The following is a 59746-nucleotide window of genomic DNA, read 5'->3' on the forward strand; positions in this document are numbered from 1 at the left end:
TCTGAAAACTTCATATTACCCTCAACGGGCGGGTTCTGTTCTCTTGACAAGATTGTGTCAAGTACTTTGGAGTCACTTTAGTCTACGATCGCTTTATCGACAGTGTCGAGAAATGGAATAATTACATTCGCACAGGCTTGTGTAAGTACCTCGTTGAGACAAAGTTGGAACTAAACATTGAAGCAGTCGTAGCCAACCTGTGGGTCAGGACCCCTACGACGTATCACAAGATAACCCCCCGCCCCACAACTAGTCAAGAGAGCAACATACTTTTATGATCATATCAGACACAAATCTTCCTGGTACGGCCCCCGGCGTGAACACACACATAACAAAACACCACCAGACTTACAAATAAATCAAAACGCAAAGGGGACGCACTGTGAAATGTCAGAGACATATTCAACCTTTTGATGAGGAGTCACAACACAGACACTAACTCATTTTCATTTTTAAAAGGGTGGGGAACTTTTGATTGAGAGGACTCACCGACACAGAAGCCTGCGTGCTGCTGTTACATATCTGACCTGGGTTTTACCTGCTCTGACCTTTGAGAGGGTCAGTGTGTGTTTGTGTGTGTGTGTGTGTGTGTGTGTGTGTTTGTAGATCCACACCAGTCATCCAGATGCTCCATTCACACAGCGGAGAGCAAACGAGGAGGAGGCCAAACAGGAAACACTTTGCCCTCTCACCTGGGCCACATCCCTCCGCCTGCTTTCGCGGAAACCTGCGCAGAGCCGACTCTCTCCTCCACACACGACCTCAACCTGTGCATTGTGCACACGCTGCACACGGCCAGAAGCCTTTGAGGATGTCACACACTGAACTGTTGCACCCCCCCCCCCACCGTCAGAGTTACGGTACGGTGCAGACACAGGAGGCACGCTCACCACATCCTCCACTGTACAGAGAAAAGCTGCACCGCACAGGAGTGAGCCACTTTTTCACAGCGACTGCTCTCTGTCGCAGCCGAGCACTTGGGAGTGTGTGCGTGCATTGATGTGGTTTGTTTGAAACTGTTGTACTTGTGTATCCTCTTACTCCTTACCTTACTTGCCTATGTTACACGATGAAACATTAAATACTGATAAGAGGATATGAGAGAGGGCTCTGATTTAAAAAGTAAATTGCTCAGTAACCACTTGTTCATCATCTTGTCCCTGGAACAGGCAGGAATCTGTGTGTCCGAGCACGCCTGTCCACGGGGTGCAGTGTCTCCAGCTCTGGGACATGACGTGGACCCCGAGGAACAGCTGAGTGGTGTAAAGTTACTGGGAACAAGAATGCGGTGAGCACAAGGCCCCAGTGTTCTCCACACTGTTCCTCCCGCACCACCTCCGTTAGGCTGCAGTGATGCTGGGATGTGCTCTCTGTACCTTATTTAGTCATTTATCCGGGTCACGGACCGAAATCACATCAGTGTACAGCAGCTGTTTGCCGCTTCAGAATAAGTCTATATGGCTGAGAGACTTTTATAGATTTCTGTCTCCATTTTACTTTACGGTTCCTTATCTCAGTTTTGTTTTATCTCCAGGTTTAATACCACTGTTTCCTGGCACGATCTCCCCTGAATCCTTCACTTAACAGAGCCCGAATTAGACAAAGAGCCCTTGGCCCCCTTCAAACACACACTCCTTCCCTACATGCACAACGGGGGGAAAAGTGCACAAGTTCAGATGAAAAAAAATAAGTTCAAATCTTTTCAAAGACTCTTATGTAAGATTGCAATATTTTAGAGTTTACCTTGGAGGAAGGGACCAAATGTGAAACTAATTAAGTTGTAAAGACTCACAAGCAAAATTACTATTCAATGATAGAATGCTGATCTTTAGCAGAGATACTGTTAATCATGGTTTAGCATACTAGAATGTTGACATTGTATAATTCACACTAAACACAAAGCACAGCTTGAGGCTAATGGGAATATCAATAGCTCTGCAGGTAATAAACCAAAACCCATTAACCCTAAAGTGCTGGACAGATTAAAAATTGTGACGGTGGCTGTAGGTAAAAAAGATAAGCGATGACCAGCTATTTAAAATCATCATTAGAGGAATTTGAATCAGGATGTGCAGTTAATGTTACTGCAAGTAGTTGAGACATTTCACCCTCATGGAGAGGGACGGTCAGAGGATCGTCGTCCAATGCCGGGCGCATGGCGTCACAGGAGAACCCGTTGGATCCTCTCTGAGCCCGAACAGATCTGTGTTTTCACCGTTTTGTCGGAGCGCACCATTTTCATAACTTGCAAACCTGTTTTTCTGAGAAACTTTTCAGTCTTTCAGTTTTCTGTCTTCATCACTCCTCTGATGGGATGGGCTTCGATGGGGAATGCTCGCCTGTGACTGGGCCGGGTGAGAGGTTATGGTGAGGGTCGGAGGTTATGCTACTGTGAGCATCTGCTTTGAGCGACTCTGAAGTGTGAGACGCTCCTGATGATGTGTCTGGCTTTGTCTGGAGTTATGGTTAGTTTGGGGTTAGTTTACTGACAAGGGGGGGTGGACAATCGAAAGACAAACATAAAACTGCTGCTGCTGTGCGTTTTCACTAGTTTAATTTTTGTGAAAGTGTAAAAATCTCCCCTCTCCATTTTTCTTCCTCGACCTCTTCCCTTTCGTCGCTCTTCCTCGGCTGCTGTCTGTACCTGAGGCCCGGGGCTGACAGCAGAGCCAAGCAGGAGAGGAGGGTCTCTGGTGTGTGACTGACAGACCAGTGATGAGCGCATAGAGAGGGGGTAAAGGGTGAAGGTCAGAGGTCAGGATCCCATGGAGAGGGGGAGAGCAGAGCTGGGGAAACAGACGGGGGGGGGGCTCGCTAACAAGGTGGGGTGGGGTGGTGCGGTGCGGCTGACGGACAGGAAAAGAGCTAAAATGATGAAGATGATGCAGTGAGAGTTTTCTGACAAAGGAGCCACTGTAAAAGCAAACCGCTGTGAGACACAACAGAGGCATTAAGAACGTATCAACCCTGGTATAAAGGTATTAATACAGTATATACAGAAGCTTCAGTTTGTCATGAACCCAAACCTTCAGCTTGTGGGACTTCATCTCCTCCACCCTGTGTGGTCATAGAAACCTCTCGTATCATCACTAGACTCTGACTGATAACTTGGTTGATGTTAGTTTATCGTGACATTTTAAGGAAGCAATACCACAGGTTTGTTTGAGGTAGTTTAGAAACAAGTCTCGGAAACCCAAAAGTTTTTACATAGTTTGTCCACCAGAGAGCACTAACAATTATCTTCACACCACTTCGTATTTGTATCTTAGTCTCGATTCCTTTAACAACCACATTTAAGTTATTGTTATTTAAAATGCATTATGATGCTGTGCTCTTTTTTTGTTTAAAAACTTGCAAAGATATATCTCAGAACAGAGATTGATCTTGTTTTCATAAGTTGTTGTCTACTCCTGTTCACTTTTATTCATTTATTTATTTTTCATTTGATGTTCAAACCCTTACGAGTCTCCATCTTATCACCTGAGACAAAAAAATTGAGAAAACATTTCACTTGATAACAAACAAACATTAATGCATAAATAATTGTATTGATATTAATTTAAACGCAGAAGAGTCAGTGTTGGAGCTCCAACAGGAACAGGGGTCTCTCTCACAATCAGTACAGAGCTAACAAGATTTTAAAATAAGTCATCATTGCCAAACAGAGTGATATTGACCCAGTGAACAAAATGTTGACATATGTAAGTTGCAGTGCTGAACTACCACCACTAGATGTCACTCTACATCCACATTTGACCACCCTCTGTTTTTCTACCTGAACACACAGGCACACACACACACAAACGCGCGCGCGCGCGCTTACACAATACACAATTCCCTTCAACCAATCAGGACTTTCCTCTGTTTTTAGATCTGCCCATCTCTTCCCTCCCGTCCGCAGAGATCAACATGTGCAAGCATTGGAGCCCACCGACAGGGGGCGCTAGTCCTATCAGACCCCGCACGGCTCTCGGTCTCAGCGTGAGTCAGATCTACACACAGAGCAGAGGAGGTTATGTAATGTTTACTATTTTAGCACTTTGTCGTTTGCAAGTCAGCTTTCTCCTCTTTCTATGCAGAGGTTAAAGGTCACACGCTGCAGATGTCTCAACTCTTAAGTGACAACACGTTCACGGTGCCACATACACGTCCACCACTCGGGACTCGACCCTCCGTCTCTTCGTTTTTCCCACCGCCGCTGCCTGCGAGTTTAAACGCGGGGTTAGTCGAGTTCGCCAGACCACGCCCCTTCAGTCCAGCTGGTGGCAACACTCATGATGACATCACCGCCGCGCGCGCCCATTGGTCCCGGTGCGCAGCGCGCCTGCCCAATCGCCTGCTGGTGAAGTGACGTCAGCGGAGACGGGGCCCGTTCGCTTCCATCTGAGTGGGCGGGGCGGAGACGTCGCAGACGTCAGAGCGTGCTGGATGCTGCGCCGCGATTGGCCGAAAGCGGTGAAAGTGAGCGTCTGTTGCTGAGAGAAAAGAGAGGGAGAGGGAGAGGGACGGAGGGCCCGTGTGTCATTGTCGGCTGCGCCACGCAGGAGTCGAGGTCCGGAGCGAACCTTCCACTCGTGCTCATGTCTCTCCCGTGTCTGTGCGTTGTTCACTCCGTCTGCCTCACTGATGACAGAGGACAGTCTGGTTGACGGGCCAGAGAGTAGAAACGTGCCCGGCGCACTGTGGCGCTTCAATCATCCTGCACCAACTTGTACCTGCTCGAGCAGAAGCGTTGATGTGTTCTCACTGTCTGCTCGGGGACGAGTCTTGTGCTGTCAATTATGGTAAACATACTCCCTTCCAGGAGGGGAGGGGGCGTGTGTGCCTTTCTATTGGCTGTCGGCTGTGTGCTCCCTCCCCTCGGCCCACCCTCGTGCTGTTCCTATGGTTCCCAGAGCTCTCATTGGATACTGTAAAGTTTGGGACAGGACACATGTCTCGCTCAGCATCCCCGCCGCCATTGGCCGCTTCCCCGCGTCCGTCAACCGCAGTTTGACAGCACGCCACGCCCTCCGGTCCGCGGCGCCGCCGCCGATTGGCTACTGTACCTGTCAGCAACCTCTGATTGGTCGGCTTGCCCAGCTGTTAGTGGTTCATTCACCATTTTGTGACTGTAGTGGGAAAAGAAGACCGATAGTTTTTTTATATGCTTGTTTGAGTTTCTGCGGGGGAAAGACATGTTTCGCGGAGGAAAAGTAAAGTGTGAGGCCGGACAGCGGAGCCGCCGAAGCCGACAGGCGAGGGATGTAACGAAGAGCCGCGCGAGCCTCCGCATCAGCAGGACGAGATTATAAATCTTCCTCCGGCGAAGGGGACGAGCTCTGTTTTGGGTGAGTTGAAACTAAAGTTAGCAAACGGCGGAGGAGCCGAACTGACGGGAACGTTCCATCCTCCAGGAGCGGCGAGTTAGCACGAGACGTGGACCAACTGCCGACGGTCGCTCGGCTGCTCCGATGCCGTCCGAAGACATGGAGTGACACCGCTTGCGAGTCGAGGAAGAGCCGAGGGAGAGAGGGGAGGGGTGAGGGTGTAACAGCCTAAAAACTTTCTCAAATGTTTTACCGCAGTCCCACGCACGACGGGGAAACATCAGAGTGTGATACCACAGCTTGCCGATCACTTTTCCCTGACCTTTACTTGTCGAGTTTTGCTCGGAGCAGGGCTAGCGTAGTAAAAAAAAACACACACACACACACACACACACCAAAACACACACACACACACACACACACACACACACAACAACAATCGACCCATTTGCAGCACTGCAGCCCCCAACATGTTCGCGTCGGTTATTTTGTGTTTGTTAAAACAAAATGGACCCGGGGAGAGGAAATGGAAGAAAAGACAAAAACAAGAGAGCGTTTCGCTTGTGTCGTTCCGTCGGCACTAGTAGTCCGCTGCCGTGGCGTACTACGACTACTACAACCACCGCTACTACAAGCGTTACTGAGCTGCTTACTAGAGCGAAACACCAACACGGACAGACGTGCTGCCTTCTCCCAAGTTCTTATAGACACACAGTCGGAGTGTGTGTGTGTGTGTGTGTGTGTGTGTGTTCGTGCGTGTGCGCGCGCGCACTCCTGGCGCCGTGGTGGACATTTGCATGCCGAAACGTCGTTATAGAACGAAGAATCCGGGGCCCCGTCTCGTTCGGGATGACACCACGTCACTCGAAAGCGGTTGTTTGTGTTTGTTACCGGGCACCGTCCGCGCACGCAGCGGGGCAGACCGGCAGGCTGCCTCGAGTCAATAATACTCCTTTGACATTGTGCTGCGCCGCTCGTAGTACTCGCGCGGACCGGCGCGCAGAGAGCCAGGCAGGCAGGCAGGGTCCAGGGATGCGTTCGGGGTTTCCTCGGCTGTTCCCTCGCCGACACACGCACTTTTCTGCACCGCAACCCCGCGGTAAGAGTCGGTGCACGCTCGACGTCTCTGACAGGGCAGGTTTTCAAAACTGTTTTTTTTTTTGGTCATATATCGTGTAAGTAAAACAAATTGAATGATCCTTTTTTTAAAATTATTATTTTGACATTTGGAAAGTGTCCCTCCCTCCCCACCTGTCCTGCAGACTAACATCGTGGCGTGCAGTCATCACGTCGTCAGGATTGCACTTGTTTACGCAGAGGACAAACCCCTGGTGTTGGAGGCATCTTTTGCACAGCTCGTTATCCGTCGATGTGCCATTGGCACTTCTGCCATTTGGTCCCAAACGGGAGCAGCCACCTCTGATCTATGCCACAGCCTCCTGATCAATATGAGCCAGGAATGCACAAACAAATTCTAGGGGCCCTCGATGCTTTTCTTCTAATTGATGTAATATGGCATCCACTAAACAGCTGCCAGTATTCATACCAAGTCACAATGGATGCTCTTCATAACAAGTGTGCATACACTTCAGTGCTCAGACACACACACTTCAGCGCCCTTTTGCTTACACCTAAAATACCCAAGCAAAATGTTTTCTTTTACTTGCGTTACATTGCCTGTGCAATCATCATATCCCACTCATGAGAGCATGAATCGTGTGTGTGTGTGTGTGTGTGTGTGTGTGTGTGTGTGTGTGTGTGTGTGTGTGTGTGTGTGTGTGTGTGTGTGTGTGTGTGTGTGTGTGTGTGTGTGTGTGTGTGTGTGTGTGTGTGTCACAGAGTGCATGTTATCTCCTTTTTATTTTTTAGCTGTTTCATGTATGGGTATGTTCCCCGGTGACCCAGTTAAGGGCAAAGACACCGTGCCATGTTGGAGTGTGTACGAGGGGCCACAGCAGACTTTCCCCCGATTACGGCCGTATATACTACTAGTCTTCCCCTGTTCTACCATTGCACGTTTTTCTCCCTCCATCCCTGTCCTCCTCGCTGCAGTCCTGCGCCCGTACAGACACCCATAAAAAGCTTTTAGGAGACGGATGAGCTGCAGTGTGCCTGGTAACTACGTATACACTCACATTGACATTTGTGCAAATGCAGCGTTGAGCAGGGCACAACCTAAAGACAGCCGTATATAGACATATACCTTGTGTACTATAAGAAAGCTAGGATACCCCCACGTTACACACACACACACACACACACACACACACACACATATACATGCACGCACGCCCATCCTGTGCCATGTAGGCTAAATTCTCTACGATTGACTGCACAAACTGGCATCGATGTGGAGGATTAGTAAGGTCCAATAATAAAATACTGTAGAACTTCTTGCAGTGTTTACATTGAGGTGAGATGTCCTCGTGAATGACCGTTTTGTGTTTGTCTGTGCATGCTTGTGTTCGACACACACATACACACACACATTCACACACACACACACACACACACACACTAACACACGCACACACATACCCTTGCTTAGAAATCACCAGCTTGCTGATCTTTGCATGGAAATTACTATTTTTAATTTCAAATTTCTGGAATGATAAAAGTCACCTTTATGGTTAATTTTTCAGAAATGCTAAACTAAGACTAGCCGTAGTTCGAGTTCCCGAGCATGTGTGTGTGTGTGCGCGTATGAGTGTTTACGTGGCACAATGAATGTGCAAGTCTGAGACAATATACAGGTCCAAGGGAGGTTTTAACAGTGTATGCCTGACTACACTATAGTCCGGCGAGTGTCTGTATGTAAAGTTTAATGTTGCTATGCTGTGGAGAGGGGGGGGGGGGTGCGTTGTGTGCTGCTGCCTGTTTATTGGGTGAAACGGCATCTTTTTGCTTTTTTAAGGTGGAGTAAAGTCCAGTGCCATGGAGACGATCGCCATCGATTAATGTCTCTTCAAAATTTACAGTAGCTTTTGACCAGAACAGCAATACCTGGCTCTTAATCTACTCTCGTGCTCGGAGGTGTGGACGTCTCGAATTACCAAAATTACAACTGAGCTCCTCTCTTTTTTTTTTTTAGATTTTGTCCTAATTTTTGATTCACAGCGTGATTTAGACTTGCTCTTGGCATTTCAGATTGCAAATACTAAGAGTCAAAGATCTGTGGTTATATTCAATTTATCAGTTTTTTGTTCAGCACACACTGTCATACTTGAGATTTTTGTAGGGGAAATTTATGGACTCACATTCGGACAATGTGAAATGATAAAGTCCTTTGCCGTTCATTATATGACAACACTGACAGCACAATTATAGATGCGTCATGCATAAATTCGTAGACTTGGCCCTGTAATTTAGAATAACATGTCTGGTGTCTTTGGCTACTTTGGTATTTTGTCTGGAATTTCAAATAAAATCCTTTGGATAAGGTTATTGCTTGTCCATATGGCACGAGTTTCTACGAATGCACTCACGGACAAGTAAGCATGGTTGAGGAGTTCAAATGTTTTGTTCACCATTGAATTCTGAACTTATCTGATGAATGAATTGTTTGAGACGGGTTATGAATCTGCGCCAAAATTCTTCTGAGAGTAAAGATAGGTCAGCATCTAATTCTGAACTGTCCTCTGTTATCTTCATGCTGTGCACAGTCTGTTGTGCTGTCCGGGACATGCAAAGTTGCAGAATGTGAATACACACACACATATGCCCGCCGCTGGCTTATCAGCCAAAGCCTGGAGCATTTTGGGAGGCCTTGAGCATGACCGATGCATTTTTTCTGTGCTACAAGATCAGATCCTCGAGAGTCCTTCAGTCCACCAGTCAGTCGGCCTAGTGGCCCTGACTCCTTCCTTTCTTTTCCAGTAGCTACAGGATTAACACAGTCAAGGCCTCGGCGTCTTTACTACAATGAGGGGCACTGGTACAACATTCCTGCAGTCACTTTTCTCTCTTTTCCGCATTGTGTGGAATGGATGATTTACATGTATAATTTACAAAGACGTACTGGAATTAGAGAGTAAGTCATTCGCTTTATTTTTGGTGTACAGTTAACAATACGCTCTGCTCACTGGCACCGAGCAATATTTGTTACGAAAAATATTTTCATCTCGGTACTAATTTGAAAAGTGTGCCTGATATTTGGATCGATTATGTGATTAATTTTCACAGGGATGCTCTCGAAGATCAAACGACTTCAGAAAAGATCAGAAATATGTGAACATTTGCATCAGTTTCATTTTCATACATTTTAAGATGAAGTAAATTATCTTCAGTTGCAGACTGTAAAACAGTGAAATGAATAAGTAAGCACAGTGCAGATACCAGGAGAGCGTTGTTTTGTTTTTTTTCAAATGTCAGCATCTGCAGGAAGAATCACAGTTACAGTGCAGTGGGTAAACTCCAGTTGTGAATGTATACACACACCCTGCAGTTGCAGTGAAAAACAAAACATCATTGTTGTGGCCAGAATTTACAATGAAAGAGATCAGTTAATGTATGTTCGAAAGGAAATTAATATTCTGCTTTACCAGTGAGTAGCAATGCTAATTTTTTTTACTGAAAATCAGAAGCAATGAATATGATGATGCGGTGATGAAAAAGAAAGAAATTCTGTCTGTTTATACAGTGAATTTTGTGTGAGGGCAGAGGTCAAGGTAGAGAGCCAGTGATGAGTGTGTGTGAATGACTCGGGTTGTTTATTAGTCATTCAGGACCAGGAAGAGATTATTTTCTCTACTGCAGGAAGTGGAAGTGATGTGATACTGGTTTACGTTGTTGAGCGCTTGTTCTGGCAAACAAACAGTTAACAGTAAGGTCACATTATTTGTGTATGTGTGCGTGCGTGTGTGTGTGTGGGGGATGAAGTTTTCCAGCATCCAGGTCAGGAAGGTTGAGTATTTGTTATGTATTATTTGTCTTGTGTTTTCTTGTCATTGCTGAGGTTAATCGCACACTTGTGCTCATAGCCACAAGAGTGTGTGTGTGTTTGTCAGTACGAGTGTGGGTGTGTGTGTGTGTGTGTGAGAGTGTGTGACTGTATTTAGCCTGTAATCTTGCATCAGTGAGTGTGCCTGATCCTGTGCCAGTCTTTTAATTTCTTTCATTTTGGGCGTAGTTTACCAAGGCAGATTATTCCAATTATATTGTCTTTTTGTAGAATATGTGTGTGTGTGTGTTTGTGTGTGTGTGTGTGTGTATGTGTGTGAGAGGGACAAAACAAAAGACGGCTGGGAAACACTGAGACATCGAGAGAGAGTGAGAGAGGGCCAACGAGTGCTAGAATGATTGTGGAAATTCCCAGTGACTACACAAGAACGGCCGATTTGAATTAACAGCCAAACAGCATCATACTCCGACCTCTCTCTCTCTCTCTCTCTCTCTCTCTCTCTCTCTCTCTCTCTCTCTCTCACACTCACACTCACACTCACACACACACACACACACACACTCACACACACACACACACACACACACACACACACACACTTTTGTTGGAGGCTGACCTCACCCAGGCCACTGCCAGCCCTTCTCCTCCCAATGGAAGTCAAAATAAATGCTGTGTTGTTGCAATCCCACATTGAACACCGAGAATTGTCTATTATGCATAGCAGGAGAAAGCTACCCTGACGCATGTCGAAGTAGCTGGAGGGAGTACAGTGTAGAGATCAGACGACCTTAGTATGTGACTTGAGCATGTGTTTGTGTGTGTTACATAGAAAGATAAGAGAAAAGCATTCAAAATTAATTGCATTAAAAGAGATTAAAGACAGATTGAGACAAATTGAAGTGAGTGACCTTGAATCTTTTGTTCTTTCTCTTTTGAGTAAACTAACCTACTAGTAAAGTAAACCAAAATTCCATGATCATCCAAATATAAACCACTCTTTTCTTCACCCTTTATTCATTATTTAATATTGAAATAACTGAATAAAAGATGTGAACAAGAATCATGTTTTTTTAGTTAAAATGAAAAACAATCAAGTCTTTTATTTTCATGATGCAGTCATTTTCAAAAACACTGCTGTCAGGTTTTAGAATGTTGGACAATTATTGTTGGGATTAAGATGATATGTTTCCAGTATACAAACTTGCACTTGCAGACATGCACACTGTAGTGGACCAGGCAGATATGGAAGCATGAGTGAGAGCATTTGTCAGTTATTCAGCCAGTGTGGTAGGCAGTGCAGAGAAGCATGCATCCAGGTATGACGTCATTTCTACTCTCAGCAATTTTGGATTATGAAGATAATAAATGACCACCTGTCTTCTGCATCTCCCTCTTCTTTTCCAGACCGCAGCTCAGAGGACAGAAAGAGGGGGAGAAGAAAAGAGGAGAAAGACAAATTAAAGGAGTGCCTTAGAAGTGAAGAAGAGGAGCGACACACAATCCACAGTACTTGGTGAACAGTGAGGAAAAGATGAGACCAATAAAAAAGCACAGAGGGCGTTCTCCGCCGTTAGCACGAGGCAGAGGGGGGAGACGGAGAGGAGCCTCTCAGCTCCTCCAGGAGAAAGACCCCAAAAGAGTTAAGAGGGAGACACTCGTCAAAACCACACAGCACACACCCAACACTCCCTCCATACGCAAACAGAGTCCGCCTACAGCCAGCAACTCAAACGAGGAGCCGGTCGCAAACAGCAACAGGGAGGAGACAACTGAGCCGAGGAAACCTGCGGAGTCAGTTGACAGAGATGGAAAGAAGGCAGTAGAAAAGACAGAAAAAGAGAAGACAGTGGGCACGAATACAGCCATGTCCACCAAATCTTTAGCATTTCCTACCTCTGCCCCGGCTCCACTGTCCACAGCCACGCCTACTCTCGCCACCAATCACAGCCCCAGTTTAGGCTCAGTCTCGAGTAGGAAAACAGCCACATTTAAGGCCCGCGTCCCGAAGAAGAAGTACACATATGAGCACTTTGCTAACAATGCAAGTGCCCTGACTACCATTCCTACCTCCAGCCCTGCACTCATACACAACAGCTACTGCAATATTAACAGCAAAATTAGTGATAATGTGAAAATACTCAACAATATTAGTAATAGCATTAACAGAAGCATTAATGTTAGTATCAATAGTAGTACTAACAGTAACACTACAAGTGGTATTAACACAACTAACAGTAGTAATAGTAGTGCTGGGAGCCATAATACGATCATTAATAGCAGTAATAGTAGAAGTAATAATTGCTCAGGTAATCAGCCATCAGTGCTAACTGTGGATAGTAAAGCTACAGAAGAAAACCATCTAATCCCCATGGAAGATAGGGCCCTCAGGATTGCAGACTCCCAGGAAAAAGAGGCCAAAGTTGGTGAAAATGAGTCAGAGGGGGCCCCCAACTCGGTGCGCTCCTCGTCCACTGATACAGCTAGTGAGCACTCAGCTGACCTGGACGCGATGGAAGCGACAGGTCCCAGCCTTCATCAAAAAAACTCCCACCTCGCGGCTCCCCTCCATAACTCGCACCCTGAAGAGGCCAGCCTTTCAGGGGGGCTGGCTGAAGCTCTGGCCAAAGGCATGAAGAACCAAAGGGTCCTGGCTCGTCAGCTAAAGAGGGCCATAGAGAGTGTGGTTGGGTCTGCGATGGACAGAGGGGTCAAGGAGAGAGACTTGTCGACTGTGTTCAGACCAGGGGTGGTGCGTCGGGTAAGTGGAGGTTCAGTGGAAGTCCAGCTTCAAGGAGAGGAGACGTTTGTTAAATACCCTTTCCATGGTGGATCCGTGATGATATCATCACCATCAGCGGGGGCAGATACCACTGTGGACTTCATTTTGGATGCCCCCCCACCTGGCATGGCACCTGTGGCTGTAGGGACCCAAGTGTGTGTGCCCTTTGGTGGAGAGGAGAGGGGTCCTCTGCTGTACAGACAGGGGATTATCACTCAGGTGGACCCTCACCCTGGCGTCTCATTCCCCTACCAGGTGCTCCTTTGTGAGGACAGAGAGACTCTTGGTAATGGGGGGGTGGCAGAGGAAAAAGAAAAAGGGAAAGCTGTGTGGGTGTCCCGGCAGAGCATGAGACTCCTCACCCCTCCCTGGGAGGTCCCACATTTGGATGGTGGGAAAGCAAAGGAGAGGGAACGGGAGAGGGAAAGGGAAGAGAGGGAGCGGAGGGAGGAGATGGAGGTAGAGAGAGAAGTGTGCCAGTTGAGTATTGGAATGGGGGTGCTGGGAGGGGGAGCAAGATTAGATTTTGCACATGAAGGGGTCACAGGAGGGCATCCATATGGGAGCACACATCCACCCCCCCACTCTTCCACTGTCACCTCCAGTGCAGTAGCCAGCACAGTTCATGGCTGCGGAGGAAACTACTCCGACCGAGAAGGAGAGAAACAGCCAAACACTCCAGATGAAGATGTAGAGGTGTCCCGTTTTAACATGGGCCTTTCAGCTGGTCCCAAGCCAAATGCTGGGACCTCTCAGCAGAGGAACATCATCTCCAAGTCCCGCAGCTACCCTCCCTCCTCCCCCCACCTCACTGTAGTACGGGGTCTGGGACCCCCACGCCTCTCCACACTTGCTAGTCCTCAGCCTCCCCCTTCACCTGCCTTACTGGGGTCTGAAATTAACAACACCACTCCAAACCTACCTCCATCCAAGACCACTCCCACCCAGACCCATACTCCCACTTCTGGTGGGGGATCCTCCTCTACCTCCTCTCGCTCCAGGACTCCCCTCTCATTGGCTCAGCAAAAATACAAGAAGGGCGATGTGGTGTGCACCCCGAATGGTATCCGTAAGAAGTTCAACGGTAAGCAGTGGAGAAGGCTGTGCTCCAGGGAGGGCTGTATGAAGGAGTCTCAGCGTCGAGGATACTGCTCCAGACACTTGTCCATGAGGACCAAAGAGATGGAGGCAGCAGGGGGGGAGAGGGGGGCTGGAGGAGGAGGAAGCAGCTCAGGGACCGTCACCCCCTCTGACCTACGAGGCAGAGCCAGTAGTGAGTTTGAGTGGGATGACACATCAAGAGAGAGTAGTGAGACCAGTAGCAGAGGAGACTCCAGACCTCGCCTGGTCCTGCCTTCCCTCCTCCCCCATGACCTGTCTTCACGCTTTGACTTTGATGAGTGTGAGGCCGCCACCATGCTCGTATCATTGGGGAGCTCCCGCTCGGGCACCCCCTCCTTTTCTCCCATCTCCAACCAGTCGCCCTTCTCCCCTGCCCCATCTCCCTCACCCTCCCCACTTTTTGGCTTCAGGCCGGCAAACTTCTCCCCGATTACCGCCTCCCCGGTTCTGCAACACCGGAGGCACAGGCAGCCCAGTGGTACGGGGGGAGGAGGGGGAGGGGGCAGTAAAGCGGTAGCCTCAGCTGGGGGAGCAGAAAGAGAGAGACACACTTCAGGCATCCAGCCTTCCTTCCACAGCAACCTGACGTTTACAGTCCCCATGAGCCCCAGCAAACGAAAGCCAGATGCACCTCCTCTACCACCCCTTCCCTCACACCACCACGATTACACAACTAAGACAGAGTTGGATCAGGGTGAACTCAACTCTTTCAGGGTGTTGTCCCCCCAGACACCAGCTTCACATTCCCACACACACACGCCCACCTTCCCCCGACCCAGAGGAGTGACCACCCCCTCTTTAAGTCGGCCCTCGTCCTCCACTGCTGTCTCCCCTCCTCCTCTGCTGGTGTCTCCAACTCCTCCTTCTCCACTCACCCTTGATGGGGGGCCTCTTCGTGGGGTCCCTGTATCCCAACAGGCCTTGCGGGACTCCCCTGTCATTGTGCGTAATCCTGAAGTCCCACTGGCAAAATTTACAGAATGTCCCTTAGGAAGAGGAGGAGGAGGTGGAAACGAAGGCGGGATTAATAACACTTCATCTAAAGACATCGGCATAACACCCCTTACCCCTCAGCCAATTTGTGGACTCCAGGTTCCCGTCCCCATTAATGCTGCCACAGCCACCGTACCCAATGGCACCATCCTTTTGCGAAGCCCGACCCAAACTTTGGTGCTTGTGTCCCCATCACCTTCCTCCCTACTCACCACTGACAACCCTGCCACCCCCCTGCAGGCTCTGTCAGTTACTGTCAGCCAAGCCACTGCCCCCGCTCCAAGTAGCACGGACAGCTCTGTGGAACGTCAGGAGAACAGGGGGACAGGGTTTGGGGGTGAGGTCCAGCAGCCAGTTCCCTGTCACCCGTCTCCCACTGCATTGCTGCCCTTGATCCTCCCAGCAGAAAACCTTCACCCCATCCCACGGAAGGACATCATCATGGGACGTCCTGGCACAGGTGAGGGTTGCTCCACACATTTTAATTTATGTACGTGATGCCTGCGACTTTGAAGGAACGAGGTGAAACTCAAACTCAGTGAAATTTATGAATTGGACTTGTTTATTAGATATTACATTCCAAAATTCATTAATAACTGATCCAAAATAAAAGAATGAATTAAGCAAAATCCCAAAAAGAAATGCACCTTGTCGATAAAAAAAAAGGTTGTAATAGATTATCATTCATTTTCAATGTGCTAAAAATATTTTAGTGTATCTATTTAAAAAGGAAGAATGATTACACACAATTCTCAGAAATTATCTATTTATAGCATTCCTCACCCTGTTAATATATTGCCTTTAAAATTTAAATCTTTATTACTATAAAATATGTCATCATGAAGCTCTGTATTTACAAACAAAAAAATTGTGAAAAGACTAAGGAAGTTTTTTTGCAACATCCAGTGTTTTTTTTCTCTTATCTTTTTTCTGTGTAATGTATATCTTTTAAGTTGTTTATTTACATGTATTTCATAGAGTATACTCACTCAATTAATTTTTTTAAAGGATTTATTATTTTGTTAGCTGGGGTCACAGGGTCAACTCAGCATGGACAGTGGAAATTCTTTCATTCTGGCCTTGAACCAGTAGGTTAACAGTCCTTTGCAGTATGAGAGCAGTGATTCTTTTCTTCAGGCACTGAGAAATGCAGTGATAGTACAGCTACGTCTTGAGAGTAAGTATCTTAGGAGAGAAAGAAGAGAAAAAAAAATCATTAAAGTGATGAGAAAAATTATAGTAGAAATGTAGCCTTAAACAAGCTTTTATTTTGTGCTTGCACACACACACACACACACACACACACACACACACACAATCATAGAGGTTGAAAGACAGAGAAAAAGAGGGAGTAATATTAAAGCTTCAATACAAAATAGACACTGATTTGTTTCTCTCTATATACATTTTTCCTATGAGTTAATACCAGCCAAATCCTAATTAATAAAATGTGTTGTATTTCATCCATCAAATAAATCTAATGAAGCTAAACAATCATTCATCCAATAATCAGACAAAAAGCGTGAAACTGTTGTATAATTTTTATTTTATTTTGTTTTATATAATAACTTGTCTGAGAACAGATAACACACACAGGGTAATGGAGGAGTTAGATTCACATGACCGTGCCACAACCTGTGTGTGTTGGTGGCGCCCAGTGAAAGAAGTGCCTGTTAGCCGACATGCTGTTGTCCCATATGGCCTCCTCCTCTAATCATCCGTCCACCATCCTCATGTTGGGCCATTAAACTAAATGCTGAAGCCGATCATGTGACCCACGTAAGCCCTGGAACTGGACCCTGTGATGGTCGTCAGGTGTTGTCTCATCTGACACTAAATTCACTTCACATCACACTAAGGTGGGAACAACCCCTGCCATATCATGCGAACAAAAGGGAGTTTGGTTCATCTGATGGTTTTTGGAAGAGGAATATTTCATGAATCATACAATATTTAAGAGTCACACTCTATTTTTAAACATACAAAATTAACAAAGCAATAATTAATTTGTTGTTGGTTTGGATTTTCAGATGCAAATGGAAAAGTTGTTTAGTGTTGTATATGTGTGTGTTTCTGTCTTAGAGTGTGTAAGAGAGAGAGAGATAGAAAGTGGAAGCAGAAAATATATGCATGGGCATGCTTTGGTGTTTTGTATTTTCTATAGGGATTATACTGTACATTATACAGGATGAACTCTGTCGATATTGGAGGGTCCTTCTTATATTGCCAGTCATTACAGACAGAGACTTTGTGGCTGAGTGGTAGCAATCATTCCTACACTACACAGACAAGACACATGGTCTCACAATAAAAAGGAAGGGGAAGTTTGATAAGAAGAAAAAAACGAGTACTTTGAAGGAAAGAAAAATAATGGATGAATGTGATCAATGTGTGATCAAAGTTCCGTATAGACTCCCTTATATTGTCTCTGGTGCTACACAAGAAATAAACATGTCAAGTGGGAATGGAACCTGTGGGCTAGATTTACAATATTAGGACAGTTATGGACTGTGAACATGTTTTGATTTTGTGTGTTAGAGCAATGGGGGAAAGAAATCGGAATGGCATCAGAAAGGGAATGAGAAATGCCACAGACAGACACCAGCGTAGATTATTTTTTAAAGACGCGCGCGTGTGTGTGTGTGTGAGGGTGGGTGGGTGTGTGTGTGTGTGTGTGTCTGTGTGTGTCTGTGTGTATGACTTCCTGACCCCAGCTCTGTGCCCCAGCTATTATCTCCGTACTCACTACAAACGATTTCCCTTGACTCTTCCTGTGTGTATGTTCATGTGTTAGTTAATTAGTGAAGAGTACAGATATAGTGAAGCGAGTTGTGGGCTGCAATGTTGGCCAGTATCACTGAGGTGGGTTGATTTAAAATGTGTGTGTTTGTGTGTGTCAGATATATGTTGTCAGTGAAGTGTGTGGGTATGTGAAGTATTTGTTTCTCAAGCTCCTGTGCGGGAATATGTTGTACTATACTGTTTGTGTGTGAGAGCGAGTTTAAGGGGCTAGTTTTCAGTTTTGTGATGTATGGACATAAATAATGAATTGGGGTAATTTACTTCACCAGCTCTCAGCGTGTTTGTGCTTATGTCCGTGCGGACTTTCATGAGTGTGACAGAGAAGTGGACAAGAAAGGGAGTGCTGTCGTTTTGAGTGTACGGTCCCTCCTCAGACCCCCCCCCCCCCCCCCCCCCCCCCCCCCCCCCCCCCCCAACCACCACCTTTTTTTCTGCAACTGAAAGATGCTGAATGAATGAATTGCATCTTTTTGTGTGAGAGCATGCACACTTGCCTGTGTGCATTTATTCTGAAGATCTCTGAGTGAGGAGCACATGTGGGTGTTTTCTGTAGCGGCAGAAAGAGTGTGTGAGCTTCTGCATATGGACGTAGGAGAGTGTGAAGTACAAAAGAAAGTAGGAAACTGTGTTTGTGTGTGTTTGCAATCACACGTTTGGTATGTTTGTGATTTGTGAGTGTTTTTTTATCAGCTTGTGAGAGATTAACAGACGGTAAAGTGTAAAGATTTAAAGGCAATTTAGTCTTTTTTAAATAACCTTAATTATAGTTTTTTTTATATATATGATTATATAAGTAAAGCTTTCATTCTCTCTTGTCACTGGGAATAATGTTGAAACTTCTCGATCTTGATATACAATCATCAGATTAATTTTGTTGTTATAATTAATATTATTTAGAGTACACATTCAGTATCAGTATGAATTTTATGTTTATGCCAAAAAGTACAAACATTTTTCTGCAGTCAGATTCCTTTTCAAATGCGGGTGGAAACACAAAAACTTTTTACTCCCAACACTATTGAAATTCTCCTATGTGGGTTACCAACTCATTAGTGATGAAAATGTGCACCTATTCAAGGAAAGGACTAGCCTTGAATAAAATTAAACTTTAAAAAGCCTGATGAGGTTCATCAGGCTTTTAAATTATATAATCTATTTAATAAAAAAAAAAATTACAGTTGAAAAATAAAATGTGAAAACTAAATGTCCGGTATGTTCCTGTGGTCAGATTCTTTTCATCAGGGGTGAGTGGAATTACTGTGAAATATCTGGCAGTCAATAAAAGTAATAAAAATGTAGGTTATCTCAGCCAACCAATATAGTTCTAAGACCTTATAGCTTATATATTAAAGTGTTGATTTAATAATTAAGGAGACTTTGAGACTATGGCGTGTGGACGGGTCAAATTAAATTTCATACAGTTCAGGAATATGTAGCTGGTGAGTTCTTCCTCTCTTATCTATGTTACCCACACTATAGTCCTACACATACACATACATATGTCAGAAATAAGGCATCAGCCTCCTGGCTCAGTTAAGCTCCGCAGCTGACAGTCACACACTTCGGTCACACACAGACAAAGTGGCGTATGTACTCCGTTTGCACGTGCTTTCACACTTGACACATGCTAATGAGAAAGTAAATGAAATTAGTGTTTGAGCTTCGCTGCAACTTCATGTCGAATAAAACTGTTAAAGGACCAGATCAGCGACAAGGTGAAGGATGAGAACCATTTTTTATGGTGTCACTTTTTTGTGTGTGTTTGTGTGTGTGTGTGTGTGTGTGCTTGTGTGTGTTTGTGTGTGTGTGTGGGGGGGGGGGGGGGGGGGGGGGGGAGCAACCAAGCGTCAATCATTGACTACCGGATATGATGTGTGAGCGCCAAACGTCTGTTGCCATGGCAACAAAGCAAACATCGCATTAATGATGTCTGTATATAACATAGAATATTCACAAATGGAAATGGCAACCTGTGTGTGGGTGTGTGTGTGGCTCATGCACTTGTGTTTCCACTGACAGAAGAAGAACGTATGTTCTTCATATGTTCATATGTGTCTGCACACCAACACAACATTGGCAGCTCCCTCTCACTCCGTCCTGGGTACAGAGACTATCCAGGATAATCGGAGGGTTTCCTCTGAATTATTTAAGCAGTGACTAAAGTGTTCCAGGTCAAATATCAATTACATATTCATATTTAGTTTGTTTGTACCAATTTTAGGTCATTTTGAAAAATACAACTCCTATTATAAGCCTTTATTTAAAACATATTTTCCTTTTTTTTACATTTACTGAGAGTGTATCGTCGTGGAGCCGCCTCCGTCATCACTCTCACCCTGAAGACAGTGAGGAAAGTCTTAAATGACTCCTGTGTAATTGTTTGACTGGTTTCACTAGAAGCTTTTTGCTCTATGGCTACGTAGTGAAACTGCTTAGCATCTCTCATACTGTGCTGTATGATTTGTTATCATCTCAAATGAGTGTATTCTCTTTTTCACCTTCAGTCAACATTCAAAGCTGGAATGTTGCCGTTTATATTATTAACTTCGATTAATGTTTTCTCTCCGTCTCTCTGTCGCTCACCCACACAAACATGCACATACAGTTTCTGCAACACTGAGTAAACACCTCACACTCTCTTAAGTACGCGCAAATACACTTTTCCGCACTGTTATTATGCACACGGATACATCTTTTCCTCTGCTTTCCCGTCTCCCTTCGTCTCATTTTTTAAAAATAATTTTCTTCCGAAAACATGATGAGAGATTTGTTTTTTAACCCTTTGCTCCATCGCATTGCAGTGGCTTTGCTTCCCCTCCTCTCTTCATCCTGGTCTACCCGGATACGGATACCCGGGAATAACATCCCCACTCCCTCCCGCCCCTGCTTTACGTAACGCTTAAAGCACTGCATATCCTCCCTGGCCATGGCAACAACCACATCTGGATCACACAGCCATCTAGACGGGCAACAAAGCACGCGAGAAGCCCTCAAGACTTACCACAAAAGTCATGTGCAACAATAATCCTGTTTCCTATTGGGCAAAGCTTACTTTAGGGAGATTCATAAAATGCACTGGTGCAGTGGGACTCCTCCGTCCTTAGGTGGCTCCAAGACTTTGACTGCTTGCATTTGAAGTTAGAATGAGATTCTGCTTCTCTGTCGAATTCATTGTTCTTACAAGATGACAGTGTTCATGTGTTCCTCACGTCCTAGTTGGGAATCAATTTGTGTTTTGCTCAGGAATTTCTTTTCCCTCCTTCATCCCACTCTCCTCTATCATCCTTTCATCTCTAGCCCCTCAGTCTTTGCACTGGTTTACTGGTGCTGCCTGTCTCTTAGCCATTTATCTGAAGACTAGTAGTGCCCCCAGATGGCCAAACACATACATTACAAGTTCCATCACAGTGCGTGGAGGGATCTGGATCTTCTAACACTAATCTCAAGTTTGTGTTTGATGTATTCTGCTCAATGGTAATTATATTCACTGTTGTGAAAAGAGAGGTAATGAATCCACCTCTGTAGCCACAGAGTGCAAAGTGTGTTTTGCATCACAGCCATGACTGATACATTTGATTGCCAATAATTGCTGTTTCATTCCTCTCGGTGCTCAATGATGGAGTTTTTATTTTGCATCTTTGAACAAAACGAGGAGTACCAGTTAAATTGAACTTTAAGGTCCAGTGTCTTAAAAGAAACTCCTTTTTTGGAACCCCAATAAGTGCTTCCTCTGGGTGTCAACAAGAAATGTAAAAATGACTGGTCAAGCTTATTTTGATGCGATAGATGATGATAGTCAGTGGCAGACTGGTGACCACGGGCGACACGGGGACCTATGCCCAACATGGCTGTTGCTATGGTAACTGCAAAGGAATGGTGGATCGAGTTATAATTGGACAGAGCAAACGGTGGGTTGTGGGTGGGAGAGACACAGAGCACGGGGATGGAAGATGAATTAGGGGATGAAAGAGAGATGGGATGGGGGAGTGAGCGAAGGCGGCGCTCTGCCTGCACAGCATAGGTAAAGAGGAGGAGGGGGAGGAGGGAAAAAAGTTTCTTGAGTGAGATCACGTGGCAGTTGACAGATTTAATTGGGGGGTAGAGACGTGCATACGTACGCACATTAAAGGCATGATGTCTATAGGAGGAGACAGCCAATGAAAGCTGCTGAACACCTACACAGATATTGAACTGCAAGCGAGGCAGCAGGGAGAGATAGTTAGACTTAGTTAAGGGGGATTTCTCTTTGACAGTTTCTCTGTCTTACTCTTGCTTGTTTTCACCATGTATCTTGATTATATATGACTAAACGCCAAAAGTCTGTGGTTTCCCACCATCATCTCCTCCGCCACCTGTCACGCATGAGGTCGACAGATGTTCTCATCTTAAGCGTACATTGTTTTGTGCTCAAACAGCCGTTGTGTGGCTATTAAAAGTGTTCCTGAACTGACACAAATACATTGACAAAAACAGGTTTACAATATTCCGTTGCGAGTCAATCAAGAATTTAGGCGTTTTCGAACCAGACTGAAGGGAAAGCTCATTACTCTGCTCCGAATAATTGGTCAGAAGTAGTTCATTACAAAGGGCTTGTAATGTTTATCCAGAGTTGTAACCACACAGCAGCCACAGTAATCCCTCAACTCCACAGCTGCCCTCTTTCAACCTCTCTGCCTCTCAGGCAAGCTGTCCAACTCCCTCCCCTTAACACGCTGTTTTTGCTTGATTGACTGAGCTCGGCGCAGTTGATAAAGCCTTAATCTCTTACTCTTTTTACCTGTCACTTCTTCTGATGCCTGTTCGTGTAACCCTTGTCTAGAAACCCTCTGGGGTCGAAAGAGGAACAAACAGTCACACCATATTTTTACATGAAGCAAGATGCTTAACTGATGCCAGCAGACTGAAAAGATAAAGGCGCAAAGGAGTTGAGCGGTTTGTTAAGGTGGAGCTTGGCACATTGCAGAGAGAGCTCTTTTTGTTGGAGATGTCAGAGCATTGTTTTTTTATCCCACTTATGTTCTCGTACAATTGAACTGATCTAAATTTAAACTTGTTTTTTAGATCTGTTACCCAGGACTTAATGGGTTAACTTTTTTCTTTCTTTGAAACTACTGGCTTGTAGGTCCCAGTATTGTATTTGCCTCACGAGTGAGGTAGAGAATGTCTTCTATGAGGAGAAACCGGATCATATGTGCAAGTCCTTTTCCTTTGTTTCTTAGTTGTGTTATACTTACACAACATAGGTGTCTTCAAATGTTTTTCCCTCTGTCTCCCCCATCTCTGGCCCCCCACGCTTTTCCTCCCTTTAAGAGAAGTTCTGTTTTCACAAGTTGTTTTCTCTCCTCCCACCCACCCACCCCTCTCTACTTGCCTGCCTCTCCGGCTGAAAATGACTCTCTAGTCTATTTTTACCCTTTGGTTCTCTCCACTCTTTGCCTGTTCCACCCATTTTGCCTTTCTTTCTAACTACCCCTACTCTCCTTTTTTAAGTTCTTCTTCTTATTATTATTATTATTGTTATTATTTTCCTCTGTCTCTCCCTCTTTCTCCCTTGCCTCCCCATGTCAGTGTTGCCTTACAACATGTTATTTTCTGTCTTGAGGAGGATAGAGAGATGGAAATATTTGGGAGATTTGAATTGGCTTTTTTTTGTTGTGGTGGAAAATGACATCACTTGTCTCCCCCACTGTCAGCAGCAAAGCATACCATTGGCCCCAAAAAGGTTTGTAATCCTTCTCAGAAGTGAAACGTTGCAGATTTATAATCCAGCCAGTATTTCTGTTTACTTGTAAAAACTTTTTAAATCTCTCAAATGCCAGGCAGGAAGACCTTGCAGAACTCTTTAGAGGTTTAATGGGTGTGAATTTTGCGTTGTCATCTTGACTTCAGAGGCCTCATTGACATCCTTTCCCTGTGCATATTGATTAGAAAGACCAAAAGCAGCGTGGCAAGGTTAACAGCAGATAGCTCACTGGCGCCTCTCCGCATCGGATGGTCTTTATGGGTATGAAATATTGAGCAGAGTATTTGTAAGAGGGAGGGATCTCATCTAACTTCTGTTAGGCCATTGGTTGGCCTATATCTGAGTGTCGCCTTTCTATTCGTGCATCTACGTATCACTCACGGTTTACTACGAACCCTGCACCAATGACCTAAAACCGGGGGTGGGCTTATTGAAAGACAGATATACACACTGTTGGGGCCTTACTTGAACGCCAACCAGTGTTTTTGTGTTAACACGGAAGAGTTACATGGCGTCTTTATTTCTCAGCGGTACATATTCGAGATAAGTTCACTTTTTCGTCGTGACAGGAGGAGCTGTTCGCCAGGCCGGGTGGAATTTGCATATGACTGGCATTCCAGTGCACACGCCGACCAATGGGGGGTCGTGGCGGGCAGGTTACGAGTGGCTGCCGTGGCCAATAGCCGGCTGGAATTGTCAGATGGGGGCGGGACAAGGCTGGGCGAGGTTGACAGGACGAGGAGGGGAGGGTGACGAGCGCGGGGGAAAGGGGTGGGGGGCAGCAGCAGCAGGCCAGTTTACAACAAGAGGAAGAGGGAGGGAAAGAGAAAGAAAGGGCCAAGGCTCCGCGGCAGAGGCGACTGGGCGAAAATAAGGGAGTAAACTCGGACCAGGAGTTGTGGAGATGCGGAGCGAGGACTTTCCGAGACCAAAACAACACACGTAACTCCAGATATTCTCCACCGACCGGACGGTGCGCGCGTCCGATGTGGTCGGCGCAAAGCGGCTAGCTAACCTGCTGCAGACGGACGGTCCTCAGCGACGGCTTGAACCGAACCTCCTGTATCGCTTCTTCTTAGTGTACACCCCCCCGCCGCCCCCCCGTCGACTCCGGGTCCTGTGGTCGGGCATCTTCATCCACCCTCGTCTTGAGAAACACAACATCGGTTCAATCCCCATTTTCTCCTCGCCGACTGGAGCCAGGAGTCCGCGCCGCGCTCGCGTTTGTCGCCGTGTTGTAGTCTCGCTCGTCGCTAGCTAACGTCAGGTTTGTGGTCGGATCGGCCAGATGGGTTAAGGAGCGGGTGGATTTTAAAGAGACAAGCTTAGCTCAAGCTTGTAGGAGGGACAACAGTGTGTGTGTGTGTGTGTATGTGTATGTGTTTGCGCGCGTGTGTGTTTGCTCGTGATAACCAAGCTGATGTGTAGTGGGGCTGTGAGCACTGGGTGATGGATGAATGCACCAGATTTACAGTCAACGACATCTGCTTATGCGTAGTAAACAGGGATGCGCCGGAGTCAGTCGCTACTCTTTTATTGATGTTTTCATAATATATTGGCAGGTGCATTGTACAATTCTGGAGTTGAGTATTGGGAAAAACAAGAGAGTATTCGGTGTAATGCACTTGTCAAACAGTCCACACGGGATTACTTTGGCAGCCAAGTGCATGTGAACACGCCTTTGTAGTTGAGACATGAGAACAATTGGGTTTCTTTTGCCTCTGTGTGCGGCTGGTGCACAACCAGGGGCGTTCCCGAGAGGTTGGTCCAAATTGGAGCGGTGCACTTGAGGCTCCGGGTTGTTGCAAGAGACGGCTGAATCCGGGTCTAAATGCTTCATAATATGAATCGGCTCGTGTCACGGTAGTCTGTATCTGAGTAAACGGCACACACTCGGACAACAACCAGACCCCCCCCCCCCCCCCTTTGCCACACTCCCAAGTTGAGACGAATCCCGTTTCCTGTGATCGGCCCAATTTGCTCGTTGCAGTGCAGCGGAGCCTGATCGATATCGTGCCCTCGCACCGCTGCCCTTCAGCCGGCTCGCTGCGATGCCCCACGTGCCCGCCGACACCTGCCGACGCCACCTGTCCGCCGCTCCGTTCTGACCGCACGCCGAGGTTCGACATGGCCCGGAGACACTGCGCAGTTTCCCGGCGCGTGTGTTAATCCAGGCCGTGGCTGGGCTCGGGGCCTTGTTAACCCCTGCGTGGCCGCGCGGCTGTCGTAATGTAAACAAACAGGGAGAGAGGGCACCGGGGGTAATTAGACCAAAGGACGGAGGACGCTCGTCTTCGGTGTGAATCGGCTTCTCTGTGGGTCGTCCGCACACTGTCGGACGAGCACAAGGGTACCGTCGAGTTTCGCCCGGTACTCTACTCGTTTATTGTACATTCTGTCCACTGCTGCGGGATGGTTCCGAGTGCGTTACAAGATTGCGGCATTCTGCGATACGGAGGAACGGACTCTTCGTGAGACACACGCGTCTCGTTTTTCTTCGCGTTCGAGTTCAAACGGAGAGGAAAGAGTCCCCCCTCTCGGTGGCACATTTGAAAGCCCCTCTTGGTGCATGCGGGAGGTGGTGCAGTCATGATTGTGAGTGATGACTGCGACCTGTGGGGATGACACGGATGCAGGCGCCGTCGAGCACTGGCCGTCACGTGTGACTTTGCATCGGCCCGAGGCTTTGGATCAAGACATGTCGCCTTCACCGGATTCCCGTGTGTTGTAGAAGAAATATTTGAAAAGGACATATTATTTTTGCCTCGTTCTTTTTTGAAAAAAACATCAAGGATTTCACTCCACCATGTTCTCATCAGAGAATCCCCAGTATCTCCGCCAAGGATTAAGCATGTTTGGTCAGTCCATGTCCTTTACCTTACCTGTTATATGTCTCCCCCCAAAATAATGTACACATGTTTCACTATTGTTCAGTTATTGCATAATGCAATCCATAAGTGTTAACGTAACGTGCGTGCTTAGTGTTTTTGAAGACCTTAAAGAGACAGATATTGCTGCAGCAAAGTTTTGGGAGATGCATCGTTTTTTCAGGGTCTTTCATTTTTTTCAACACTGGGAATTTAGATGATGACTTAAACAGAGCCCTTATTCATGTGAGAAGCTTCAAAGTGCACCAGCTTCTGTTCTCTGCTTGAGAACAGAGAGTCCTTTGGTGCATCTCCTGTTCATGGAGTTATTTAACTGCAAAAGTCGATGGAGGTGCGCTGCTATGGCAGCACTGATATTGCGTGTAGTTGTCAAAATACTGATATTATTCTATTTGGCCAAGTAATGTATTGCATTAACCTCGTGTCAAAGATGTTTAACAGCCTTAATTAGCTGACTAAAATGATATCTACTGGTGTTGTGGGCCCTGGCCTATGTCTTCATTTTTTATGTTGTTTTGTTCATGGTTCCATTAGTTTAAAATGCAGAAGGATGCATGATCAAATTACAAACTCATTTTGAAAACGATTAGAGCTGATTAGAGTTGTATGAATTCATTTCTGGTGGGTGTGAGTGGGCCCCGATTCCCCAAATAAGGAGATTGGCCTGTTTCTTTTGAATGTGATATCTGAGCAGGGGAGTGTAATATGGAGTTATGGACCACAGATGGTGTTGGCTGTTAAATAATACTGTTTTCCCCTACAGTGTGGACCAATGTAGAGCCCCGGTCAGTTCCAGTCTTCCCCTGGCATTCATTGGTCCCCTTCCTGGCACCAACCCAATCAGATGCTTCTTCTCAGCCAGGGGAGGTTCAGCATCCAGTCAACCACCCCCAAGCAGCCATTCTGAAGACAGGTACTGAATACTTTTGCTGACCTACTGACTGTCAAACGTGTGTTGTCTCGTGTTTTAAGTATTTTTTAAATGTTTTCATATTGTTTTTGTTACAATATATTGTTTACTTTGCTAAGAATAACTAATACATCACTTTGTTGTTCTTCCTCAGAGTGTCAGGGGGTGTCAGCGCTGTCACAAGAGCCTGCAGAGGCACCTCCCACTGTTGAAAGAGGTCCCCCGTCCCGGCCTCCCCCCTCCTCTGAAGAGCCGCCTCCAGAGAAGGAGAAGGGAGATGCAGAGAGGGAGAGGCCTGACAGCGAGACAGAGAGCGATGTGGATGATCCGTTAGTACAGTTTTCTACGTGATTTTGTGTGAAAAGCTGTGGGGTAACATGAACATATAAGGAAACGCAGCACAAACACCCTCATGTGTTGTCATAGTTATGTATTATTCCAGTCAGCCCATAATATTTTACTGTGTGGCACTGTACCCACACATACAGTTAGGGAGTGTTATATTTTCTGTATACTTGCACTAATTTGGGCAGAAGAGCTCAGTGCCAGAACAAAGCAGATGGGAACAAAAGCATTCCATCTCTGGGCTCTATCGCTGTTTGAAAGGAAGTGGCTAGGCTGTCAGCCATTGAAATGGATGAGCTATCTGCTGAATCTGCTGATGTATCTCCTGGGACATGAACTATTTGTGCTCTGACTGTGACTACATCTAACAGACAGCACGTAAAACTCAATTTGAAGTAGAAAATCACATATTTATCAATATGAAAGAGAGAAAGCTGTTGTTTTATGTAAGGCTGCATGTTGTATTGTTCTCCAGTAAAGAAATCTACTGATATAAATTGAGGGATGTTGTTTTTTTTTTTGTCTCTTTTCAGTTTCCTTCCAGGAGTTGTACCAGAGCCGCCCCTCTCTACATCACCAGTAAAGAGGCGCACTCAGTCCCTCAGTGCGCTGCCCAAAGATGGAGACAAGAGCAGCCCTGGAAAGGTAACCCCCTTTCCCCAACAAATCAACATTCTCAATGTCTTTTGAGTTAAAACATTTTGTGTAATATCCGTGTCTTTATTGCTCACTTGCTCAGAGGGAGAAGGACCACATCCGCCGGCCGATGAATGCCTTCATGATTTTCAGCAAGCGCCATCGAGCATTGGTGCACCAGCGGCACCCAAACCAGGACAACAGGACAGTGAGCAAGATTCTTGGGGAGTGGTGGTATGCTCTGGGACCCAAGGAGAAACAAAAGTACCACGATTTGGCCTTCCAGGTACACAGATGCATTTGCAGACCAAAAAAAACAACCAGACCTGTAGTGCATGTATGAAAATTGTGTCTACTTTTCACTAACTCACTCATTCTTGTTCTTCTCCTAGGTAAAGGAGGCCCACTTTAAGGCGCACCCAGACTGGAAGTGGTGCAACAAAGACAGGAAGAAGTCCAGCTCTGAAGGCCGAGGAGTCCCAGGAGGCAAAGACATCCGAGAGAGGAGCATGTCCGAGTCCACAGGTTGGTGTCACCCACCTCTCGTGCACCAACACACATATAGTAACATCAGACATTAACAGTCAGTATATCATCTCTATACATCTAACACTCCTCTCTTCATCCCCTAACAGAGCCCCATTCTGTGGAGCTGAAGGGGGCAGGTCCAGGTCTGGTTTCTGAGAGGAGTACAGGTGAAGGTCATGTGGGCCAACTTACCCGACCCCGAGCCTTCTCTCAAAGTGCCATGCACAGCCTGGAGCGCAGCGACAGGGGTAACACACAGGCCCTGGCAGAACTGGCACAGGTAAGACATTAGAAGAACTTGTGGAGCTAGAAAGTTGATTTTGTAACAGGCAACCTGGCATATTGTAAACAACAAAATGGTGGCAATCATCACTGCTGGAGATAGACAGCATTTCTGTCCTGTTTTTGTCAACATGATTTGATTAAACTGTCAGCACACTCATTGCAACGGAAATCATTTGCAGTGAGGTTTGCATTTGTCTGTGACTATATTTCTCAAATTTTTAGATAAACACATGCAAACAGTTCTGGTTCATACAAATATGAAACCATGCACAAATAGCAAATCTGAACCATTTAAATCTGATTTAAACTGGATCTCTGCTCTTTGCTCTTTTGCGTAATGATTTCAGATGTGTGGGGATGGTGGCAGCCAGTTTTCGAGTCATGCCCCACCCCTGTCGCAGTCCCAGCGGGGGGTCAGTGAGGACATGACCAGTGACGAGGAGCGCATGGTCATCTGTGAGGAAGAAGGAGATGATGATGTCATTGGTGAGAAATCAGACCTACTCTAATCAAATTATGTGCGATTAGAGATATTAATGTGTTTTAAGAGTTAGCGTACTTGCTGTGCCACTGACCCACTTGATACATTTCCATTAAGATTCTCAGTCAAAATTACATTTTGTGTTTTCTCTCTGCACTGTTAGTTCCCCTCTTACAAATGTGGTAACTTGTTCAGATTTTTACTATTTCCATGTATCATTTTTATTTATGTGATTCAGAAAAACACATGTCGTTCATGTGCTATAGATATTTATTTAAACTGTAATTACAAACATTCAAGTGGAAGAAAAAAGACCATGTCAGCCGATGACTTATAATTTCGAGTGGGAGATATCTGGAATTTCTTATTCTATTTCTCCCACAAAAGAGCAAACTATTGGCTGAATAGCGGCAAATGCTCCACCACTGGCAATTACATTAAATTAAAATCAAATTCAACATATTTTTACCTGAGCTATACACTTATGGTATATGGTTTCACTTAGTAATGAACTGCTACATACAGTACAGTAGCACTAACCAATGCCTGATCACTCCCATGTCAGAAAAAGGTTTATTTTTCCTGTTCTCCTCATACTGTTGACGTTGCATGAATGCTGCGTTATTTATTTTATTTTATATTTTATCCACAGAGGGCCCCTATCCTAGTAGTTCCATAGACCTTAAGTGTAAGGAGCGGGTGACCGACAGCGATAGTGATAATGGTTCTGGAGACGAAAGTGATCGGAAGGTAACATTATTGATTTGCTGATTGATTTGCTATTTGAAAGTAGACGCCTTCTGCACCATCTCTAAATATTTTTTCTGTCAACCTGTCGTTCTTTTCAGAGAATATTTGCCCCAGTCATTTGCTCGACTGCATCATCATCTTCCTCACACCATACCCCTCATGGCAGGAGTGTCTCTCTGTCCTCCTACCCCACCAGCAAGCGTTACGATGAGGGGAGATCAGGAGTGGGTGGGTTTTCAGATCACAGGAGGAAGGAAAGAGGAGAAGGAGAGGGTAAGGACACATATGGGGGAGAGGGAGGAGGAGGTGGTGGTATACAAGCCTCTTCTCTCTCCCTCTCGTCCGGCCAGTCGGTCATTTCCACCTCTGCAGCTGGAGGGACTCCGTCCTCGGCACTGGGTGTGAACCCACTACTGGGCATTGGTGCTGTGAGGGTGGCGTCTACGGTGGTGACCAATGTGATGCGTCCTGTTATCAGCACACCGCTCCCCATCGCCAGCAAACCCAGAGATGGAGGCACCTCATCCAGTCCACATCCACCAGAGAAGAGGTCCCTGACTCCCCACCAGCAGCAACTGCTGATTGGTTCAGGACCAGGAAGCGGGCCTACTGCCATAGGTGGTGGGTACTACTCTTCTTCTTCACCTAATCCTGTAGGTGGAGGCGTAGGCCCAGGTGGTGTAGTGACTAATTTGGTGTTAGGAGGGGCTCTGTCTGCGCAATCTGCTGTACAGCTCTTCACCCCCTCCCCCCACTCTCAGCCCTCCCTGCATCAGGCCCTTACCTCCACTACTGTTTCAGTTCCGCATAGCCAAACCAACGGGCCCCTGCCTATGCCCCTGCTTCAGCCCCAGTTCCTTCCTGCTTCCTCCATGGCACCCCACGGGGGAAAGGCCATCACACAAGTTCAGTACATCCTGCCCACTCTACCTGCCAACACCAACCCCAGGAGTCCACCTCAGCATCCCAGCCAGCCAACCAGTATCTTCAACCTGCCCACAGCTCCACCCACACACATGTCCTTTGCCAATGGAAAGCAGCAGGGTACAAGTTCACTGACAGGATATACGTCCAGCCCTGCAGTGGGAGTGGTCAGCCCAGGAACTAGAGGTGAGAGCTTAAAAATCAGCAGTCATGACGAGGCACATCTAACTAATAATCTGTGGTGACTCCAGATAAAATGCTCACCCCCCTCCTTTCTCTGCGCTTTCCTCAGTACAAACACAGTCCCCGGTGCTCCAGGGTAAAATGCTTGTTCCCATGGCAACAGTGCGGACTGCACCAGCCCCTGCCCAGCAGTTTCCCATTGTGGCTCCACCCCTTCCTGTCCAGAACGGTGCTCATACAGGAAGCAAGGTCAGTGAGCACTTCACTGGAAACACTGACATGACAACTTTAGAGATTGTGCCCATTGGTTATGCAACGCCAAGTAAAAAACAAATTATTGGCTCACCACTTGCACTGCCCATTCATTAACTGGTATTTGTCCTCTCCAGATCATTCAGATAGCGCCCATGCCTGTGGTCCAGTCCCAGCTCTCTCAGGGTGGGGCAGTGCACCCTGCCAGCCCCTTCCCTGTAACAGTGGGCACAGCTACTGTGGTGGCTCCGGGATCAGCCCCCTCCCAGGCTGTACTGCTGCCACCAGCACCCACCAGGTAGGACATAACACACAAAACAAACTGCACTGAAAGAATGAATATGGGCCTTTTTCTTCATGACCCACAATACCGGGGCATCCACTGCTGGCTTAAGAACATGCCAGCTAGCAACATCACTACTGTGCCAAATGATAAGTACCTATGGGCTTTAGTATGCGCTGATGCGGTAAACATCATCACTTTGTCTTAAACACAGTGATGTTTCCAATCATGAAAATGTATCTAAATTGACTGGGTTTAAACCTTCTTTCATTTCATGAGACTTAATCCAACTACCTGCCACTGAAAAACTGAAAGAAAATATGTAGAAAAGGCTACATTCAATTAATATCACTGGTGTTTGAAATTAGGACTAAACTTGATGATCTATATGTATTTATTCATACAACTTTTAAATGTGTTTCTTGTGTTGCTTTCTTAAGACATCTTAGCAATACATTTCCCTATGATTTACATTTTCCAGTCCAAGCATTTTGCCGTAAACCCAGCAAACACATTCAGGGCCTACAGTACAAAATACAACATGTAAATTCAGCAGATATAAGCCACAGAATATCTGCTGTTTGCTTTGGTGAGAATAAGGATGCACAGCCACATATAATTGAGTACCCTGAAACCCGCGGTAGGGTCTGATGATGGGTCAAAACATCACTTAACATTTAACATGAAGGCTTGCATGAAAGTACATAAGGCTTCAGAAAAAAATGTTATTCTGGTCACTTAATCCCTTTGATCAAGTTCCAGAATACATACTTTAGGGCATACATTTTAACTGATGGTCGACCATTAAGCCACAATTTTGGTTTACTGCTCTGCTTTCTGTTGAAGCAGCTGTAGCTGGAGGCATTATGTTTTTGGGTTGTTCATCCGTCGTTAGATAATCATCTTGCAACAGTCTTGGATTTAAGTCAATTTGATGTGCAAGTGTGTCTTTATTCCCAGAAATAGAAAGCAGCTATAAGGAGTTTGTACATGACAGTTTTCACCCGTTAGACAGATGATTAAAGGTTTATTCAGCCATTTCCATCTGGGCCAGTCTATTGTTACTGAGGTTTTGAACTCCCTTTTTAAAAACACATTCATTCTGAATGCACTGTCATTGTGGTTACTGGTGGTCGGGGAAAAAGAAGCTCAATATAAACACATAATATCAATTGATGAAGCTTTTTTTTGATAACTGTTAAATGGTTTTATCAAAATAAATATATTGTCTTTTCCTTGTAGTTTATGGATTAACTCCATCTACAACGGGTGCAGCTGTAACAGTGCAGCTCTATTCTGGATGTGTTAGTCATGCTGCTGGTGGCCCAAGTTGCCTCTGCCTGCCACCCCCACACTACCTCTCAGCTTTTAACACACACACACACACACACACACACACAGGACCTATAGCACTAGTCATCTAGTACTGCTTACTGTGATGTACACTCACCCACTGACCCCACTGCAGCACTTTTGTTGTCCTCCTCTTTCTTTCTCTCTAATCATGTCTCTGTTCCCATCGTTTCTATTCTGCCTCGTTATTCTACTCTGACACCTTCTGTCACTGCCACTTCACCTCTCTCTCTCTCTGTCTCTCTTTCTCTCGCTCTCTTGTATTCCCCCCTTCATTTTTATTTTCATACCTCATTTGTCTCTCCTTTAATTACCTCTCCTGCCCCCGTTCAGGATCACCTATGTCCAGTCCACTCCAGGGGTCCCGTCCACTCTGCCTCTGGTCTCCACGACCACAGGCTCCTCTCCCACTCAGCAAGCTTTGCCAGTGCCTGGGTCTGCATATGTTTCCTCGCCCCTAGCAACACTTGGGTTTACAGCCATTGCACCACCTGGACAGACATTGGTTCAGCCACTCATTGCAGGTCAGTGGAAGATGATTTCAAAGCTTCTGTTCCTCAAGCTAATTTAAAAACAAATCTGGCTCCAACAGAAGTTTCTGGCCTCCTGCCAAATGTTGACAGTAGTTGAAGCTAGATAACAATGTAAAATACCAGTAAATATACTCATTATCTAATAATACTACATCTTGATTTTATAAATGATATACTAGATACCCTTTTTGTGGGAGATTAGATTAGATTTATTAGATTAGAGTAGTGTCTATTCAATAATCAACCATATTTACTATGCATAGTCTGGTCACTTTTTTCAAAGGGAACATGCTACTGTACATGCGTAAAAATCAGTATGTAGTAATGGTTTTTGGACGCAGTGAGTCTTGTTCAGTGCAGTGAGCCGAAATGAAAACACAGATGAATAATATAATATAATCCACTTCATTCAAATTCGACAAATACAGTCTGAAGTCGGACAAAGTTTAAATTCCACAACTTTAGCCTGTTTGGCCAAATTAGATTTTTTAAGTCATTTACATCTGTATTCTCATTGATAACACAGATCATGTGTTTGCATATATACATTATTTACCAAAAAATAAAAGAAATAGACAGAAGATAATAAAAAACATTAGGTCTGTGTTTCCTCTGTGGCTGTAAAAGTTTTGCCATCCAATGAACAAAGCTGAAACAACTGGCCTTTAATTAATTTTAAGTAATAATTGCTGACCCCTGAACTACAATAATCATGTGTCGCTTGATTTAATACATATCATAAAATCTGTGTTGATACAAATCTTTGGTGATCAGCAGTTGTTGATGTGTGTGAAGGACAAATGAAATACCTCACACCATGTTGAAACCTGACTCAAATCTGAGTCACCAATTTGTTTTGTTAATCGGCAACAGAGAAGAGATATGGATATTTATTAATGTGAAAATGTTATATATTACCTCTTGTCTCCCTCATCCAGGTCAGCCTCCGCTCTTAGCCACAGCTCAGGCTCCTCAGCCCCCCACGTCAGGCCCTGCCTCAGGCTCCGGGGGCCAGATAGTCACCGCCATCTACCCTCCTTCGACCAGCGTCGCCATGGCAACGGGGTTGGTCTCCATGACAACGGTGCCCCCCAGCGTGGTGTACTCTGTCTCCAGCCCTTCCAGCATGTCCCCCCACATCCTGCCCAAACACACGGCAACAGCCGCCACAATCACACACCTGCCTCCGGATAGACAGGCGGAGCGGCACCTGCCTCCCAACCGAGCCGCAGATCGACAGGCCGAGAGGCAGACGGAGCTGCTGACACACTCGGACAGACAGCTGGAGAGGCAGATGCAGGCCTCCGGCAATAGCAGCTCAGTGGCACCTCCCGGTGGCTTAACTGTGTCCATAAGGCCCTGCAGTCCTTCACTTCAAATCCAAACACCTGGTAAAGCTGCGTGTATTCTTCGTTTTTATCCAAGGCTAAATTGGCAGGGTTGTAATTTCTAGTGAATTAAAAAAATTCTATTCTGTTTTGCAGGCAGCTCACCGGGTACACCCAAACTAACCCAGCTTCCAGCCAGGGCCCCTCAGAAGGTGAAGGCAACAGTGGCAAACATCCCTGTGGGCAGCTACGAAGGAGGAGGACGAGGTAAGGAGAGAGATCGGGAGAAGGACCGGGAGCGAGAGCGGGAAAAAGAGAGGGAAAGAGAGCGGGACGATGCAGCCAACAGTCACTTCTCCTTTGATCCCGAGCCCATGGGGCAGATGGGGTCTCAGTCGACACTTCCCGTGGAGGAGCCACAGTCCTCCGACAGACCCCTGGAGGGCTCCAGTGTGGCGGACTCCTCTGACAAACGCACCAGGGAGATCACAAGCACCAAAGAGGTGAGAGGAACATCACACACTCGCGTAGAGTTTCTGTGACTTTGTGTAAAATACCTTAAATTAAATTTTGTACTGCAGCCTGAATGGAAGGACTCTCTCCCCTCCTCTCCCCTGTCCGCCGCCGAACCCGCACTGCCACCACCACAGACCGACAAAGACGGCCCCCCACCCAAAAAGGTCAAAGCCCGTCCACCTCCTCTCAAGAAGACCTTTGACTCTGTGGACAAGTGAGTTAACACCTTTGTGAATCATTTACGTAAGGTTGCAGAAAACTATTGTTGGAGAGTGTATATATACTGTACCTCTTTGTTTGTGTGTGTGTGTTTGTTGGTCTGGCAGGGTGCTGTCGGAAGTTTATTTCGAGGAGCGCTTCGCCGAGCTGCCGGAGTTCCGACCTGAGGAGGTTTTGCCCTCACCCACCCTGCAGAGTTTGGCCACTTCACCCCGCGCCATTCTGGGCAGCTATCGCCGTAAGAGGAAGAACTCAACAGGTCTGGAACATTTTATGATGAATGCTCTTAGATTTTTATAATTTAAATAATTTTCAAGTGTGTGTGTGTGTGTGTGTGTGTGTGTGTGTGTGTGTGTGTGTGTGTGTGTGTGTGTGTGTGTGTGTGTGTGTGTGTGTGTGTGTGTGTGTGTGTGTGTGTGTGTGTGTGTGTGTGTGTGTGTGTGTGTGTGTGTTCAACAGTAAAATTACTTTTTGAATGATTCATTTACATGTTGAATTTCATGTTTCCTCCTTAATAGAGGCTGCTCGTTATGTTAAGAGGTTTTAAAAAGAAGAGTGTGATTTGTGATTCTGATGATTTCTGATTTGTGTGCCAGGTTGTAAGTTTGTTTCCTCTGCGTGCTTCTAGATTTGGACTCGGCCACTGACGAGCAAGTCTCCCCTAAGAGAAAGAGCCGGAGACGCTCGAGCTGCAGTTCGGAACCCAACACTCCGAAAAGTGCCGCCAAGTGTGAGGGAGACATCTTCACCTTCGACAGAGCAGGTAACGTGCAGAGAAAACCAGAGTTTGATGCCTAGGCAGAAAGTTCACATCTCTAGATTTCTCTTTGATCATTTTTTTTTTTACATATGTTATTAGTTATGTTTGCACTTTGCTTTCATTGGAATACTTTGTCTCTTAAAGACTCAAAAATAATGTGGTTCCTGTCAAGTGAATAATCCTTGAATATTTAAATGAATTTCTTCCTCATAGTTTTCTTTATTTACTCTTTTTTTAACTACCGTACTTACCGTACATGCAATTTCACAAAAATAATATTGTAATGAGTCGATACAATTAGAAGTTTTGGTAGAATGCGTACAAATAATAGAAAAAATGTAGTCAAACTGATTAGTTTGAAACTGGATAAAAATATAGTCAGATAGGAATCATTAGCATAGAGAAATGTTTTGCCGACTGCTGTGATTTTTTTTGTTTAACATATTTGTTCTGAGGAGACTTAAACATTCAATGTCCATTGTTGTGACCAGATTCCAGGGGTCTCAACCACTCCACCTATTTGTCCCCACTCCCAGCCACAGATGGAGAAGACATCCTGGCAGAACTGGAGTTTGAAAAAGTGCCGTACTCGTCCCTGCGACGAACACTGGACCAGAGGAGAGCACTGGTCATGCAGCTGTTCCAGGAGCAGGGCTTCTTCCCATCAGGTTAAACACACACACACACACACACACACACACACACACACACACACACACACACACACACACACACACACTCGATACTGATTATACAATATTCAGAATGAGTTCCAACATGCTGATTTTTATTTATCCATTTATTATGTCACCTTGCTTCCAGCTCAGGCCACTGCAGCCTTCCAGACAAGATACTCCGACATATTCCCCACCAAGGTGTGTCTACAGCTGAAGATCCGGGAAGTCCGGCAGAAGATCATGCAGACTGCCGCCCCTTCCGACGCCTCCGGTTTATGCATCTCCGACCAGGCTGGCTCCCTCCCGGGACCCTCCGGCTCACAGTCAGGAGAGGGCTGTGCGAGAGGAAGCGGGGACCTGCAGGATGACGAAGTGGAGCAAGGCACAGACGCGAGCCCAGAGGACCCTCGGGACTCGCACGACTCTTGTAGATGAGGGATGTTGATTTTAGATTGACCAATTGGTGACGATTGCCGTCGCACATTTCCATCCCGTATGCGCTTTCACGCCTTTTTTTTTTTAAATCCACTTTTCTTTGCTCTCCTGTGGTGAGATATTTTCTTTCCATCTATCCTCAGCAGCCAATCATTGAGAGAGTATGCAATGCAATGTTGAGACTTTTTTAAATGCGTGACCCTTGTACCAAAAAAAAAGAAAGTGGCACAAAACTACCACATACCACAACACACACCTGGCAAACCCTTAAATCCCACACTTGGAGGAAGCTCCCATTGATGCCAGTGAGTGAAGGACCATTGTGCACAGCTGCACTCATTTGCTCCGAGGAAAAAAGGATTCTTCCTTTTGGACGGAGATCTGCTCATTAACCCATTCTGAGAAGGTGAAAAGTCAGCAGGATGTTATATGATTGGATATTTCTTTTTAACAGGGTAAGAGGAGGAAAAGCAGTGAGCATCTGCGCATCCTGTATGTAGATTCAACAGTTGTGAGCCTGTGTCTCGTTTCTGCTGACATCCGGGGGCTGGGCCCTCAACAGCTTGAAACCATTTGATTTGAAGAGAGCACTCGTTGCTACAAACCTGGAAAGACCCTCCCCTTCCATTTTACTGTTCACACATGGACCTTCAGGGGAGGTGGACCAGAAGTGACTGAAACAAAGGACTGAAACATTAGCGGACTTCTGGCAGTGCCATCATTCCTGCGATTACCTGTCTGGCCAAATCCTCCTTTCTCATGACCGACCCCTAGCACATGCTGGTGGGTAGGAACCAAACATTCCTGTGCCTCTCGTCCGCTAACCGTGAAGGAAGGTGGTGGGTCCGAGTCAACGGGCACAGCCTGGCTCATAGTTGTATAGGTCGGACTGTTACAGCCTCGGTCCTCTAACGCCAAGCAGTTTTATTTTTTTTTTTTTGGTATTTAACATGGTCATATTCAGTTTGTTGTACTATTCTGATGGTTATTGTTATTTCTCCTTCTACCATTGCAGTGGATCCTGGACCTTAGTTCTCGTCTCATAGCTTTATTGATTTTCTTGTGCTCGTTTTCTTTTCATACTTTTTGAAGACGGGTGAAAGTTGCTTCTCTGCGCCTGCACACTTCCTCCATTGCGGTCTTCCCTTGACTGGCCTCTCACTTCAGCAAGGACCTGTGGTGCCGTTCATTTTTATGGTTCCTTCTTAAAGAGGACGACGACCTCAACGTGGACCTTTTTTATATTCTTTCATCAGTAATAAGCCGTGTATGTTTTAGACAACCATGTATGCCTCTCTGTCCCTCGCTAAGTTTGACTCTATAGCCTCAACGTCTGTACATCTCCTTCCGCCACCTCTTTCCTTCCCTCCTTCCTCCCTTTGTCACTTTATTTCTCTCTCCGGACGCTCCTTCATAGACGGGCGGAGAGAAAGTGGGGGTAAGTGAGAGGAGGGTAATGAATCAAAAGAGAGCTGGTAGGATTTCATACTGGTTGTGTCTTTGTGCAAGACTTGGTTGTGCTGTAAATAATTACCGTAGAGTCAGTAGACTCATTATATTATTGATAAGGAACATATGTTGACTTTTAAGACACCCACTTACCGAAGGTAAAAACATGAAAAGGAAAAAACAATAATAAATATGACTTAATGGTTTTTTTGTGTTATACTCCTTGTTTTGCTGTTCCAGTATGCAGGAGGGGAATTTATAATGAATAATTTAAGGTTTGTATCTGTATCTTTCAGTATGCAAATAAAAATGTGTTCAATTAAAGTGATTTCATTGCTGGAAATGTGAAATATTTGTTTTCCTTCAGCAGACGCAATACAGTGGGTTCAATAATTTAATAATTTATTCATAAATGAATTCAGCTTTTTGTCCAACCCTTTTATATGTAACAGCAGCTCATGATAATGAGCTTCACATCATTTCTGCTGTCGACTCTGGATGTATCAAATTTTATTTAATGAGGCAACTGCTCACAAATGTTGGTGATCTTGAAAAAACATTTATTGATGTCACTTATTTACAAAAGAATTATTTCATTGACCAAACCTTTAAGCAAAAGAAAATCACATCTCATATAAACGATAAAAATGAATCATATAAATGTTATGAGGCACAACCTATGGTCCGTATTCAGAATGAATTCCATATTTTAAATGTACGTATAATTTCGGCACTGACCCCTCTCATAGCTTGAGGGAAGTGGACAAACTTTGGTGTGTTTGCTGAAATGCATTTATTATTTCTTCTGGTTCCAGTAAATTACTACTCGGAACTGAGTTCTCAACTTCGCAGTAGTCAGTTAGTCTGTGTCTCGGTCGTCATTAAGGCTCATTTCAGCAAGAGCTCTGAATAATCGATTAGAGGTTTTTTTGACTGGCACTGGTCTTCAGAGAAGCTGCAGTCCGTCTACGGCGACCGTCTCCATGGCGAGGCCATTCTCCAGGGCTGTGTGATAGATCTCCAAGGCCTGCTCCAGAGGCAGCGCTCCTCCGTCGCTCGTCTCTATGATGGCGATGGTCTCCCCAAACTCGTTACACATGATTGTATTAGTGCCCTGTGTCTAAGAGGAGGGAACAAAATCAGAATAACAACAGGTACACAATCACATTTAAACGTGCTGATTAAATCCTCTGGCGCAACTGTTTTCACCTAAAATTGTTTATTAATTGTTCACTAGATTGGATTGAACTAGGTTTCTATGCCTTGTGATGAGGTAACAAATCAATTCTGACCTGCTGAAAATCGGAGGCCTGCATCTGGAGGAGCTGAGACTGCCTGCTCGCGAATTCCGCCGCCGACGCTTCCACCACTGTCACAACCGAGCTGGTCTCCATGGCAGCCTGAGTGGCAGCGGCAGCCTCCTCGTCCAGCCTCTGCTGCCTGGCATGAGTCTTCTTGTGGTTCCTCAGATTGGAGAAGGTCTTGAAGGCTTTACTGCACAGCAGGCAGACGTGCGGCCGTTCACCCGTGTGTGTCCGGCGGTGCTCAGCCAGGTGCATACTCTGAATGAAACCCTTTCCACAAACTTCGCAGCGGAACGGACGTTCGCCCGAGTGTGTGCGCAGGTGCTCTCGCAGATGCGTGTTCTGACGGAAGCGCTTGCCACACACTTGGCAGGGAAATGGCCGCTCGCCAGTGTGGACGCGCTGGTGAAGTGTGACTCCAGAGGAAGACACAAACTTCTTTCCACAGACGGGACACTGGTGGGCTTTAGGCCGCTTCCCTGTGGCACACCGCGGCCGTCCAGGGCCTAAGGCAAAGTGGCTCAGTCTGTGAAGACGCAGATTGGCAGGAGAGTTGAGCTTCTTCCCACAAATGTTGCAATCTAGACCCCCCCGCACAAGACTGCCTGAATCCCCTGACTCTGTCTCTACGGCGGTTGAGGTGGAGGGCTCTGAGGCCAGGTCTTTGTCCAACTGTGCTTGGTGGTGGACCTCTTTGTCCCCTTCCATCCCTGCAGCTGCCTGCACCAGGGTGGGGTGCTGCTCCAAACAGTGGCTGTCTCGTTGCCTCCTGCTCAGGAAGCCAGCCGCACAGTGAGGACAGGAGAAAGGGGCTGGAGACCCTGGGTGCTGGGTGTAGCGATGTGCTGCTAACTTGGTGGGCCAGCGAAAGGTGGCGGGGCAGTCAGGGCAGCACAGAGTGGTGGTGTTGGAGTGCAGCAGGCTGTGCTGACGGAGGTTGGAGGACTGTGAGAAGGAGCGGTGGCAGACATCGCAGCGGTACGGCCGCACACCCGAGTGGATGAGGTTGTGCCTCGTTAGATTGGCTAGAGATGAGAAGGTTTTGCCGCAGTCAGAACACTGAAATGGCCTCTCGCCAGTGTGTGTTCTTATGTGGTTGCGAACGTGGATCTGCTTCTTGAAAGACTTGCCGCAGATGCCACAGACGAAGCTGCGCTCTGGGACATGGGACTTGCGTCGATGCTGAACTAACTGCAGCTGGGAGGGAAAGGTCTTGCTGCATGCGCGACAAGAGAAGGGCCCCTTCTCTGACGCAGCAGAAGCAGCTTCTGCTGAGCCAGGGGCCCCTGACGTGACTCCTACACCAGTGTCATCAATGGGAACCGGGTCTGTGGCTGGAGCAGCCTTGATGGCTTCCTCCTCCTGCTGGTGGTGGTTGTCAGTGCTTCCTTCAAGTGGGGCTGACAACTCCATGTCGTTGTCCTGCCCCTGTCTCTCCACTTCACCTCCTTCTACTTGAATCTGAGAACTAAGTATAGGATCTTCTCCCAGTTTTTCCATCTCTTCTTCTGTGAGAGGGGCCAGCATGTTGATTTTTGCCTCAGTATGGGAATTCCTCTTTTCCCTGGCTCTCTCTAGGATGGCAAGTGCAGAGAGAGATGCTCGTCTTGGAGCTGAGCTCTAGGAAAGACAACAAGCGTATGTTACATTAAATGTCAAGGCTAATGTGACTAAGGGTTACTAAGGATAAGGGTTGCGGACACAACTGGATATCGTTATTGTACAGTACTACCATAGAGGCAGCAGTGGGTGTGCCGGTTGTATCGCGATTGAGGTGGGTTCGACGGTGGTAGAGGTACTTGGTCATGTTGGTGAAGGTTTTGTTGCAGAACTGACACTTGTGAAGAGGGTCAGCAGTGTGGGACTTCCTGCAGGAAACAATAAGGAAATGGACAGAAAACAAGTCAGAAGGTCACGTCAGAGCCTGTCGCTCATTATTATCTCGGACGTGGTGCCGTCTTCAAGCCTCTTACCTGTGCATGATGAGAGTCATCTCAGTGGTGTAGCCGTTGCCACAGTCTACACACAAGTACCTGGCCACACCAGAGTGTGTGCGCATGTGCGTCTGCAGCGAAGTTGCCTTCTTGAACACTTTGCCGCACTCTGGACATTCGTGCGTGCCCTGTTCGTGCACGCGTTTGTGAGCAGCCAGCCGGTTGATGGAGGTGAAGGTGCGGTTGCAGAGCTCACACTGTTGAGGCTTGGCCCAGACGGCCTCTTTCTTCTCGGACAATCTGATCCTGATGTCCTCCGCCTTCTCCGTCGCCTCCTCCCTCCCTCGAGCCTCCTCGAAGCCACCCATGACCCCCGTCTCTCCGCTCTCTTTGTCCTGGCCCAGGAAGTGCTCTCCCTGGTGCTGGAGGAAATCCTCTGGAGTTTGGAAGATAAGGGAGCACTCAGAGCACTCGTACGGGTGGATGACCACCACCTCCGTAGGCTGCTGCTGCTGCAGCTCCTGGACGACGGGGGCCAACCGTAGCTCCAGTGTCTGGACACCGTTCTCCAAGACCCCCAGCTTTGCAGAGGCGCCTCGGCCGACGGCGGGCAACAGGGGAGGCAGCTTGGAGCGGTGCTGACTGGATACAGTGGAGTTGTCAGCCAGGACTTGAGCCGTGAGAATCTGCAGGTGCATGGTTGCGGAGCCGGGAGTCGCCGTCACAGGTGGCAGCAGGGAGGAGCGGGAGGCTGCAGCAGCTTTAGAGACAGACTGACATTTTATCTGTTGTTGCTGCTCCTGCTGCTGCTGCTGCTGAGCAAGTACCTAGAAAAATACACAACAATGTACAGAGAAAAAATGAATGACGCTGAGACCCCCGTAAACCATTCATCATTGCCTCTGTTGTGATGCGTTTACAATCCCAAGTACCTGCGCCAAGATCTCCCCGGCCTGCTGCTCACTCAGCACACAGTTCTGCATACTGTTAAGAGGAGTCACGGTGCCATCGGGCTGTAGCACATACTCCTGTTGCAAGGGCAAAAAAAAAAAAAGCAAAGATACTTGAACATTTGAGAACTGCTGTCACCCATTCAGTTATTTTAGTAGATAAAAAAAGCTTTGACGACTGGATGTCTGTGGTTTGGCCGTGACACGTACATTAAAGTATAGTCACAGGATGACGCTCTGTGCTGGCTACACGGCCCAGCTCAGACAATTGTGATGAAATTTGAATACACAGCCACACAGTTTGTAGAAATATCGTTAACAGTTGTAAGTGCATCATTTCCATTTTTAGGAATAATATTTAAAATTGTTCCCATCGCCCAAAGAGTGAAGAAACTGAGTCTGTGCTGTGCACACATAAAGGACTTTATAGGTTAATTACTGCTGTTATCAATATCACTTGTCAAACGGCTCCAGTTTCAGATGTAACCTATAATGTTCAGGGAGATTGCTATTAAAATAAAATTACAATCAAGCTACTGATTTAGGTGTAATAACTAAACAAACATTGTATGAAGAGGATTGTGAAGAAGTCGGCACAATACTGCTCAACGTGCCTGCTTTGTCCATCTGCATAATTACATGGTGTGAGCGAATGAGAAATGTAATGAATCATTTATGAAATAATAAATTTGGACTTCCCCTTATTACTTGATCATTTAAAAAAAAATAAACACAAATTAGTCTACACCACGTCAGCAAACTGTAAGTTTCTCAGCTCACCGTGGGCTCGTTGTTGCTGTGCGTGCTGCTCCTGCTGTGGGACCGCCGGTGCTCCAACCATGTCTCGGGTGCATCAAACAGAGCCAGACAGTCGAGACACTGGTACTGAACCGGTCCCGACATCTGAGCCTCTGACCCGCCTTCCTCTGTCTCCATGACCTCGCAGAGCTCTGGTGAACAGTCAAGATGCACAACGGTTAGTGACCAGGAGCAATTACGTAGATTACACTCTGTCCTGACAACCTAACAATTGAGTGCGATAGTACGGAGGAGTCTGTAGTTAGTTTTTCCTGAGGTCTGTTTGCTTCCTTGTGATTAGAATCAGAATCAAATCAGCTCACTTTCAAAGAACAGCATCATGTGCAGCCTGTCTATGGTACATCATTAATATCTCAACACACACATTGCTCAAAACACACACACACACACAAACAAACAAACAGGCATCACCTTGATGCTCCACCTCCAAACCCGCCTCCCTCATGTGCATCTCCTGGTGCAGCAGCAGCTCCTCTGGGTTAATGAGGAGGATGCCACATTCCAGACACTGGTAATGCTGCGTCTGCCCCATCTCAGGGACTCCTTGGATGGTCATAGCCGCCCATTCCTCCTCTCCTTCTCCCTCTTGTCCCGTGTGGATCTGCTGGTGGATCAGCACATCCTCCAGGGTGTTGAAGAGCTGGTGGCACTCACTGCACATGTACTGGTGCTCCACGTAAACGCCCTCCTCCGCCTCCTCCTCCTCCTGCTGCTGCTGCTGCTGCTCCGCCATGCTGGCTCTGTGTGTGTGTGTGTGTGTGTGTGTGTGTGTGTGTGTGTGTGTGTGTGTGAGAGTGTATGTGATGTTTTATGTGGACTGTGGGTGGATCATGGATCTGTGACAGATGAGTGTTGGAGTGAAATTTCACCGCTGTGTCAAATGATCGAGGTCTACTCGTGTCATCCAGACGGCCAGTATAAGAGCACACCTGTTGTAAAACAAAAACAAAAACAAGAAATGACAACATGTAACACTGGGGCAGTGTCAGTACATAAATCAGCAGTTATTAAATTATTCAAATATGATGTTTCTCTCACACGTGACACCTCCAGCAGTGTTGACATTATGGAACAAACCCCAGGACAAACCTCGCGTTCCCCAGGCGCCGGCCAACCAAGGCCCTCCCCTGCTAACGACGTCGTACAGAGACGAACTCATCATTGTCTGATTTTCCCCCAAATTCTCATCCATATCTTTGTTCACAGTGCGATGGCGTATGGAGAGCTGTTGGCGGCGCTCCCTCCGATATCGCAGACCTGTTTCTCGACACCGCGGTTTCCTGACAGCGGCTGCCCGGTGCGCCGGGCGGTCCGTCAGGCGGCGCTACACACTTTTCCCCGTAGCTCTCCGGCTACAACGGCGGGCCCTTCTTTCCCCCTTACCTCACGCTCGCTGTCGTTGGACAATCCCCGGTGCGGTCGTCTCACACGGGCCGCCGTCTCTTCTCACTCCCTCGTCATCCTCCGTGGCGTGGAAATGAAAAAACTGAGCGGCGTCCGTGGGAAATTTCATTTCAACGCGTGTAAAGAAACGTTTACCCGCCGACCGCCTCCATTCTTGTGCTGCGAAGGCCCGCCCAATGCGGTAGTTTCAACATTTCAGATCCTGTGATTGGACATGCTGGTTGTCAATCATAAACTGCTCTTTTCTGCTGGGAATTGTAGTTTTTTTTCTAGTGTTGATAAAGCACTGCCACATTTTTGGTTTTTAATTATTATTAGTAGTAGAAGCACTATTCGATCGTTTTATTCATTTATTTGTGGATATCGATATATATAGTAGCAGTAATAATAATAATATATAACATATATAAGTTGCTTTGGTGTATGTCTGTCTTTTTCCGGAATTAACAACTTCAATACATAAACGTAAAGTACAGTTACTGCACATTTTACATATCTTCTATTAATACTGTATCGAACGGAAATAGAAGATAATAGAGATGTTGTTTCAGCTTCATTAAGCAGGGCAGGATATAAAAGTTGGCACAAGTGAAACAAGTACAATCAATGGTTTTATGACAACAGTGATAAATATGTGTGTATTCAAAGAACATCTCTTTATTTATGTTACTGATCGCATATTTGATGAGTACCTTTCCCCAGGAAAAAAAAAGGGTATTGTTGTGAGACATCGTATGGCAATTCCTTCACACATAAAGTTTAGGAACACTTTGCCAATGCAGTCTCACATACAACAGTCCCGCGATAGATCCTGTCCCCATGGAGGTTTTACAACACGGTGTTGATTCAACTTCATGGTTGATTTTTGTAAATTGTGGTGCTGTTTGTCCACCCGATTAATATCAATGAGTGTGGGCTAAATAACAGAAACACCTCCCTGTATCAAGCAATACGGTTCAACAGCACCACAGGCTTCATCCTACAAAATGACCAAAAAGTTGGAATAATCTCTGAAATAATTTCAAAACAAAACTGAACACCGCGACCTCCACGAAGACACCGGACTGTTGTATTAGACAGTTTTACAATTGTGCTAGTTGTACAATAACCTGCCAACTGAGTGGGGTTTTTTTCTGGTACTTGTGAATGAGGACAACTCATTTTCCCATCATCCCTTGCGAGTCTTACGTCGTCGTGCGTCAACTCTCCCCAGTCCCCCCACCATCATCGCTGTACAGAGGAAGAAAGGGGGAGACGGGCAGCCTGTACAGAACGCTGTAAGTGTAGTTTTTATTTTTTAACGAATATTAGAACACACATAGAGATAGCTCACGTCTGTGCCGGTCTGGCTGCTAACAACGCTCAACCTCGCCCCGGCTTTAGTTCACACAAATATGAGCGGCAGCGGGCGGGCCAGGACCAGCTCATTCGCTGAGCCTCCCGGAGCTCCCGGATCCGCTGCAGCCGGTGCCGGATCAGCAGTAGCCGGCGGAAGCTCGACAGGAAAAGCTGGGGCTCCACAAGCCACTGGAAGCAGCTCGACGAGCTTCGGGAATTTGAAACTGCCCAGTGAGTATTTATTACGCGTTTTTATGATGCGCCCAATGCACACGGGGGAGTATAATATACACACAAGGGCTTGTATTGTGCGTTATGTTGAAATAAATGTGTCGGAATGTGTTTTTTGTCGATCATTGTCGCGGAGCTAACCGTAGCTGGCTAGCTAACGCAAGTTAGCTGTCCGGCTAACGCTAGCTGTGTGTTTCGTGAAGGAGCCACTGAGATCAAGGGCTTTTACAGCACAGCTAACGCCGTCGTTAGCTGCCGGTCCAAGCAGAAGACCAAACCTCTGGCGTTTCGACGATAGATAATGTTCCACATTTGACATCACATCTAACCACACTGTAACCCAGGGAGAGAGCCAGTGTGAGCCGACGCTCGGATACATCCGACATTAATATCAAGTGAGGGATCTAGCTCGTGCTAACGCTGGTGAAGAGCAGGCTCAACATGATCAGGTTTAAGGTCTTAAGCGCCGTCCTCGGTTCAGTCCGATCATGAACCTATCGTTAGGTTTCTTTTACTAAACCAGTGTAACGTTGAAATTTATTTTCAGTGAATATTCCCCAGTTCCAGCTGCTGATTGACTAGCAAATGTTGACCTTATCTTAACGTTATCTAGCTGCTTGCCTGGATGTCTGCACTTACTCGTACGTGAAGTGATCTCAGTCAGCTGGTCCACTGCACAAATCCATCCAGGAGAAACTTATAAATCACGAAAGAGAGAATATTTTAGGCTGCTGTTGTGGAAACATTTGTAAACTGCTTCCAGTTGGATTCCTCGGTGTGATGACAAGAACTTGCAGAGTGCTCAGGGGTCGTTTCACTGAGCATGCAGCGATTCAGCAGTAGCAGTTGGCTGAAGATCTGTAGGGGTGAATCTCTGTGTGCAGAGGGACAGACTGAGAGACAACGGGAAATGGCTCTCGTGTCAAATAACGTAAGAAAAACTGGTGCCGTTTTTATGAATCAATAGGTAAAAAATACTGATTTATATCAATAACTGATAATTACCACAGGTGATAGGACTAACAAAGACAATGAATACACCAAAGATCAACATTTTTGCTCAAGTATTTGAAGCCAATCGGCAGATCGTCAGCACGTGGACCATTCGCATTACCTGCTTTCAAATGCAAGATGACTTTTCTGCATGCTCAGTTTGTCATGGGAGCCTGGACCCTGCAGAAACCCAAACAAAACTGCTGTTTTAGACTCAATACTAACCGTGCATGAACACATAGTCGGTTCCAGTCTGCAAAGCCAGGTCTCATTTACAGTAAATAGTAGCAATCACGGCCTCCTAGCTTTTTGAATCTATACAAGTTATCTAACTAAAATTTAAGTAATTTCTCCATCTGCACCTTTTTTCCCCCAAATTAACCTGACGGTTTCACACCAAAGACTAAGCTGTCCAAAAACGCCATACTCAATTTGTTATGTAAATCAGGATAACAAAACTTTTAGCGTTGAGAATGCTGCTTTGTGTTACATCTACTCTTTGTGATTCTGCCAATACTGCCAGTCACACATATAATACAGATGTGTCCATTAACCTCAACAACTTGTCAGCATGTAATGGTGATATGATCAATGGTTTTGGTACATCAGTGAAGGAATAACTGGTCGTGATTGAATCACTGCTTTATGCTTAGTCAGTTGTCTGACGCCTTAAACAAAACATGTTAGTAGTCAGAACAACTAAGCCAAATGGCGTCTTCGGCAGTGCTGGAAAAACAGTATGTAATGACAGAGCAGGAGTGTGACTGAAAGAAGAGGTGAAATAATGTCTATCCTTCTTGGCTGATCAAAGACTGAGGGATTGTGTCTATTACAGACGTAAAGTGATTACATTTGGCCAAACAAACACGAGTCGCACATTCTTTCCGATCACTCAAATGTAAAATGTAGTCTAAAGCGACTAACTGTAGAGGGACTTAACCAAAGTAAGTAATGTCTTAAATCAGAAACTGTCCGTCAAACAATGAGTACAAATCTGAGCAAGCATTCATCAAGAGTCATTACTTGAGTTTTCAATACTTGGTGCCATTGCCACATTTCAGTTTGTACCAAATGGTTTAATTCTCACCCCTCGTTTTTGTTCTAGTGCATGAGACCATGTTACAGTCACTGGTTTGCTCTTGTCTCTGTTGCCCATGTTAGTTTTAAATTTGGCCTACAAGCTCCTTCATATATTATGTATTTTCACACAACTAGATGCCCATTTCAAAAGTTATTTTACTCACATTTGTTTTTATAACAAGAAACATTTGAATCTGTGATTGCATGAGCGCCATCTTGAGTCTGTGTGGTGTGAAACAGGAACTGTAAAAGTTTTGAAGGTTGATTTTTCTGAACAGCAAATTTACAGATTGATAATTTATTTGTAATGTATGATATGTTACTGTGATCAGTTTCTGGTCAATTGATACATCTTCAGTGGTGGAGTAAGGGAGTTGTATAGACGAATAGATGAAAAGCCACACCCAGTGTAAATTAAGGTGCCATTATAATTCCCACAGGTTACTAAATGTAAAATACAAGTTATCATTTATCCAGTGAAGTTGCTGATCATCATATCAAGTTAATAGTGTATTTGGGGTTTACACTTGCAAACAAGCTCCAAGCTAATTACCTATAAGTGTGGGTGTGATGAAAGTCACTTTGCTCATCCCTTTCCTCTTACTCATCAGCCTTGCACTGACGCATCAGAAACCAAGGCCATTCACTGGTAGCCGGGCAGAATGCTCATCTGTGCATTCATTATTCAAGGGATGATCATACCACAGCTGCTCCATATTTAATGTGCTCCCCTCTGTCTTAACTAGTTTAAAAAGAGTGTGAAAGTGATGCTAAAAGGAAACAGAGAAGCAGTGTATTGTGGAGCTGGAATACAGGAATTCGAAGGAACCGCACTGTGACTGATCTCAACGGCTTAATATTTCCTGCTGACCTGGGGGTAGAGATCAGATCTAGGCCACTCATGATACGCTGTTGGCTGCTGTTTACTGTTAACCTTGAAAAAGTTTGAGGCCAGAAAATTATAGTTTTCACTCGTCATTGGGAATTAATTGGCGATCTTAATCTAATTCAGATTATATCAAATCATTATTTATTTTTCAGCAGATCATTATATAGACACAAATATCATTTGATGAAGGCAAATGGCTGTCCTTTCTTTTTTCATCAGTTTATGAGAGAGACCTAAATACTCCATTGTCTGATTCCATTTTGAGACTCTGCGACCAACTAGGGATCAGGAGGGGTCCTGTTGAGACAGGCGAAGTGAGCAAGCCCAGGAAATGGTAGCACTTCTGGGTGTGCTACTGTCCACGCAATTTTTCATCACAGGCTCTGACAAGCCTTTTGGCAATGGGCCTCTCTTCGGCTGTTCTTCCCATCCCAGTGTCATTGCTTCTGGTGCCGATTTGTCAAATCATTCATGGCCTAGCACATGCACGCATGGAAAACAGTGAGCAGTTAGTTGACCCAAACTCGAGCTGTCAGGGGCTGTTAGATCTTGTGCATCTCACTGCGTGATTTCCAAGGTCAAACGTACGCCTGACAGTCACAATGTTGGATAAGTTTAGGTTGAGATCACACCAGGTAGTTCTTATGAAATACCAACAATACATCAACTCATCCTTGGGTTGATTTGTTATTGGAATGGGGGACATGGAAGTAATTGAGATAACAGTGAGCGCGAGTGAGTGACCCTTATTGATTTTAAGCTCGTCTGTAAACTGTCAAGGGTGAGATATGTAACTTAGGTAAGAAGCTACAATCTTTTTCTCTCTAACAAGGTGCATTTGTGCTTTCATCCGCAGGAGACAGTGGCAAAGTGACGACGGTCGTAGCCACACCAGGCCAGGGTCCCGATCGCCCACAGGAAGTGTCTTACACAGACATAAAGGTTATAGGAAATGGCTCCTTTGGAGTGGTCTACCAGGCTCGCCTCATTGACAGCCAGGAGATGGTGGCAATTAAGAAAGTTCTCCAAGACAAGAGGTTTAAGGTAAGTTAAGACAGGTTTACACCGCCTGGTAATTACAGTAAAGCAATTTGCTAATGTTGATTTTATTGTGTTTTATTACAAGTAATGCTCTTCCCCTGTCTGGATTAGAATATGATAAACTTAACGGTTTACATTTGCTGTGAACGTTTATATTTTTGCAAAATTCACATTCTGTATTTTCCCCTTTTCTTTTTCCCTTTCTTCATTGTAGAATAGGGAGCTGCAAATTATGAGGAAATTGGACCACTGCAATATTGTGAGGCTACGTTACTTCTTCTACTCAAGTGGAGAGAAGGTATTTATTCACTGACTTTTATATTTGGAATTTCGAGGAAGATTCATAGAATCATGTTCTGGACTAGTCAAACTTGGTCTTTATTATAGCATGAATCCACTATCTTTACTTAAACTAACTTTCTCAGATTATTGTTTGTGGTTTGCTCTTACCAGAAGTGTATCTGCATCTGAAAAAACACTGGCTATATCACCTGATCTTGAAAGAAAAGAAAAGAACCCAAGCAACAAAAACAGAGATGATGAATCTGTGAAATGTTGACAAGAAAGATTATGTTTTGGTCTTCAAATTCTGAATTCCTCAGAATAAGATACATCTTTATATGCAACTTATCCACAGTGGCATGTACTTAATTTTTTTGCAAAATCTGACCCAGCAGGCATCGCACAGTATCTTCATTTATACAATCATTGAATAAAATAGCGCATGAAAGGGCAATATCAATGACCCTAACTTGCAATATTTCATTTAGTCACTTTGTGGCAAATATTATAAATATTTTTTTATTATTCTTATTATAGCTCATTACTGCTTACAGCAATAGTAATTATTTTCGTAAACTCACGTATCCCATAGACAACATGTGTTGAGATGGGTTTGTTGTGTTGGTTATGCTCCTAGCACTGGATTTGAAGTTTTGATTTGGATTTGATTACATCTCACTTTCCACTAAACAGCCCTCTTTCTTGGTGTTGTTCCCCCTCTCCAGAAAGATGAAGTGTATTTGAATCTGGTGCTGGACTACGTGCCCGAGACAGTGTACAGGGTGGCTCGGCACTTCAACAAGGCCAAGACTACCATCCCCATCATCTATGTTAAGGTGGGTAGATACCAAACACATACACACACAGCTTGGTCTTCTCCTTGATGTTTTCCCTTCACGGCTTTCACCACACTACGAAAGAAACGTTGATTCAAGTTAAGTTAGTCAGGTATTACACACTTCATTTCTCTATATGTTATAAATGAAAAGTGAAGTAATAATCCTAGAAGCAATTACTGCCTGCTCTTACTTGTTGTGATCACAATGCTTGTGCATCTGTCTGTTTATCTAAAAGATGTAAATGCAAATAAAGTGGACTTTTCAAGTTCATTTGAGCAGTGATGTGGGATTAATGCATCTGAAATACATTTTAGAATTTCTACCCTGACATCCGGACGACCTAACAGCATTGGCTTGATGTGTTTCTTCTGAAGCATAGAAGACGAACCAATAACTTTGAGTCATAACCTGCAACTTTGATGAGGTGTATAGCTGATATTGTTACATTAAAATGTGTTAGATGTAAATATTTCACCTGTCTTGCTGATTCAGTTTAATCAACTATTTTACATTATTTTTACTGAAATTTGGTGGAAAAGGAAAGCAGAGTTTTGTCCCGTAATTATCTTGATGTAAAAACAATCCGTTATTTTCGTGTTTGTGTTTGTCCACTGTTTAAGGGCAGTAGAAAGGGAAGAATCGCCCCATGGGAATGAACGTGTTTATAATACACTTAGTTCTCTGTTTAAAAGGGGCTCGTTTCAGGGAGGGTGTTTGTTTGTTTACTGTGTCTAAAGCAGCAGAAAGGACATATAACTGTCTCATGGCCCATTTCCCTTCCTCAGCTGCTCCCCCGTGGATTTGAGATGCAGACTGATCTCTCCCATTTTCTCTCTCCTCTGTAATCTCTCCTTCCTCCAGTGACACACTTCCATCACAGCCTGTCTGGGGTCTTCTTCCCCCCTCCCTGCCCCTGGTCGCAAGTCTTTTACCATGTCTCTCATTGTCTTCCTCTTCGCCCTCTCTTTCTTTAAAAACATTGAATTCAGTCAAAAAAGCCTTAGAAGATATTAGAATTGTTTGTATGTAAATTGACAAACTTCAATATTCTACAATAGATTATTTTGCCCCATAGTCAGTTATTTAAGTTATAGTGTTATTGTATTTGATTGCAGGCTGTCGGGAGATGTATATCTATAGACTAATAGTGGGATTGCTGTGACAGTGGATTTTGATGCTGGAGGCGGTTGTGTCCTTTCTGTATGGTTTCATATACAGTAGACATGTTGCCCCTGCTGGTCTCCCATCATCCTTTAATACTTTAGCTGGTATGATAGTGACATCGGCATTACATTTTAAAGATTATTTCTTAGGGCTTTTTCCGCCTTTAATTTGACAGGACAGCTAGGTGAGAGAGAGAGGGGGGAAGACATGCAGGAAATTGTCCCAGGTCGGATTCGAACCCTGGACCTCTGCGTCGAGGCATAAACCTCGAAGTATGTGTGCCTGCTCTTTCCACTGAGCCACTCCGGCCACATTTCTTATTTATGTGGTTCTAAAAAGCTCTTTGAAATTGAAAATAAACGCTGCACAAATCCTTCTAAAGTATTATAGACAGGACAAATCCTGTGAGTCAAGAATCACCTGACAATGCAAAAGAACGAGGGAAAGACATGACAATAGTGAGGGCATCCTCTTGGAGTGTGTATGATTCTGTTGTTAAACACTGTCTGGCTTCACGCCAACCCTCTTTGTCCCCCCTCAGGTGTACATGTACCAGCTGTTCCGCAGTCTGGCTTATATCCATTCCCAGGGCGTGTGTCACAGAGACATCAAACCCCAGAACCTCCTGGTGGACCCAGAGACGGCCATCCTCAAACTCTGTGACTTTGGCAGGTCAGTAACAGACGCTGCCTCTGGACACGTCTGTCTGTCGCTATCATTCTTTCCATTGTGGTTACTGTCGGTGTCTCAGCATGCTTGTTTAGTTGGCTGTCGGTTTGTGTAGTGATTTGTTTTGACTTATATCTGTCAGGTACCTCCCGCCGTCCCTGTCTTGTTTGCTTACATGCTGCAACAAACACACTGAGAAACCTCCCTTTTTCTTCTGCCTCATCTGCCACCCACCACTTTCTAGTGCTAAGCAGCTTGTTCGCGGGGAGCCGAATGTGTCCTATATCTGCTCACGGTACTATCGTGCCCCAGAGCTCATCTTTGGTGCCACTGACTACACGTCCAACATTGACATCTGGTCGGCGGGCTGTGTGCTGGCTGAGCTTCTGCTGGGCCAGCCCATCTTCCCCGGGGATAGTGGTGTGGACCAGCTGGTAGAGATCATCAAGGTACAGTGAGGATGCTGCAAACAGTAGAAGAAAAAAAACTGATGGCACAAGCCACTAGATACTAGACATGATGAAAATTTTGAATTTATACAAGTTTGGGAACAGCTTGAAAATGCAATATTTCTGTTAGTGCATATATTTTTTTTTATTTTTTTTTAACAGCAGCACTCAGTAGAGCGAATACCTCTGCCAAGGTCCAACAGTCCCCTTATGACACCACATCTAAAGCAGATTTTTATCTGCACCAAATTGCACACACTCATAGATATCTATCCCATAAATGTGCCAGATTTCTTTCATCATGATTCATTCATTATCCCCTGGGAAATTGTTGAAAATGTAATAAAAGGCCATGTACTAAATTTGATTTAAAATTATAAAAAATGTTTTTAAAAAAGTCTGGATACACACCAAAATCGTATTGGTTCTTTCTTTCCCCCTTCCCATCATTCCATCAAGTTTTGTGGAAACCCATTTTTCTAGTTTTTGCAAAATCGCTTTTACAGACAAACCAACCAACAGATAGGGGTAAAAACAACTTCCTTGGTGGGGGTAATATTTTCTTTCAAAATCCAATTTTAGCTGATTCTTACCTCACAGCTAAACATTATCCTGAAATTTAAATGTTATTAAGTGGAGAGCGCTCAATGACAATATAGTATTTGGGTTACCCTCCTCCCCTCGTGCATAGGCATGCAGGACATACTTATTATTTTGATTAAAATGCACAAATACTCACATTTCACTCGGATTTTTCAGGTTCTGGGGACACCAACGAGGGAGCAGATCCGGGAAATGAACCCGAATTACACAGAGTTCAAATTCCCACAGATCAAAGCACACCCTTGGACAAAGGTATGTTCCCACCACTGGAGTATATTAATGCTGGGTTCCCGTTAAACACAGACACACTCTGTGTGAGATTTTAGTATTTATGTATACGAATCTCTGATGCAGTTTTTTTGCTCTTCACTGAAGAGGAACTATCCAATTGGAAAATATAAAATAACCCGAGTTGTACGAAAGTAAAATTTAATGGTTTTAAACTTGTCATCCACAAGACTCATATTTGTGCAAGAATAGATCTAGGATTTATATAAACTAATTCCTTGTGCGACTGACTTCTCTTCATTTTTTTGTTCAGGTGTTTAAGCCTCGTACTCCACCAGAGGCCATTGCCCTCTGTTCTCGACTGCTGGAATACACGCCTGTGACTAGACTCTCTCCCCTGGAGGCATGTGCACACGCCTTTTTCGATGAGCTGCGCCAGCCCAACACCCGCCTGCCCAGCGGACGAGAACTGCCGCTCCTCTTCAACTTCAGTCCCGTTGGTCAGTTTTTGACCCTTAACTCTTTGGTTTCTTGTTTTGGGCCTTTGATTACCTTCACATAGATTCACACGATTGGTTGTCATGCCGTTTATGTTTGGTTTAACATACCTAACGTTTCTTTTCTGCTCCGTCAGAGCTGTCTATCCAGCCCCAGTTGAATGCCACACTCATTCCTCCTCACGCTCGTGCACAGACATCGCCTGCCTCACATGGTATGTGTTGCTATATGAAATTATACTGTTTTTAAACTACAGTTTTCTTTGATAGATCATACAGAGAAGTGGCATTATTTGTGTGGCCCAAAAGGTAATAAAAAAATGCAGTAATGTTTAATTTGGATCATCCATTGATACTGAAATAGTATTGTTCAAAATATAATATATTTTATCAAGCAATGAAAACAGAAATATAAATTTGATTAACTATCACAAATATAACTGAGTTATTTCTGAGATTTTTTATTTGGGACAATTGTTATTCCCCCTCTCTCCCTGCAGAGGGCAGTGTGTCAGACAGTTCCGCCCAGCCCAGCTCAGCACCTGGATCCATCAACAACAGCACCTGAGCATCCATCCCTCTGTCATCCGTTTCTTTTTTTGTCTTCCCCTTTTCCTTTTCTCTTCTCTGCTCTTCTCCCTCTCAACCTTTGTCCTGGCTCCAAACCCTTAAGACAAAATACATACATACATACACACACACACGTATACACACACACACACACACACACCCCTACACCTATCATTGTTATTTACCCTAAATATGAACTATTTCCAATAGAAAGCAATTTCCGTGGCTGCTAGCTTCAGGAAGATGTGGGTTGTGTAAGGGACACTTAGGAAGCCTCGTGTGGGCTCAACATAAGCTGCAGTTCTAGTCCAGGTTGGCCCCTGTCTGGCCCATTAGAATAAACAAACATTACAATGGTTGGGTTGGATGTTTGGATGAGGTTGGCGGGTTGTACATGTGTGGATTTTCTGTATTATAATTGACGGTTGACTTTTATCCCTATTTCGTTCTTTTTATTTTTTATTCGCTAATTTTATGTGTGGCCGTGGTGCCAATAAATGGGGTCTTGATTGGCTTGTGGAGTAGAGAGGGAGGGCCACGTGAGGCCTGACTAATATTGACAATCATCTTAGTGGGGTCAAGAATGGCAGACTTGTACTGGACATAGTGTTTGATTGTACGACCCACCGTGTAGACTAGTTGCTCTACTGTCATTTTCTACACTCAATTCTACTCTGTCAGTTCACTCAGCCCAGTGGTGACCTGATGTGAACATTTATTTTTTAAATCTCCCAGTTTGATACCGGATAGTAACGTTATCAGCGGATTTTTGTCCATGTCATTTTAGAGGTGGTTTTAAATTTTATTGCGAAGCAGGGCACCACAGCCCATCTTACCGTTTCTTTTTGAATATTAGCTCCTCAACTGCCTTTTTATGTGAATGAGAGGGAGCTCTGTACGCGCGGAGTGCACATCTTCAGTTTCTTCAGTATAAGCTCATGTTGTCATAGGTTAAGCTGGAAACCAAGTGTTTCAAGTGAGTATTGCACATCTCCAAAGGGAGTAGAGGGGAAGCAAGGGGGTGAGTTTTTTGTACTGTCCTGCAGTGAACATAACCTCACACAGAGGGAGCCGTGGGGGGTGGGGCTCCGTTTCCATCTAATGAAGAAGCCTCAATGTTTCACATGTCATAAACAGTTGCCTAGCACTGTAGGGTGAATCATCACCTCATTACTTTTGTCACTTTTGAGGTGTTAACTTTCATATTGGCATGGTTATGTTGAAAGCGTAGAATCAGGTGTAGAGGGTAAAGGGAGACTTCTGGCTGCTTTCACTGCACACCCGGCTTGTCATTGTTATTTCAGCTAGTAAAATTACTGTTTGTGCAGGAGGAGGATTTTGTTGTTTTGCTGTGTTGGAGAGATTTGTTGAAACCCTCTTTGTCCTTTTCCCAAACAGCCTGCCTGCGACTCTCATATCATTTTTTCTTCTTGTCCAGTTATGGTGAGAGGAACTGATCTAAAAGGTTTCACGCAGCCTAACGGTCCGTTGTCGGCATGGACTATATTCTTTCTTCTGCCACGTAAATGTGCATGTTCAGCCCATGTTGACCACAGTATATTACTTCCACTAATATCAGTAATAATCTGACCAGAAATTATGCTCAAACCCTGGAAACCAAACAGCATTTGGAGCCTCCCCCCGATTCCTTTTCCCCCCTCATCCCTCTGCCTTCTGATTCCCTCTTTCCTCCTACTTTTTCACTGCTAAACTGTAAATATCAAGTACCTTTTATTTTATTTTGTTATTTTTGTTATTATTGTTATTATATTGTTGTTCTTGTAATTTTTTTTCTCTAGTAGACCGGCGCAGCAGCGGCCGGACTGTTTATCCTCAGTCGCAGTCTGTAAATACAATTTAATTTCAGCCCCTGGTTCACGAGGGGAAAAACAGAACAAAATGTTTCCATTGAATTCTCTCTCCCTCCATTTCTCTCTTCACATCTTTTCCCTTTTTTTCCTCATAAATGTCGTCATAAGTATTTTATTTATTGTATTGTGTTTTTTTGGGCTGGGTGGGAGTGGGGGAATCTTTTCTTTTCCACTGGGGTGGTAAAAGTTGATTTGGGGTTTTTTTTGTTTCCAATTTTTAGTCCAGCAATGTCACATGCAAAACAATTTGACATCCAAGATACTGTAAACAGATGTTGGAGTGTGGCGTTCAATCATTGTGTGTAAAGCTGCACATGCTCGCCAACAGGTTGGAACTTGGAAGTTTTCCATTTAACTACAGTGTTAAGCGAATGTTACAAACCTCTGAATCTGAGGTGGTTTATGGTGTAGGGAGGGTTTGCGTGCGTGCGTGTGCGTGTGTGGAGGAGAAGAGAAAAATGAATCTATCCATTGACGTACATCATCTCCTGTGTCTGACTTTCCTGCCCCCCCTGTGTCACATGAGTGTGACGGGTTTGTTTGACCTGTTGACCCTACGTATGTTCCACAGATACCTGGTGAGCATGCACGTATGTGTGAAATCATGAATATTATTCCCTGTATTTTTCCTAAATGAAGAGCTGACAATGTGCTATTTTCATGATGGTATGTTTATGTTTCCATTGTCTGACCTGTCACAGTTAGTTTTTAATTTGCTGTGACTCTGCTCTTTTATCATCCTTGTCTGAGGGAAAATGTCATTGGTGGGAACAGAATTGTTGGATAAAGGAGATGATGAACAGCGAGGGATTGAGGGAGAGAGACCGTTTTTGTTTGTTGGTATAAATAATTAAACTCATTAATAAAGTGATGAAACTGTTCCTGTCTCAAATTCATGATTTAATTATACCTGAGTAATTGAGCCATGTTTTCATGATCACAGCCATGTTTACAAGTCATAATCATATTAGAACAAACAGCATGTTTATTGATCACCCACTTGTTTTGTGTATGCATAGAAAGAAAACAACAGTAATGTGAAGGTAATGTACCAAATGCCACTTCAAATTGTTCTGTTAGAGATAATAGTACTCTGAAGATGCAAGTGTGAGTAGGACAGTAATGGTTACCTTGAATGACCCTTTTTATTAGTATTAGCACTAGAGTGATGTGGAAGTTGTGTTAAGTTCATTAACAAAAGTTCTTGA

General features: G+C 45.2%; 3 protein-coding genes across 7 annotated transcripts; 2 read left to right on the forward strand and 1 right to left on the reverse strand.

The window, feature by feature from the left end:
- The first annotated feature begins 5096 nt into the window (after window positions 1-5096).
- Window positions 5097-39711, forward strand: cicb (capicua transcriptional repressor b). 5 transcript variants are annotated; one of them, XM_035640983.2, is made up of 22 exons: window positions 5098-5330; window positions 11614-15563; window positions 27300-27449; window positions 27601-27775; window positions 28325-28436; window positions 28531-28713; window positions 28820-28952; window positions 29063-29235; window positions 29588-29726; window positions 30374-30471; window positions 30570-31092; window positions 31273-31581; window positions 31688-31827; window positions 31968-32128; window positions 33800-33990; window positions 34938-35390; window positions 35484-35830; window positions 35909-36057; window positions 36161-36321; window positions 36691-36825; window positions 37314-37490; window positions 37645-39711. In XM_035640983.2, the coding sequence occupies exons 2-22, from the start codon at window positions 11741-11743 to the stop codon at window positions 37932-37934; spliced, it is 8022 nt and encodes a 2673-aa protein (XP_035496876.2). In that variant the 5' UTR covers window positions 5098-5330; window positions 11614-11740; the 3' UTR covers window positions 37935-39711. The 5 variants fall into 5 exon arrangements, with proteins under 5 accessions (XP_035496867.2, XP_035496876.2, XP_035496844.2 ...); XM_035640974.2 differs by having other exon boundaries at window positions 5097-5330; window positions 30570-31581; window positions 36170-36321; window positions 37359-37490; XM_035640951.2 differs by having other exon boundaries at window positions 30570-31581.
- A 215-nt stretch (window positions 39712-39926) lies between these two features.
- On the reverse strand, window positions 39927-45969 carry znf526 (zinc finger protein 526). The gene is made up of 8 exons (XM_035641172.2): window positions 45774-45969; window positions 44802-45319; window positions 44352-44521; window positions 43554-43649; window positions 42661-43448; window positions 42420-42555; window positions 40676-42307; window positions 39927-40503 (listed from the first exon to the last, which is right to left on the reverse strand). Exons 2-8 carry the CDS (start codon window positions 45121-45123, stop codon window positions 40330-40332), a joined length of 3318 nt encoding a protein of 1105 aa, XP_035497065.2. The 5' UTR covers window positions 45124-45319; window positions 45774-45969; the 3' UTR covers window positions 39927-40329.
- A 951-nt stretch (window positions 45970-46920) lies between these two features.
- Window positions 46921-59418, forward strand: gsk3ab (glycogen synthase kinase 3 alpha b). The gene is made up of 11 exons (XM_035642244.2): window positions 46921-47071; window positions 47178-47363; window positions 51182-51369; window positions 51581-51664; window positions 52374-52484; window positions 54193-54323; window positions 54565-54769; window positions 55529-55624; window positions 55914-56100; window positions 56235-56312; window positions 56598-59418. Exons 2-11 carry the CDS (start codon window positions 47189-47191, stop codon window positions 56663-56665), a joined length of 1323 nt encoding a protein of 440 aa, XP_035498137.1. The 5' UTR covers window positions 46921-47071; window positions 47178-47188; the 3' UTR covers window positions 56666-59418.
- The last annotated feature ends 328 nt before the right edge of the window (window positions 59419-59746 follow it).

Source organism: Scophthalmus maximus, chromosome 1 (assembly GCF_022379125.1).
Source record: "Scophthalmus maximus strain ysfricsl-2021 chromosome 1, ASM2237912v1, whole genome shotgun sequence".
In the NCBI taxonomy this organism is placed as follows: Eukaryota; Metazoa; Chordata; class Actinopteri; order Pleuronectiformes; family Scophthalmidae; genus Scophthalmus; species Scophthalmus maximus.

Coding starts and splice junctions, on each gene's coding strand:
- gsk3ab (XM_035642244.2), top strand. CDS start 47,189: ATGAGCGGCAGCGGGCGGGCCAGGACCAGCTCATTCGCTGAGCCTCCC. Junction 51,370..51,580: donor TCCAAGACAAGAGGTTTAAG/GTAAGTTAAGAC, acceptor TCTTCATTGTAG/AATAGGGAGCTGCAAATTAT. Junction 51,665..52,373: donor TCTACTCAAGTGGAGAGAAG/GTATTTATTCAC, acceptor CCCCCTCTCCAG/AAAGATGAAGTGTATTTGAA.
- cicb (XM_035640951.2), top strand. CDS start 11,741: ATGAGACCAATAAAAAAGCACAGAGGGCGTTCTCCGCCGTTAGCACGA. Junction 28,714..28,819: donor ACCACGATTTGGCCTTCCAG/GTACACAGATGC, acceptor TTCTTCTCCTAG/GTAAAGGAGGCCCACTTTAA. Junction 36,058..36,160: donor ACCTTTGACTCTGTGGACAA/GTGAGTTAACAC, acceptor GTGTGTTTGTTG/GTCTGGCAGGGTGCTGTCGG.
- znf526 (XM_035641172.2), bottom strand. CDS start 45,123: ATGGCGGAGCAGCAGCAGCAGCAGCAGGAGGAGGAGGAGGCGGAGGAG. Junction 43,650..44,351: donor ACAGCAACAACGAGCCCACG/GTGAGCTGAGAA, acceptor CCCTTGCAACAG/GAGTATGTGCTACAGCCCGA. Junction 43,449..43,553: donor CCGGGGAGATCTTGGCGCAG/GTACTTGGGATT, acceptor GTATTTTTCTAG/GTACTTGCTCAGCAGCAGCA.